We start from the raw sequence: 72,089 nt of genomic DNA on the forward strand, positions 1-72,089 counted from the left end.
AAGAATACGAGTTTAAAGATCACGAACTTAAAAATACGAGCTATTAAGATAAGAATACGAGCTAATGTAAAAAAAAATACGAGTTTCAAATTTTTTCATGCATTAGAAATTTTGGATAAAAAAAATTTTTCAAGATGATGCTCACGGTCACGTCATAGCATTGTTCCGCATAGTCAATTAATTATAATAATTTAAGGAAGAAGATGATTTATTAACTGGATGATGGAGGAAGATGAAGAGGAGCTAGAAAAATATGGAAGTAGTCAGAGAGAAGGAGATTAAATTGAAAATTGGATTACGTTGCTCTTTTTTCAAAAGTAATTTAAAAAAGACTAAAATAACCTTTAGAAGTACAATAGCCAGTTATATAGTCAGGAATTATAAGACGTGTGCTAACATTAATTACTTATGTATAACGATTTCTTATAAAATTAACTATATCTTCCATCCGTTCGAATTATTTATTATCATTGGTCTTTTGCATATTTATCAATATTTATTTCATTAAATACCTTTACTTACATATATATTTGTAAATATAATATATAAATGTTATATTTGTAATCGGCTTATTATTAAGACAAATAAAATAAGATTTACCCCACATGGTTATATTTTAAGTTATATATTAAAATATTTTGAAAATTTTCTTTACTTATGAAAAGTAATCTAAAAGCAAATGATAACAAACGTCTGGGATGTTATTTGACCCGTTTATTGTTATAAGTAATGTTGTTTGGTATGGTGAAACACATGTTCTTATTTAAGACGGGCATATTCGTCTTAAGCTTAAGGCGAGTGAATTATCACACATAAGATAAACATAATGCATTAAAATTGCCAAAAAAATTGTCCAATCTATGCAAATAAGACGTTATTTAACCCGTTTTATTCTTTATCCGTTTCAAGGAATACCAAAAGGTCAATTTGTCTATAAACTCAAACTGTAAGAAAGTACAATTCCAGGTCTATAAATATATAAATGCAATAGCACCTTGAGAAAGCAAAAACAAATAATTGAAAGCATACGTACTTAGTACGTAAACAAATGGGTGGAGTTGCATGGAGTGAAGAGGAAGATCAATTGCTCAGAAAATGCATTGAACAATATGGTGAAGGAAAGTGGCATCGCATCCCTCTTCTTGCTGGTATGTTCATTACACTCTTCCGTCCCAATTATTTGTTTACTTTTGACGAACATACCTTCTATAATGAATATAAAAGATAATAACTGATTGAGATTAAAAGTATTAAATTGATTGTACAATAATATTAATTTGTCAAAATGTATGCATAGTTCTTAATGATCCCTAATTTATCTTCAAATATAATATGTGTGCTTAAACTCTGTTCAATCACGAGAAATTAAGCTAATACAAAGTAATATTTATTCGATAATTTGTGAATTTATTATGTTTTATTCCATTAGATTTAGCAAGAGTATCTAAATGAACTTCTCATAATCCAAAAAGGATTTTTTTTCTTCTTTTCTCATTTCTTTCTTATTTCAAGTCCATATAATAAGGCATAATATGAACACAAGCACAATATTGATAGATCATCATGTGAGTTGATATTGTGAGTTTTTGTTTTCCTCTCTTTTGACAACGATAAATATAATTTAATAATGAATATTATTATGAAATATAAAAACCAGTACAAAACATACAAGATATTACATAGATACTGGTTTTCTTTCTTTTGAATATTTCTCTAATATTATATGGTATATATGCGATATATAAATTGGCACAAATTCTAATTTATGACGTAAATGACGTATGAAGTGTATGTGAATTGAAGGTATCAATAGGTGCCGTAAAAGTTGTAGACTGAGGTGGTTAAATTATCTACGTCCAAACATCAGAAGAGGGAAATTCACCGATGAAGAAGTTGAGCTCATCATCAAACTTCATAATCTCTTAGGCAACAGGTACTAATTATCGTTTTCAATTTACTCTACTTTTAAATCTGCTTATTATACTCCGTTAAATAACTTGCATGCCGTTAAATAACTTTGCATGCTACTGTTCATTGTGTATCTCAGAGTCAAACGTGTACTCCCTCGTCTCAATCATTTATTTACATTTGATTAAAATATTTCTTACAAATAATATAAAAGATAAACAAATAATGGAGAAGGAGAGAGGGAGTACGAGAGTATGATATACTCCCTCCCAGTCACTATATTGTTCCATTTGATATGAGCACAATATTTAAGGAAAAGTATTAAAATAGGAGTAAAAGAGTTGTGTGGGGTTGAAATAGGAAAGAGGGATTAATTATTAGTAGTTAAATAAAAAATTGTGGCGCCAAAACATAAAGGAAAGTAATAAAATAGGAGTAAAAGAGTTGTGTGAGGTTTGATGATAGGAGAGAGGAATGAATAAAATAAGAGTAAAAGTTTTTAAAAATAGAAAGAGAAACATTAGTTGAATAATTCATTTCGGAAAAAAGGGAACATTATAGTAACTGGGAGGGAGTATCAGTAATATCACCATTGAGTAGCATTAGCTAGTTGGCCGGAACAAATAAACAATGAAAAAATTTTAACTCGCTAATTAAACGTGTTGTTTTTTCCAAAAAAAGGTTCTATACCTGGTTCTCAAAATTCCGATTCGATCTTACAATTGTAAGATTTGATGAACCGAAAATTCATGATCGATTCCGATCTTAGGTAGAATTTTAAGTTTGTAGGATCTTAGGATCCAATTTATTTTAAAAAAACGTCGAGGAGTCATAATACAACCCTACGACTTAGCGATCTGATTCTACCGTTCAAATATTAAAAAAATTCCCGTTGAATTATATACTCCAGTTCTAATCAATTTTATACATTTGATTAAAATATACACATATATTTTACAAATGTATAGAAGTGATTAGATGAAATGAGTCTATAATTTACAAATAAATAGATAGGAAATGGAATATAAAAGCAATTTTCTATTCCTAAAAGCTTTTTTTATTATATTTTCTTTATTAACGTACATATTGATTATTGAACTAATGTAAATGTTTCACAGTTAGTGGTAGAATCTTACGCTTTTACGATTCAATCCTACCGCACCAATCATAAATACTATTTTATCGGATCCAAAGTGGATTAATTTATGTAACGGGTTACCATTTGTGATGGATATTTTGTGAGTTAAAATGGTAACAAAATGGGTTAGTGGAGAAAGGGGACCACATGAATAGTGTTGCAGAGAGAGAAAAAGTGGGTACTTTGTGAGGTAAAATGGTATCCGTCACTCAAGAGTGACGGATATGTGCCGTCACAAACAAGAATTTGTGATACAGTCCGTTTTCCTTCAGACGGCTATTTCTCGTCTGAAATAAGACGGGTAACATGTCATCATTTTACAATAAAATGTTGTCATTTTCTGATAACATGTTACCATTATTTTTCACATCAGTTTCAGGATAAAAAAATGACATCACTAGTCATAACATTTTGTAGATTAAATGGTTACATTTTCTTAAAAAATGGTAACATTTTATCCGTTTTATTTCAGACGAAAAAACAGCCCGTCTGAAATAAGAATTTGCACAAGACGGACTGAAATTTCTTTTGTTCGCTCCACTAAATTTCATATTCAAATACCGTCACCATGCACGCATCTTGTTTAAACTTGTACGTACACTATAATCATTGTTATCTGCATCCGTCAGACTCTGACATGCTTCAATGCCTCATGTCCATGAATAGAGATCACGGAGCTACTTTGATGTCCAAAAAAAAAAAAAAAAAAAAGAAAAAGAAACCAAATAGTTCCCAGGTATCCGTTTTATATTTATAAAGCGGAACTAAATATTACGGGTTTTTGGTCAGGGAGTACCTAACATTTACCCTCATTGGCACCAAGGTACCTAACTTTTTACTTTTTGCCCAGAGATACCTAAAATTTTATGTTGACTTGTCGAGAGGTACCAAATGCTAATTCCCGTAAAAAAAAGTCAGATTTCCGTCAAAACTAACGGAAAACGTAATGAAGACCTTACTTTTTCTCTTTAATCCTTTACCTAAAAATAATTTTTTCATTAAATTAACCCCTTCTTCATTTCCTCCAACCAATCCTAATTAACCACCCTCTTCATCTCCCCCATCTAATTCAATTTTCCTCCACCATAGACTAATTCAACAAGAAAAAAAATACTTTGTAACTAACAAGTACAATACCCATAATATCTAGGGGTTTAAGAAGAGAGAAGTAATGGAGTTTCAAAAGGATGCAAGATAAAGATAAATGACATGGAGAAGATGATTAGAGTTGAAAGTAAGAAGGTGAAGATGGGTAACAAAGAAGATGATGAAGAACAACAATGGAGATTGATAATAATTATATGTATGAGTTGTAAATCGTGCTATAGTTCTTGAAGAGGAAGAACTAGACTAGGATTACAAGTTTTGTGGCGGTAATTGAGAGATAGATGGTGGTGAAAAAAAGGTGAGTAAGGAGGGTGGTTATGGGGTTGGGTAATGGGAGGGAGATTTGGAGGAGGAAGAAAGGTTGAGGAGTGAGTTAGTGAATTAACAATGGTATTATAAGGGGTCGTTTGGTTGCATGTAGGAAGTTGCATTGCCTATGAAGTGATAAATCACATGATTTTAGAATTCATGTGAATTAGGAAAAGTTGTTTGGTTGCATAAAGGAAATGCAATTCATGAAAGATTCCCACTTACCAGGGGACCTAGGTAAGCAACTTCCTCCATTATGGAGGAATTAGAGTTCCAAGGTAATTGTATTTCATGTGAATTGGGGTAACCAAACAAGTTACCCATTTTGCAATTCACATGAATTGGAATTCCTATGTTATTTTATGGGTAACCAAACAACCCCTTAGATCTTAATTGTAATTATTAGTTTTAAAACAATTTTTATTTATGTTTTTCTGTTAATTTTAGCGGAATTTTGACTATTTTTAACGGAATTCGTCAATTGGTATTTGTTAACAAACAAAATATAAATTTTAGGTACCATTGGGCAAAAAATAAAAAGTAGGTACCTTGGTGCCAATGAGGCTAAATGTTAGGTACTCCCTGACAAAAAACCCAAATATTACACATGGTGATGATAGGATTGATAGGAATAAAACTTTTGATATTTTCCCAGCAACTTGATATGTCATTAGTATCTATTTGATCCGTTTTAAATTTAAAATGGATAATTCTGCTTTAAACGAAAACGTGTGAGAAACAAATTCATATAAACAAACGGAAAATGCATGCGGTGCCCTTGAGGCTTGATATTTGCCCAAAATACCCAAATTTTTTATTCGTAAAACTTTAAGAGGCCATAACTCATGTTTACGAGTTCAGAAAATAATAATTTTTTTTTTATAAAATCGATCATCTCTCCGAGAGTTATGATTTGAAAAAAAGTTGTCGTATTTGGATCTCGTAGCTAGGAGTTTTTTTATGTCAAAGTTTTTTTGACCGAATAAACTTTGAATGACCATATCTCTTGATCATAAATTCCAAACTCGACAAATTGTTGTTTTCAAGTTGTAGTTTTCGAAAAGATGCAATTTTAAAAAAAGAAATCGTCACTTTCTAAGCTCGTAAACACGTGTTATGACATCTTAACGTTTTCCGAATAAAAAAATTGATATTACGGGCAAAATATCAAACCTCAGAGACACCGCGAGCATTTTACAACAAAAAAAAAAACTCACAAAGAAAGTTAAGGACTTATAGGACCACCCAAGGCACCAATGTACTTTAACTACTCTTGGTTTACTTTCACTACGGTTACTTAAATTTACTATTTTGAATGTTACTATTGTTATCATTATTCCCATTGTCACTCGTGTTACTTTAACTACTCTTGATGTTATATAATTACTTTAATTATTCATAGATTTACAACTTTTAGGGGCGTTTGATTGAGGGTCTATAAGAAAGGGAAAGGGAAAGAAAGTTATTGATTCCCTTTGTTGGTGTTTGTTTGACACAAACAAAGAGAATGCAATTCCCTTCCTTACCTCTCAATCCATCTAATTCCTTACCCTACCCTCCAAGGTATGAGATTTCATTACCCTTGTTACTCTTCAACCACCTTATTTACCTACCACCACACATACGTACTCCCACCACACCCGTCACCAACAAGACACAATCGTCGCCGCCACCACCAACACCAACACCAAAACCACCACCACAGCCACCCCACTACCACCACCACGACGCCACCACCACCACAACCACCCTACCTAAACCACCACCAAAAACCACCGCCACAACCACCCCACAAAAACCACCACCGCAACACCACCTCCATAACCACCATGACGCCACCATCACCACCACCACAACCACCCCACTGCCACCGCCACCGCCACCACTTGTACACCAAAACAAACCATAAACCACCACACTTCATTTTCTTGATGTACCCAAACAACTAGTTAAGTTTTAGGTAATCCCTTACCTTTCCCTCTCTTACCCTTTCTAATTTCCTTTCCCTTTCCCTTTCTCTGACCAAACGACCCCTTATTGTTACTTTTGTATTTTTTCACTATTCTCGTTGTTATTATTATTACTTTACTACCCCACTTCTATTTAGAGGTGTTCAATCGGTGGTCCAAAACCATACCGAACCGGACCATTTGGTCTAGACCAGATCGGACCATATTTTATTTGGTCCGGTCCACGGTTCACCTATTTACTTTACTTTGATCTTCAGTCCGGCCCTTGACCAAATCGAATGGACCGCGGACCGGACCACCATGGACCGAACTTATATGACAAAAAAAAAAAACTTTAAATTTGTAACATTATTGATTTTATATCCTACTTGTACGATAAGATATATTTAGTTATGTAGTTAAACCTAGTAAAGAGATAATGTTTTTTTATTATTATTACGAATTCCTTTAAGTTTAATTTTAAATATTGTACTATGTCTATGACAATCATATTCAATCCATTTGGTCCATTTGGTATGGTCTACACGTTTTTGTGGTTCGGACCGAATTGGACAAATATTATTATGGGCCGGTCCCCGATCCATTTTTTAACCCTTATTTGATTTTCGGTCCAGAGAGTTTGGCCCGGTCTGATTCGCTCGAGACCAATGAATAACCCCCTACTACTATTATAGTTATACTCATTACTCATGCACCTACTACTGTTAAAAAAAAAAATTATGTTAACATTAAAATGATATCATCATTTTTAATTAAGGAAAGACATGTAATTTTTTTCATCTTATCTGAATTTCCTAAATCATGACTGCACTATTATATTTTAATTGTCTTTTCTAAATTAATTAATTTCTTAATACTTATATTATTATATTAGTATAGATCCCGCGCAAATGTGCGGTTTTTTAGATAGAGATATTTGAGAATTTAACGATTTTACCACTTATATTATTATATTATATAGTATATGTGAATTTTTATATAACTAATACTATATGGTATTATAAATTTGTATATATTTTGTTATTCATTGAAGTTTCTGATTTCTGTTATATATATATATATATATATATATATATATATATATATATATATATATATAAGGTGGGATCCGGTGAGAACGATCACTCGGTGAGAACGGTGAGAACAAGCTATAAATATAAATAAATCACATACCACGAAACTCCCTCTGCCATCCCTTCATCTAATAAATCCAATTCTCACAAAACTCCCTGCCATCCCCATCTCAGTTTCCATGTCACCACCCATAACCCGTCGTCGTCGGTGCCGACCACCAACAACATCAACCAACCACTGACGATCATCCATGATGCCAACGCAGCTCCGACGATCCCATTGAACATCACGAAACCCAACATTTTGGATTCTCAAATCCCAGATTCCAATTATCCTTGCTCTGATTTAAACTATCATTTTAGCACAACTATTACATTTAGATGATGCCGACGAACAGCATCGCCATCAGATGCCGGTGACCACTATTGTCCATGTCTCTTTATCTTAATTATACGAAACAGCTCATATATTGTTATATCTCATCGCCGGAAACAACTCAAGCATGCTGGCGAACTAGATATCCCCGACAACTTAACCGACTTTATCAATTGTTGGAGCTAAACTCGCCGTTCCCAACGTCGCCAGCCGACGTGATGACCTTCAGCGGTGTCAGTCAACGTCACATCACGTAATATCTCCTCGTCATTACCTTTGCTTTCTCCGTCACCAACTCACCATCATCAGATTCATCATTGTTGAAGCTAAACGAAATTGTGTATGTATTTAATATATTGATGTATCTGAGAATAATTTTGATGTATCTCACCACTATTTTAATGTATCTAAGCATAGATACACAAAATTACTTACTAGGTACATTATAATTGGTTTGAGATACATCAATATTGAAACCAGATACATTAATTTGTGCCATAAATTGTTGGAGGTGGTGGTGTTGCGCGACGTCAGGTGACGTCGATGGTGGAGAGAACAAACACAGACACGTGAATATGGGAAGTTTGTAGGTGGCGTCATGGTGGTGCGCCGGCTTCTGGGTTGTCGGGGAAAGTGCGATGTCCGAGGATGTGGTATTGGAAATCGGAGGAAGAAGAATCGAGAATCGGAGGTTAACAAAAACTGGAAATGTCGGGGTTGATGATGCTCAATGGCGTCGCCAAAGTTGTGCCTGTGCTGATGGTCATCGTCGACGACGGTGAAGGCAGGTGTTGGGTGGTGATGGGGAAGATGAGGGAGGGTTTAGGTATGAGAAGGGACGGAAATATCGCAGAGGTTCGACGTATTTGTGGGTTATCGTCACCGGCGACGGCGACTGGTGGTATGTGGCGACGGTGGACGACGGTGACTGAGCTTGTGCCGGTGGTGATTGCCAGAGCTGGACTAATGGTGGATGTCAGGTGGAGTATTAATGGGAGAGACTTGATTAGTGTTTTGCGTGTTTGGTTTCATTTTGTGATTGATTATGTTTATTAATTGATTAATAAGGTCGTTCTCACCGAGTATTCGTTCTCACCGGATTCTAAATCTATCTATCTATCTATCTATCTATTTATCTATCTATCTATATATATATATATATATATATATATATATATATATATATATATATATATATATATATATATATATATATATATATATATAATCGTGGATCAGATCTGTAACCAAATTAAGTTACGAACCGTACGAACTTAATAAGGACCACTGAATTCATGTAATCAACGGTTAAGATAAAAAGCACTCTCCCACATAAACCCATCCCCTGACATTCAATTACACATTTACACAAATTATCTTCCATCCTCTTCCACCTACTCTCCCTAAACTTATCCTAGTCACCAACGCCGACCAACTCGACGGAACTCCGACGACGGCAACCCTCCCTTAATCTGGTTTTTGTTTTTCCAAATGTTATATCGTCTTCAATATTAGCACTCTCATCTAGCTTTCAGAAACTCCGGCATCAAAATGCCGATTCAGCACCTCATCTTCAACCTCTTTCTCATTATTCAGGTCAACTAAAAACCACCCTATTAGATTCGAAATCCTTCAAAAAAATCACTAATGCGATTAATTTTCTGAAATTCATCTTCGTCTTTTGTAGATCTATGGTTTGAATCACTTGGTTTTTGAAGATTTAAGATTTAAATATTCCGGTTACTTCACCGGTGTTATTAGTTTCCTGAATGGTTCAAAGGGAATGAAAGTGACGATGCATATTGTTTGAATGGGATTAAGTGGATTTCAAGGTGGTTTCAGTCCTATACCTCCACCAGATCTAGTCTCCTTGTCTTTTTTCGACCAGATCTGGCCTCCTTTCAATTATTGTGGCGTTGTGGTGATAATAGAGTGGTGAGTGGAGGTTGGTCGTGGTGGTTGTCTTGAAAAATTGGTGTTAGTCAGTCGTGGTAACAGATACACTTTGACTGATACGAGGTCTGTTGGTAGCCAACAATGCTGCCGGCGTGGAGGCAGTGGATTCGTGGTGGTCTAGGTAGGTGGGTGGTGGTCTAAGTCTGTGGTGGTGGTTGTAGCAGTGGTGGGGGCCAAAGTAGTTAGGGTTAGGGGTGGATACACAAATAATGACCCTGGATACACTTCATTAACCTACTAGATACATGTGTATCCGGATACACATGATATTAGTACGGGATACATGTGTATCTAGTAGTAATAAATGTTATTAATACGGGATACATGTGTATCCGGCAGTATAACCATGTGTATTCGCATGGTAATGGTGGTGATTAGGGATGGCAGTGGGTCGGAGACCCTACCTAGACCCTGAGGGTCGGACCCTAATGGGTCGGGTATGGGTCTCATTTTTTCAGACCCAATGGGTATGGGTCGGGTATGGGTCGGGTATGGGTCTTAAGAAAATATTTCGGGTCCGGGTCCGGGTCTAAGTTATGAGACCCATACCAGACCCTTAGACCCTTTACTAAAGAAAAAAAATCAAAATCACAATTTTTCTGAATTCATACTGGCAGACTGTAGAAATCCAACTAAAGTCTCTTTCTCTTCCCTCATCCCATAAAGTGATAAAACCCAACCAAACTCTTCTGACAATACCACCACTCCACCACTGACACAAGAAAACCACCACCACAGCACTGATACGCGACTGACAACTACTTCTCTAATAGGCGGCGACCGACAACCACCATTAACGGTAGATTAATAAACTCATAATGTTAAAGTAGTATGATTTTTTTTTAATATTATAGACCACATAGCTGTTAATTTTGTTACTAAAGTGGCTGAAACTCGGACCCGCGGGTAGACCTAGACCCTACCCTCACCCATAGGGTCCGGGTATGGGTCCTCAAATTTTAGACCCTTGCGGGTCTGGGTCGGGTACGGGTCCAAAGGGAAAATCTCGGGTCCGGGTCTAGGCGGACCCTACCCATTGCCATCCCTAGTGGTGACGGTGGTGGTGGCGGTGATGGGGGTGGTGGGGTAGTGCCGATGGCGGTGGGGGTGGTGGGGGTGGTGGGGGTGGTGGCGGTAGGTGGTGGTGGGCTGTGGTAGTATGATAGAAGGGTGGATACACAAAATACCACCCTAGATACACACGGTATTAATACGAGATACATGTGTATCCGGCAGTATAACCATGTGTATCTTGTATTCATATGATGCGTATCCGGAAGTATAAACTTGTGTATCCAGAAATATTATAATGTGTATCTGGCTTTATTGTCATGTGTATCTCCGCAAAAAATATAAAATGCATCCGTAAAAAAATTAATTTAAAAAAGTGTAAAAGTGCATCTATAATTTTAGTGTTGAAAAATTTGTATTTACATAAGTAATAAAATGTATCTAATAAGAAGTGTATGTAGTAAAGAAACAAAGTGTATCCGAAAAAAAAAAAAAGGTCAAAATAAGCTAGTTCGTACGTTAAGGCAGTTCGTACCTGAACCCGCCCCTATATATATATATATATAGAGAAGAGTTCTAATAAGTCCACAAATTTGGTTGAGTCCATAAGTCCTCCTCTCTACCATTTGATCTTACAAGATGAATGGTTGAGATTAAAACAAAAAAAACACTCACCCAACATGCAATTAATGCTTTGTCTCTCATAATTTCAATTACCAATTTTTCTAATCAATTACTTTCTCTTTCTTATCAACTAATTTATTATATTAATATATTATCATTTATATTTCATTTATCAAAATATAAGATTTAAAAAACGAAATTTCATACCCGCGTAAAATAAAAACGGGTTCGTAAAAGACTCCATAAATCTTCATCCGGACTCCGATTAAGGCGAAACAAAATCCTAAATTTATTATTTTTTCGAGCCCGACGCAATGGTAATATTTTCATATACCGTTGAATTTTCGAAATTTTGAGTACTGCTAATTACTCGGAAGTTACACCGTATTTGCTTGAAAATAAAAACATACCCGCTTGAAGTTACACTATTTGTACTTGAACCTACTTAATTAATTTACTTATATAATTAATTGGAGTCCGAATAAGAGGTGAGAGTGGTGGGACGGACTAAAGTTATACACTTACTTTATTAAAGTTATACACGTCACTGTTGTTAAAGTTACACCTTCAATAATTCAAATTAGATAAACATGTGTTAAAGTTACACAAATTCAAATTTTATATACACAAAATGACCTTAAATGACTAAAGTTTCACCCGTCAAGGATAAAAGTTACACTCCCAAAGCACTAAAGTTACATTCGTAAATCAATAAAGTTACATAAATCTGTGCTAAAATTATAAAAATTCAAATTAATATATTCAAAATTTTATATACAAAATTACCTTAAAAGATTAAAGTTACACTCGTGAAAAATTAAAGTTATACTCATAAAGCACTAAAGTTACACTCATGAAGTACTAAAGTTACATAAACTTGTGCTAAAATTACAAACATTCAAATTACTAATATTCAAATTTGTATATACAAAATGACCTTACAAAATTAAAGTTACACTCGTAAAAGATTAAAGTTACACACCTAAAGTACTAAAGTTACACTCGTAAAGTACTAAAGTTACACCCTTACAAAACTGAAGTTACATGATATACAAACATTCAAATTACTAATATTCAAATTACTAATATTCAAATTTGTATATACAAAATGACCTTACAAAATTAAAGTTACACTCGTAAAAGATTAAAGTTACACACCTAAAGTACTAAAGTTACACTCGTAAAGTACTAAAGTTACATCCTTACAAAACTGAAGTTACATGATATACAATCAAGTTACACACTATATATACTGAAGTTACACACTATATACTTGAAGTTACACTCTTACAAAAATAAAGTTACGACACTATATAATTGAAATTACAACCTTCATTGACAATCATCAATCCAAATCTCACATCTTCATCGTCATTCTATAACACCAAAGACTCATCAACATCTTCATCGTCAATTTATATCGCCAAAGACTTATCATCATCATCCCATCATCATCATCATCATCATCATCGATCGTCGTCACCATCAACATCATCATAAAAAAAACTAAAATTAATTATTAAAAAATGTAGATATAATTCATCAAAAAAACTATCATACAAATCAATATATTTCAAATTATCAAATCATTTTAAATAACTAAGCAACGAATTCAACAAAATCCAACAAAAATTTAACAAGAAAATATAAGTATATTAGTACGTTCAAAATAAATCTAGCCACTAATAATATGATAGTACTCTCATATTCAATTAGAGTAAAAAAAAAGTAAAATAATTGTTTTATAATCTGAATTTTTCATTTCCGCGTAAAATAAAAGCGGTTTCATAAAATGCTTCGTAAATTTTCATACGGACTCCGATTAAGGCGAAACAAAATTCTAAATTTATTATTTTTTCGAGCCCGTTGCAATGGTAATATTTTTGTGTACCATTAAGATTTCGAATTTTTAGTACTGGTCGGTAATTTTTTTTTCGAATTTAAAAAACCCTAAATCACAATATGACTAATTTTTTCCCAATTTAAAAAACCCTAAATCAAAATAACGGAGGGAAACACTCAAAAATAGAGAGAAAATGAATTAAGAACTTACATTAAACTAGATAGACGATGGAGGATATGGTGCTCGTCGATGGCAAACAACGTCTAATTAATTAGTTGAGTTGTGTTTCTTTTTATTTAGAGATTTGTTAGATTGAATCAAGAGAAAAAATCGTGTACAAATTGAGAAATTTGGATAAAGCACAATTTTTAGAGAGAGATAAAGAGAAGTAGGGAGAAAATCATTTGGCAGATGAATGAATATGGGAGGATTTTTTTTTTTATTATTATTCTTTAAAAATGGGAGTTAATAGGAGACATTGTCATTGGTAATTACATGTATGGGGAAGTGGGGTATGAAGGGTGTTAAAAAACATGATTAGTTAGTTGGGTGGTATTTTTTTTATTTAATCTTAGCCCTCCATTAAACTTAATCCAATGGCTAGTATTAGGACTTAGGGACTCAACATAAAAGGTAGGACTTATAGGATCCTATTTCTATATATATATATATATATATATATATATATATATATATATATATATATATATATATATATAGAAATAGGATCTGTATAACCTAAAGTTACATCGAACGTCTAAAAAAACACATATTAATATGTTTGATGTTTTAACTTAAAAAGCCCAAATATTAATGACCACACTCTCTCACATTCTTATCCATTGCCTGACCCATCACTTCCCTAGTTCCCTATCCTCTCTGCTCACTTAATCACTCCCCATGAACACCATCACCACCAGCACTGTCGTGATTGTCGCCGGCGACGGTGATCAACTACTTGATCGGCCTTGCACTCACACCAGCGGACTTCCGTCCTTTGCTTCGATTTGTCTCACCCTCATTGACGCCGGTAAAAGAATGAACGACGGGCGGCGTTCCGGTAACGGACAAAGACGATACTAACCCAAAAATGCGCAGGGACGTTCCAAGTTGCGAGCATGCCACTTTAACCCACCGTCCACGATCAAATGTCATCTACCTCCACCAGATCTAGTCTCCTTATCTATTTTCGACCAGATCTGGTCTTCTTTCAATGGATGTTGCTCGTGGTGCTAGTCGTTGGTTTTAATGATGGTTATGGCCGTGGAGATGAGTGGTGATTGCTTGGGGTGGTGTCGAAATATGGTGGTGAGGTTGAGAGGTAGTGGGTCGCGTGGTCGTGGCTCGTGAGTGCTGTTGTCGTGGTGTGTGGGGATTGCCGATGATGTGGGGTCAGTTGTGGTGATCTATTTGTGTCGTGCTAATGGAGGTGGTGTCGTGGTGCTTGTGTTATGTGTGGTTGTGAGTGGTGGCGGTGGTGGTGAAGTTTGGTGTCACCCGTGTTGGTGGCGGTAATGATGGTGGGGGCGGTGGTGGTGGTGATGGTGGTGGGGGCGGTGGTGGTGGTAATGGTGGTGGGGCAGTGGTGATGGCCGCGCGCGACGTTAGATACACAAAATAACACCCTACATACACTCAGAATTACTACCGGATACATGTGTATCTACTAGTTATACCATATGTATCTCAGGATAGTAGTATATGTATCTAGAAGTATTATACTGTGTATCTGAGTAGTTCGTACAGTTCGCACCGTACTTTAGTTCGCACCTGACCCCGACCCTATATATATATATATATATATATTTTGTAAGATTAGATTTGGAGCAAACAAGTTACAAATTTTACAACTCAATTGAAATGAAACACATGTACTTTATTAAGAGTAACTAGGGAGGATAATTGTGGTCCAAACTGAACCGAACCCGAATTGAACCGAAGGAGAAAATTCGATCCAAACTCACCTTTTAAAAATCCATAAACGATCAACTACTTAAAAACCCATATCCAATTAATTCACTATTAGAAAACGCGAACCATATCCAAACCCGATCCATTCATACCCGAACCCGATCCAATCAAATATTTTTCAAAATTTAGGCTTTATTAAGCTTGAAATTTCAATTTTTTTTTCATTTAAGATAATTTTTTTATATAGTAAATCAAGTTTCGAATTGGATTTTGGATTATATGGTGGATCGAGTACGAATTTTGGGTAGGTATGGATTTTAAAATTTTGGATATGGATCGGTGATCCAATAAGTAAGTGGATCGGTGATCCAGATCTTGCAAAACCCGATCCAACCCGAGTCGTTGTCATCCCTAAGAGTAACCACAACATTTATTAGAGAGTATTTTATTCGCATAAAAGGTATAAGTATGGAATTAGGAATTAAACCAGATAGGTATGTATTTAGAACTCGATCTTGATACCTTGTATTTGGTTCAATTCTGGAATGAGGAATCAAATATTTTTGTAAAGTCTATTCTATTAGTTTTGTACTTTAATTTTCATATATTAATTAATTTTTTTTATATATTTTAATATTCTTTTTCCAAATATATTAATACTTTTATTCTTCAATGTATAGAAATGTCAACAAAAAAAACATTGTTCTTATTTTTCGATGAAAAAATACTCTTAGAAAAAAAAAATTAGGGATATTTTTATTTTATGAGTAAAGTATTAAAATATAGACTTTTTGCAATTTTTTTTTTCTTTTCTTCTCTTGATTTTATAACTTGTTGGTATCAATCACATAACCCCGTGAATATGAGAAACCTCAACCTCATTGGTTGAGGTATGGGTATGAAAACTATTTTCTTCGCTAACAAACACAAAATATGGGTTTAACTCATTTCAAACTTATACATCATACTTAGAATAAATGGCTAAACACCCTGTTAGTGTGGTCTTATCAGTCTACCATAAAGTACTTGATTCTAGTTATGTAGTGGTGTTGTTGTATATGCAAAGTTTTTGAATTCTAAACATGTGGTCGGTATATATGGTCACTTGGTGACACCGAGTTTAGTATTACCAAACTAAATTTGAATGAATGGAATTACCGTAAGTACGTACTACTTTTTTCGATTATTTACCTTTTACTGCTCATTGTATAAGGAAAATTTTGAAAAGTGTGATAGAAAGAAGAGGAGTATAAGATAGTAAAATCAAAAAATGAACGACACTATTAGTAAATAATAGTCATTAATTCAATGTTTTTTTATTTAGGTGGTCACTAATTGCTGGTAGGCTTCCCGGAAGAACGGCAAATGATGTGAAGAACTATTGGCATTGCCATTTAAGCAAGAGACTAAATTCCAACATTGTGAAGAAAAACAACATAATAATGAAAAACACTAAACAAGAAGAGTTGATGGTAACCTCGAGCTCAACGAATAAAGAAAAAGGTGAATCTCGTACACAAGATCACGTTTTTGAGACCAATGTATCATCCAAGGAAATTGCACCTTGTGTTCAAGATAACTCATATGAATACAGTAATAACGTTTGCATATCAAATGACGGAAAAATTTCAGTTGAAGAATGCAAGGTGTTGGACGAATTGCCGGTTGATCTATTTGATTTGGAAGAAATCAAAATAAGTGTGGATGATCATAGGAAATGCAACTGGAACTTTGATGATTTATTATTCAACATGGAAATATAGAATAAGTTAGTATTGATCGGGTGAATAATAATGTCAGTACATGTTCGATTCATATATGGCACGAAAATTGTTATGAGTTTTCAATAATCATGAATCTCTTGGAGCATTAAATATTTAAGAACGTAAACTTGACATGATTTATTTAAAAAGAACATTGACATGCTCATTTTTTTTATAGATTGAATATTTGAACATTAGTACTACTATTATATGCAATATCGCTTCATCGCATTGATTTCTTTATAGTGGCTGTGAAATTGTAATCCTCACATCTTATCTTGTGCCTCTGTTTGGTAAACAATATATTGAGCAAAGTTAGTAGATTTCGGCCTAATTAATAAATTGACCAAGCAATCTACTATTTTCATGTGTTTGGTAAACGTCATATTCAATCTATTCATAAATCCATTCTAATTATCCTATAATCTGCTAATTACCAAACAACATATTCTAATTCTGCTAATTTAATTTTATAGTCAAACCTGCTACTAAGATCTGTTAACTGTATTCTGCTAATGTTATCCGCTATCATGAATCTGCTTCAGCTGTTTGCCAAACAGGGCCATATCTATATACTCTCTCCATCCAAACCAAAGGTAACACTTACCTTATTCGGATCATCCATACCAAACTATCAATTCCTTTTTTGGTAACAAAACATTACTAAAACCCTTCACACACCCTTATTATTTACATAGAATGTCATTATCTTTGTGTCCCTCTTTTAATTAAAATGCAAGTGGAGCTCTATATTTCTAATACTACCCTTACTTTTTCCATTTTTTCTTAAAACAAGTGCCCCCTCCCATGTTACTTTTTGTTTGGATGGGAGGGAGCTAGTATAAAATTGGGTTGAGAAAGTGTGGATGTGACACGTGACATGAAATTTTTTTTAAAAAAATAATAATACTTGAAGTTAAATGTGTTCATACAGCCAGAATTAATAACAACTAGGTAGTATCCCGCGTTTCGCGCGATCTGTTTTTAAATTTTATTATTATAATTGAAAAAAAATATTATAATTTATATATGACTTTTAATATTTTCTTATAAATAAAAATAATTTAACTTTTTTAGGTTTAACTTCAATGTTTTAAAATAAAATACATATAATTTTAACTAAAACTAATAAGTGATATTTAGTTATGCATGACCGACGTTTTATAAATAAATTTTGGCAATAGTATTATTTTTTGAGCTTTAACTTCAAAGTATTTAAAAGATAACGTATAAAATATTTAACTAAAAGTAATACTTAGTTAGTCATAATCAATATTTTATACTTGAGGTATACATATTTAACTAAAGATATTAAAAAAAATGTAAAGTGTTTTGCACTTTTTCATATCGTTTATAATACTGTATTACTTAATAATCATTACTTTTATTTTGATTATTCAAATGCACTTGCGATCACTGTATACATACGTACTCGTACACATACTCTTTATCACACTATTTAAACCCCACGAAATCTCATGTGTATTCAATTTGTTGTAATTTAATTTTTTTCATTCACACACTATAAAAACTTATCTCTTACTCCCTCCATTTTCCTATTTTCACCCCATTTCCCCTTTTTGGCAAATTATTTATTTTCACCCCATTTCTCTTCTTTTCTTATTTAGACATCCAAATGACAAAAGTACCCTTATCCCACTTGTGTATTTACAATATTTGTCATTGCTTTTTCATTACTTTTTCATTCTTTAATCCATTTTCTACTATTAGAAAGGCCCACTAACATCTCCTTCATTACTTTTCCATTCTTTAATCGGTTTTCTTAATAACCGTGCAAAAAGAAATGGGGTGAAATAAAAAAATGAAGGGAGTATTAGTTTTCTTTAAGTTTTGTTTTTAGTAAATAAAATGACTCTTCCAAATATATTTTTCTTAATGGATTTAATGGTCTATGTTTTATAACTTTCTCAAAATATTTTTTTTACATAAATGTAACACACATTGTAAGACACTCACTTTAATCATCTCTACATATCAAAATATTTCAATAAATATAAGAGTCTAAATATAATAAAAATTATACTCAATTTAAAGAATTTTTCGCAACGAACGTAATTATCTATATTTTAGAATTTTTATCAAAGTATTTTTTTAAATAAATTTAGAATCAACTACCGTAATTATTTACTTTAATTTTATAATAAAATTTATTAAAATATAATTAATATTTTGTTGAGGTTTATACAACATTTATTATGTTCATTTTAAATGATTAGCTGTAATTAATACTTGTCATTAAGGATGTATACTATACGTGGCGCATCCACAACGTTTCAACCCAATTTTATATATATACTCATTATTTAAAACCTTTTAAATCTCATATGTGTTTAATTTGTCCAATATAATTTTTTCATTATCACATCATAAAAACTTATCTCTTAGTAGTTATCTTTAAGTTTTGTTTTTAATAAACATAATGATTCTTCCAAATATATTTTTGTTGAAGGATTTGATGATCTAAGTATTATAAATTTCTCAAAATGTTTTTCTTTAAGTAAATATAACACATTGTGAGACACTCACTTTAATCATCTATACATATAAAAATATTTCAATAAATATAATAGAAAGTGTACTCAATTTAATGCATTTTTCGCAATAAAGGTAATGATTTACATTTTAGAATTTTTATCAAAATTTTTTTTATATAAATATAAAATCAAATCACCGTAATTGTTATATGTAATTTTATAATACATTTATTAAACTCTAATTAATATTTTGCTGAGATTTATGTAGCATTAATTATGTTTATATTTAATGTTCAACTGTAATTAATACACGTATTTAATGCTGGGTTGACACATGTCGTATCCACAACGCTTCAACTTGATTATATATATATATATATATATATATATATATATATATATATATATATATATATATATATATATATATATATATATCATATTAGTCAACAAATGTGTGAAAAAATATGTAGATATTACTGTAAATGTAGTAAGAATAAGAAATATATTAGGGCAAATATTTCTTACTTCTTATAAATTAGATGTCATTGTATATAAACCCTATAAATATAGATGTTATGTCATCCCCTATATACTAAAAGATTAACACACCTAGCATATTCTTGCTCAACTATTCCTGTTCAACTAAACAAATTGCGTTTAACTTGCATATTTCTCGATATATTCCTTTTTATTCTATTCTACAGCTCAAATAACATAAAATGAAATTGAGGGACTCAGTGTTAATTGGGATTGCAATCAAATCTTTTATATTTTCGGTAATGTTCTCACTAATGGAACTAATTCGAATTAATTTCACTAATTGACATGTATTGCAAGATCTAGTAAAACAAACAATCGTATCTGGATAAAACCATTGAACTTTTTGTTTTCCGAGTCTTAATACGAAACTACTACAAATAGTTATTCTATATTTCCTAATAGAACTAAATACCAATAATTTAATTGTTCTTATATCTAACACTATAATTTAGTACGAGATCAGTTGAAAAGTGATTGAAAAATTGTACATAAAAAATAAAATGGATAAGTAAACTAAATTGGGTACTAATTAAAATGGTTACAATATATGATAAAATAGGTAAGATTGTTATGAGAATATGTTCAAAATGATTATGCCGTTCTATTAAATTAATGTATAATAAAATTTGGGCTCGCTTGTGTAAAAGATTAGTAACAAATTCCTATAAATAAGGAAATCTCTAAATCAAAGATGAAGGTTTGACTAGCATATTATAATTAGCAGAATTAATTTGAGTGTTTTGTAATTGCCATATTACGATTAGTAGATTGTTAGTTTTCTTTGTAAAATGGAGAAAACATTTCTATTTTACAATATGCTAACCAATATGTTGGGGTAAGCAGCATATTTTTTTTTTGGTGAAGGGGTAAGCAGCATATTGTAAAACAGCATATTGACCCCAAATATGTTGTTTCAAAATGTTGTTTAGCAAACACTAAAATTAGCATATTGATTGGTCAAACATGCTAAAACCCTTGAATATACTAAAAATTGGTCAATATGCCGTTTACCAAACAGCGCCAAAATACCTAAGGTTCCTCAAATATGTAAATCAATAAACACAAATTCAATATATTCAATCAAGTATGTAAATCTTTATCAGTATTCAATTTCTAAATATTTTTTTCCAAATTAACCTCCTAAAGCAATGAATTGAAACCCGCATACAAGCTACTAGATGTTTTAGTACCATTTGAGCGATTTGTAACCTAAAAGCTGAGTAGCTAAAAAAATTGATTTGGCAAAACAAGCTACAACGTATTTTAACTGTCCATTAAAGATGCTCTAATATAAAGTAATTTATTTTCAAAAATCGTGGCAAAATTTTATTAATTGTGGTAAATGTGAATGTATTGTTACAGAATATATAACATAATACCATTTTGCATTTATTTGTCACTTTTTTTGGCTTAAGATCACACATATGCTGATTTATTTTTCAATTAGTCTCACTTTAGACGGGTATATCCGTCTAAAGTATAGACGGGTAAAATATGTCACCACTTACATAATAAGACAAAGTGGTCACATCCCACTTGTTGTTTGTCTTATTATGAAAATGGTATGATATTTGACCCATCTAACTAAAGCGAGAATTTGCGTTTCTTCTTTGTCATATAGACGTTCGTTTAAGATTTATTTTGGGATTTCTGGGAGTTGATTTCAATGTTTGATGTGAACTTAATGTTACCAAAACATGAGTTCATTATTTGTTCATTTAAGGTTTATTTTCATTGTTTATTTGTTCGTAGAGATTGGAATGACGGAAAATAACCCTCCGTAGTATTCAACTTAGATGAGCCGGAAATCGACACTGATAACTATAATTTTATGGAGATATCAGAACGTTTTCGGGGAGAAATACGATAACTGTATAGTTTTGGTATGTAATAGATGTACCGATCCAAGATCATGTTACGACTTTCGTATTACGATTGAACATCTTCTACCACCCTTCTAACATAATTTTCTTAGTTACCTTCCAAAATGCGCTAATTGGAATCACGGTTAATTTTCAAAAAGATATCGTCTATTTTATAGCTGTTAGAAACGGTAGAGATGAACCTGATCCTAATGACGGACAAAATAATTCACCTTGACAGGAGTGCATGGATATAGACATTATGCCTGAATTGACCCCAAAAACCATGTTTAATGTCAGGTATAGAAGCGTCGATAATTTAGGCTTGCCGCATCTAAGCATTTTTGTTATAAGACAAGCCGTAATCAATCTGTATCGCGGTCTCAAAAGTTTGGATTTCAAGTACATAAGAGATGGAGAGAGGTACTATTTTAAAATTTTCAACTTAATCTTTATTGATTAAAATAAGTTGATTGTCAATGCGAGAAACAAATGGATACATCAAGTAAATTGAATAATTAGAAGTATAAAAAATGTTATTAAAAATACACATTTCATAACATTATTCAATTATTTTGATTAGTTTTTTGTTTCAATTTTTTACCCTTATATTAAAATATAAAAATTTAATAATATGGCAATTTTAAATCTATAAATAATACATTATAAACTAAAGGATCTATAAATACCGCGCATACATGCGCGGGATATATATCTACTAGTTTGTTCTTTACACATTTAATAAGAAATACATTATCTCCCTTATTAATCTATAACATGTTATCAGCACATAACTCTAAGTTTTTGAGTGGTAATTAATTCTTCACATTTTCTCTTTCATTTTTCCCTATTTCACTGGTAAAATGCTTTAGTTATGTAACTTAATCGTTTTTTTTCTCTTCCATCACGTATGATTCAATAATGACTTGGAATCACAAGCACATGTATACATATTGTGAATTGGAGGGAGTATACATTATGCATGATTAATTATGCATGTTTGATAATTTGCATCACAACTAACGTATATTATATTATCAACATGTTTATACTTTATCCGATCCATAGCATATGATTCCGCCATTTTATTTTCAGTTTTTTTTTTTTTTTTTTTTGTTGCTACAATGGATTTTTATCTCATAATTAATAGACTAAATTATCAATAACTCTCTTTTAAAATACACTTTTTAAAACTTACTCCCTTTTAAAAAAAAAGTTTAAAAATTACACCCAAAATATTGCAAAAATTTAAAAATTGCTCCATAACCTATATTTTTGCATATTTATGACAAAAATGCCCCCCATTTTTTTATTTCTCATATGTTTATCAACCTCCATTACAACTCTATCCACATTTTTACCACCCAAGAACTCCACGGTTAACCACCACAATCCTCCATCCAAAATCCACCATCATATTTGTCATATAAGAATAAAAACTTAAGGGCATTTTTGTCATAAAAATGTAAAAATAAGGGTTTGGGAGCAATTTTAAAATTTTTGCATTGTTGCGGGTGTAATTTTTTTTTTTTTTTTAAAAGGGAGTAATTTTTAAAAAGTGTATTTTAAAATGGAGTTATTGATAATTTACTCAAAAAAATATAAAATAAGACGATCTCCTATCAATATAATGTGAGATTATTCCATATCAATATAATGTGAGATTATAACTCATCAATATAACATTGTTAATCTCCTATCATTATAGTATGAGACTTTGTAGCCATTATATTTCATTTTTATTTTAATTTAATTTAATTAATTAATTAATTGTATTTTCATTAAATGAGTATAAGAATTTACTCCATCTGTTTTTTTATATATGACTTTCTCACATTTTGAGACACAAACTTCTCTCTTCAATATATCACAAATTATCTTATCTATATTAATACAAAAGACAATACTCAATCCTTAGCGCGCCACCTCATTAATGCAGTTTTTTTTTTTTGGGAAATTCATGTTATGGTGGGACCCGTGAGTGTGCAATGTATTTATTTCTTCATATTCAAACATGCGATAAATTCCGTCTTACAACAAATTCTATGAAATAATATTATGAAAAATTCTATAACTTAATATTATGAAATAGTTTTATACATTCCGTGTAAATAAAATTTATAACATATACACAGAATGAATTACAAATGCGAGTAAATGAAATTGAACTACGGAGTACATAATTTTTAAAACAAAATTACATAATAATAAAATTACATAATTTCAAGAAGGAATAACATTTATATACGCGATCGAACATTAAACGCAAATGAATTACATACATATGTTAAAGTTAATTATATTAGATTAAATTTCTTTTATCCGGATGTAAAGTTTTTTATGTATGCGGTTTTTATTTACAAGAGTAAATTACGTTATTTCCTTATAAACCAGTGTATGTGAACACGTGTTTGTAACAAATTTAAACATAAATTATATAAATCGTAGATTTAGACCAACTAGATAAGTACAATAGAAATGCAAAAACAAATATACATCAAAAAACATTAATACTGGCTCAAATACATACCCGTGCAATTTTGCACGGGTTTAAAACTAGTATGATTAAATATTGTGATATGTATACTCATATGAAAGAGTTTTTCATAAGGAATTTAATGGTATAAATTTTATAATTTTTTACCAAATATATTTTTGTAAATATTAAGAGACTCGTCTCGAAAAAGCGAAACATCATATATTAAAAAAAACGGAGGGAGTATTTTATCTTTGTACATCTTGTATTTTTTTCCCGTATGAAACCATTCCAAATCGACTTAATAGCTCGATTACCAAATTTATATTTCTAAAATAAAAGGATTTCCTTCTTATCATATGACCATGCATATCTTGCTTAATTTCATAAATCGCATATATTATTCCTTAATGAAATGGACTCATTCGTATACATTGTCTTTACCATCAATAATGAGTGAGATTTGTATTCACAATTAATTGTACATGCAGTATGACACACTTGGTCTTGATGTGTATGTGTGTATGTGGGGGTGCTTGGCATGTTTGTATTATATTCTTCATCGTGTTTGACACGTTTTTAATCTATTCCTTCATGCCCACGTGGTACGTTTTATTTTTTTTTATATTAACATACTACTCTTAACTTTACTAGATGTCGAACCTTTCAAAGTTAGGATTTTGTCATGAATTTTGGACGCCGAAGTACACCTCAAGGCCACCTCTCTTGGCAACACTATTATTGGAGGGAACGAAGAATGCCTCGAGGATCGTTCTAAGGCTTTAATTTTCCTTCGTCGTCACCTTAAAGAATCTTTAAATGAGCAGTATCTAACGGTGAAAGATCCGTATACTTTGTGGATGGAAATAAAATGTCGTTTCTTCCATCAAAAATCGGTTATCCTTCCACGTGCTAGGTACAAATGGATGCATCTTCGTCTACAAGACAACCGTCGTAACACAACCACAATAAGACGAGATGTGTACCTTTGAGCCCATTTGTCCTCACTTAAGACCAAAAGCACAAGGCTTTGTTACTAAGTGGTGGGTGGAAGCCTTTATAAACATATCACAAGCTCCTTGTTTTCTCGATGTGGGACAAATCTCTTCTCAAACTCTTGGGGTGTTACAAACTCCCCCACTTAAAGAACACAACATCCCCATTGTGTCTCGAACTTGACCGCAACCAAGCCCCAGAATCCTCCCCTGCTAAGTGGGTGAACCGTGTACTCCTGACCATATGCTCACTACCCTACGGTCGCAGGGTTGCTTTGATACCATTTATAACAACTCGACCCGCCACCGTCGTAGCACAACCTCAATAAGATGAGATATGTACCTTTGGGCCCATTTGTCCACACTTTAAGCCCAAAAGTACAAGGCCTTGATGCTAAGTGGTGGGGTGAAATCCTTTATAAACATATCACAAGCTCCTTACTTCCCCGATGTGGGACAAATCTCTTTACAAACTCTTGGGGTGTTACACTTATGGAGATACAACTATATCTTAGCGGTCAGTTAAGCAAACAATCGCTGCCATATCTACAAATAATTCCGAGTAACTGGCAATACATGAAGCAAGTCGCGAATGGCTTTTGCTAAGGTCTATGATACATCATATTAAGGAATCATGTGGACTTCATTCAATTAAAGACTCATCAACAGTATTATACGAAAACAATGCTGCCTGCATTGCACAACTTAAGGAAGGCTTTATTAAGGGAGATCGAACGAAGCATATCAGTCCAAAATGCTTCTTCACGCATGATCTGCAGAAACAAGGTGAAATTGACATTGAACAAGTACGCTCAAGCGACAACGATCAAGAAATTGGTCTTTAAGATTGGAATGCGTCGATTAAAGGACTTATAAGCCACGATCTTTGCCGTTATCTGTAAAGGGGACGTCATTATTGGTTTTACCAAGCTGTACTCTTTTTCCTTCGTCAAGGTTTTGTCCCACTGGATTTTCCTTGTCAAGGTTTTAATGAGGCAACACAAAATATGTCCAAAACTAATTGGAAGTCCTAGTGTTTTACTATTAGGGGGAGTGTTGTAAATGTAGTAAGAATAAGAAATATATTAGGGCAAATATTTCTTACTTCTTATAAGTTAAATGTCATTGTATCATAGCCCTATAAATATAGAAGTTATGTCATTTGTTCATTACACCTTTAATAAGAAATACATTCTCTCTCTCATTAATCTATAACAGATACTAATATATACATTGTTTCTAATATATATCTTTAAGAGTCCTCCTTTAATGCACATTGTAAATGTAAATTTACAAAAAACACATACTGGTACATTGTTTCTAAAATTGTCATTCATATAAATTCATTATCCCATATCTTCCTCTCTTTACACAATTTTCCTCTCAATCTTATAGAAATATTTATTTCCATCAGATATTCCAAATCACCCGCACACTTGCACCAATGTCGAACAAAAAGTAAGATTCATAAAAAATCTTTCCAAACCTTCAGCAAACAAAAAGATTTTATGTTAAACAAAAAAGATTTTCAAAGAAACATATTTAACAACACCCTTTAATATGTGTTTTCTGAAGTATGGAACTATTTTTAAGCAATGTCAAACAAAAAGATTTTCTATCAAACAAAAAGATTTTCAAAGAAATATATTTAACAATACCCGTTGATGGCGATAAAGTCAATTGTTAATCTGTTGTGTCTTGAACTATATGTCTACACGTCAAAGAATATATAATATGGAATACAACTTAACTATTAACATACTTCGTAATTGATTTTACACAACCAATTCGAAACCTTAATTAACTCTGGTGTTTTATTTTATGCAACTTTGATATGTCTTTTCTAAAGTAAGATCAAATAAATAAATAAATAGTAAAAGGGTACAAACCTAGTTAAGATTGCATAGCAGAATGAAGTATTAAACTTTTTAGCAGATAATTCTTTGAGCAAAGACTAAAATGCCCTGGTCACAAATCCACCTGCTGCACCCGCCATTTTTGTTGTCTATAGAGAGAAAATATATTAGGGAAAACAAGAGAGGGTATTAACGGAAAGAAGGAAGAGAAGGTCAGGGTAGTTCTTGCAAAACGGATAGAGGAAAGAACATGGTAGAAAAATGCATGTGGTGGAGCTAAGACCAACAAGATACAGTTGCAAGTGGACCAACACTTTTGTTCCCGTGAGGAGCATGAGATTTATGGAGTACTGTTCTTTTATGTGATATTAAAAGTCATTTTTTATTACAGATATATATCCGTCTAAAACTAAAACGGGTCAAATAATTTACCATTTGCATAGATAAGACAAGTCTTTTCCTAATATCCATGTATTTTGTCTTTGTCTTATTTATACAAATGATATAAAATATTTGATCCGTTTTAGGCATAAGGGGGATAATACCGTCTTAAAAGATATTTTGTGTTTACGTGAATAGTAGAGGGGAAAAAGAGATGATGCCCCATTTAAAAAGAGTAGATTTCGTTAATTTATTGATATTATATAAGATCGTCTCACACAATAATTATTAATAGAAGAACTTATTATAGCAGCTTCTAGACATTTAGTAAAATATATTATAGCTTAAAATTTTTGGTATGCTAGTTTTGTTGTGGTTATAAATATCGTTTCCATCGTTATAAGGGTGTGTTAATTTAAAAACAATGATCTTGTATCGTTAAATTGTCTTATACAATACTCCCTCTGTTTTTGTATATATGACGCTTTTGTATTTTTTGTTGTGACCTTTTGACTTTAATTTCAACAGAAATATAGTAGTTTATTTAAAAATTATAAAACTTATACCATCTTATTAAATTCCTTATGAATTTTTTTTCATATGAGTTTATATTTCATGATTTTTTTTCTTATATATTAGGAGATATTAAAGAGAGAAGGGAGTGTCTCGAAAAGTGAGAATGACATATATAAAAAAAACAAAAGGAGTAGTTATTATATGACTATATGAGTAGTTCGTTAGTCACTATGTTGCTTTGATTTATTCACTCTAAAAATAATTTTGAATTCTTTTTTTTAGTACTACGTACTAATTAAATGAGGGTGCCATTAATAAAAGCCATTAACTTTTAAGAAATTGGGGAGTATTATTAGTAGTAAAAAAAATAGGTGCCATGAACCCAAAATTTGTGTACCATGCTTTGGATCTATGGGTATAAATACGTCATCATTAATTAGAGGAAATGGTAAATACATCATGAACCCAAAACATTGTTATTTGGTACATACTTACACCATCATTGATTCCAAGAAACAAGAAGGAAAGAATAAAATGCAACATCCTCTGCTTCCTTACACATTTGGGTTAAAATGTCCATATTAACAAGTTTCTAATTTGGATGCAATGTATACTATTATATGCTTTTAATGTATTTTTTAAGGACAATTATATATATATAAGATACATAGTGTCAGAGTTGAGATAAACCATTATAAAAACTAGGAATTATACATAAGTCCATCAAATAAAATAAGTCATAGAATTTTACCTATAACGTAGAATGTTTGCATGTTTTCACAACTACCAAATGACATGCAATATAAGAAGGTAGCAGAGAACTCCACTTGTGACTCAATTATGTTACTATGCACGTAAGTTGAAAATTTCAAAGAATGGAAATCATATTTTTTTTACTACCAATTATCTTGTACTATTTATTTTGGGTAATAATACCACGTAAGGTATAGATAATCCACTAGAATTTGCTAATATCTACTTTGCCTTTTGTTTCACTACTATGCCTAAAAATGTAACATGGGAGGGCCCACTATTTTCTATTTCAATTTATCTATGCAAAAACAATAATAAATGTTAAATATTTTTTTTATACGACTATTTGTTATTTTCATAAAATGTTAATCTTAATTTTTTATTTCTCTAATTTTAACTTATGAACAGTAATTGTTCAAGAAATTTTTCTGCAAAAGAATTACTCATTAGTATTTTTTTTTTCAGAAATAAAATTAACTGAAAGCTCAAAGTTTTTCGCTAGTTTAGCTAAATTGTGACCTACTCCGTATCGTATTAAAATTTAACACTATATGAGAAATAAAACTTGGCAATGAAAAAACTGATGAATATCCTTCCAGACTACGGGTGTAAACGATCCGATTTGAGCTCCAGTTTGGGTAGGATTGGAATCAGATCGAAAATTTGAGCTTAGCTCGAAATCAGTTCGGAATTTTCCGAGCTTATAAAATTAGACCTTGGAATCGGTTTGGATTAGGTTCGAGTTAACTCGAGATCCGTTAAATCATCATTTTCTTTACTTTCTTCAACTTTTAAATCAAATTAAAAATAAATATACTTTTAAGATAAATGCAAATATAAAATACTTAACAAATTAATAAAATATAATTATTGAGCAAAATTTTCAAAATTACACATGCCAAAATTCTCATAATTAGCTTAAAAATTTACAATATTTTTAAATTAAAAACAATTCCAATCAAGTGAAAACAACTAAACTAATGTCCTTGATATGTATCGGAAGAAAATTTGAAACCCCAATTTGTAATTTGACTTTCACGAGTATGAACAATATTTTCTTTATTTTTTTCCATTCAAGGGGAAGTTGAGATATGATTATCTAAAGACTAATACAAACATGAAATTCCTTGGAAAATAAAAAAACAGAGAACTTAATCCTCCTTAATAAAATCTATTAATTGACAAAAATCCTCTCAAATTAGTATTTTCAGAAAAATTAGAACAAATTTTACATCTAATTCGGTTGCAAGCTACAAATTGTTAGGTCTAAATAAATTTGACCAAAGATTCATACCTTCAACAAATTGTCTTTGTAGCCACATGGAAGAGGAAGAGATGTTGATTTTTTTGAGGAAGGCTCCTCTCCAGTTCCAAAAAGAACTGGATGGTCCAGTTTTCTCAAATCAAGGCTCATAAAGAGTTTTGGCAAAAATGAAAGGCTAATATGAAGCTTTGATATGGGCCATATCTACTCATGAATTTTTTGCAGAAAATATTAGTATAAAAATGGTACTGTAAGTGGAAAAAAGGTAGGTGAAATAACACCCTTTGATTTCCTTCAAAGCTCTTCTAGACTGTTGTGAGTCGTTGATTTGCAATAACTGGACCATCCAGTTCTGAAAGAATGAAAGAACTGGAGAGGATCCTTGGGCGAGTCCCATATCAAAGCTTCATATTAGCCTTCCATTTTTGCCCACTCTTTATGAGCCGTTGATTTGAGAAAACTGGACCATCCAATTCTTTTTGGAACTGGAGAAGAGTCATCCTCTTTTTTTAGGTGATTTTTTTTTTTATTTTGGGTAAAAAGTGGAATGAAGTTTGATCAAGACACGAGATTTATAATATCAATGCCTATATTTGCAGAGGAAAATATAGGGCAGTGTGGTCAGTGCACAACAAATCCAGTGGTGTAGTTGATGAGGTTCGTGGCATTATCACAACCCTTTATTTTTTTAACTTGCTTCCAGAAAAAATTTAATATAATACTTTTAGTTCATGTAGTTCTAAAGATATGAAAAATATTTGCATGAACGAGCCGATTAGAAACAAGATTCGAGCTAAATAAACGAGTTAAATAGTGAAAGGTTTTACCAACTGAAGACTAAATTGTACCCGGAAAAAATTCCATATAAAGGGAAGTTGATGAGCTTTTTATTTTTGTAGTTAAATGTATTGTCTCTTTTATTTCAAGTGAACTATTTTTTTAAGTACCATAGAAATTAGAGTAAATTGATAACTTATACCTACTATAATCCCATTTTTCAAAACTTATACCTCAAATAACTTTCTTTCAAAAGTTATACCTAAAATCTTTTTTTCTTCCAACCTTAATACCAAATCTAAAAAATAGACATAAGTTGACTGTTTTACCCTTGTTAAATTAAGGGATACCACCTTATCCCACCCCATTAAGTCATTAATCCCAAATTAAGTCCTCAATCCTAAATCCACCACATATACCTCACCATCACCACCACCACCACAACAGACCACCTCCTTTCCCACCAACACCATCACTACAAGAACAAACCCCCCTTTCAACTGCTCCAACACCCTTCTAGAGTTCTAGTAAACCGCAACGTCCTCTTAACCAGAGAAAGCTCCCCAATTGACAAAACCTCACTGGCCACAAGCCCACAACTGAGCGGACAATTTCGGACTCGTCATCAATGCCAGCAAAATCCAGCTCACAAGGGAGGTCCAATGCAGCGGTATTCAGTATTCTGGGCCAAAAGGCAACAACTTTCCTCTAAAGCATGGCCCATTGTAACCGAATCGGTTACTGTGGCAACCCACTATTTTTCTGAGTTTCACCAATTGTTACTTCAACTGTAATTATGAATTAAAAAGACCAATTTTGGTATTTGTTTGTCTGTAAAAGTTTGGGAGATATGACAGCGGCAATGGAGAGCGATGATGACGACAATAATGAATTACTTTTTCAATAGAGAAGAAGAAGCAGCAGTAGTAGTAGTGTTTGTGTTGGGTTATGGGTGTTTGACGGGTTGGGGTGGGGTCAAGATGGGTTGTCGACGAGATAACACCCACTGGGCGGTGGCGCTAGCACCGGTGGTGGCGTTGGTGAGGCTGTCGGTGATTCATAGTTTTGATTATGGTGGATGTATGAATTGTGGGGTTTAATGGATGAAAGAGGGTGGTTATGTTTCATTAGTAAGGGTAAAATTGTCAATTTACGTTTTTTTTTTTTGAAAATTGGTATTAAGTTTGATAGAAAATAAAATTATAGGTATAAGTTTTAAAAAAAAAAGTTATCATAGGTATAAGATTTGAAAAATGCGATTATAGTAGGTATAAGTTATCAATTTACCCTAAAAATTATGTAGTATTATGCATTTTTTATATTATAAGGAGAAAATTCTTCAAATTTTGGTATTATTAGTATTATAGCAACAACATTCAATTATTAATTTAATGTAGTTATCTTATTATTATTATTATTATTATTATTATTATTATTATTATTATTATTATTATTATTATTATTATTTTTTTTTTTTTTTTTTTTTTTTTTTTTTTTTTATTGAAGGATGCGCGCAGCTTTCATTAAAAGATACATAAAAGTTTACATGAAATTGGTGGGGAGCCGAGAGACAATCTGGGCTCCCACACCCTTATTATTATTATTATTATTATTATTATTATTATTATTATTATTATTATTATTATTATTATTATTATTATTATTATTATTATTATTATTATTATTATTATTATTATTATTATTATTATTATTATTATTATTATTATTACTACTACTACTACTACTACTATTATTATTATTACTATTATTATTTTTTTGCAGAAAAGCATGGATCTTATTCATAACATAAAAGAGAGTAAGTACAAGATCCGTTCCTCTTTTCTACAAGGGAGACCAGAGAGATCCCCCAAGAGCTAAAAACAACAAGAAAACCACAATGAACACCTACTCAAAAAGACCTATTGCTAACCACAAATTTAACACAGATACAAATAGACTCAGGTGTACTAAGGACACTTCCATTCCGCTCCTGCCAAAGATAGTACATAGTAGCCAGGAGACCAGTTCTTTGACTTCCAGCACGCACCCCATGACACTGAGTAAGATACCAGCTAAGCACCTGGTCCAGCAGAGAAGAGGGGCAAGCCTGCAACCATGCTGCAATCTGAACCCAGACCTGTGAAGAGAAAGCACACTGAAAAAACAGATGCTCCACACTTTCATTGTGAGCACAACAGAGAGCACATCTATTAACCAAATGAAGTCCCCTGTGAGCCAAGTTATCAATAGTAGGCAACTTGTCCTGAAAAGCCAGAACACCAAAGAAAGAATGCTTAGGCACACACTGTCGATCATGGACCAGAGAGTACCAATGCACCTCCTCAAAGACCTCTCGACCGGTGATACATTTTTGCAGTGTGAAAAGTGGTAGAGTCAGAACAAGCATGAATCCAGTCCAGAGCAATCCTATGAGAACCAGCACTAGCAAGGAGAAAATCCTTAACTTTCACAACATTATTCCAATACCAAGAGTGGCTAATACTTTGTTGAGCAGACCAGAAATCAGCCCCCTTGAGAATATATCTATTAACCCAGAGTGCCCAAATGCTTTGTGGCCGAGCAATTAGTTTCCATACCCACTTGAGCATCTGAGAACAATTCCAGCTCAAAACTTCTTTAATGCCAATCCCCCCTTCTCTTTTTGGTTGACAAATAGCCTTCCAACTGAGAAAGACATGTCTCCTGGCCCCATCATCTATCCCCCAAAGGAAATCTTTGCAAAGTTTATTAATCTTCTTAATGATACCCTTAGGAAGAAGGACACTGGCCCCCCAAAAATTGTGCATCCCAAAAATGACAGAATTAATCAAGAGGGTCTTCCCAGCATAACTGAGAGAATGATTAGCCCAATGAGCAATTTTCCCTTTAATTTTATCCAACAGAGGCTGGTACATGTCAGTAGCAAGCCTAGCATTAAAGAGAGGCAAGCCCAGATACCTGAAAGGGAAGTCTCCTTCACTAAACCCAGTAGCATCCAGAATAACCTTTTTTAGATCAGTATTAACCCCACCAAAATACAGGCTGGTTTTAGTAGGATTAGCCTGAAGACCAGATAAACTATCAAAGAGAGAGAGGGTAGCAGCCACAGCTTGAACAGAAGGGAGGTCCCCTCTAGTGAAGACTAGCAAATCATCAGCAAACACCAGATGAGTCAGGTTTAACTGAACACATTTGGGATGATAGGAAAAACCATCAAACCTAGGTAGCCTTCTTAGTAACCTGGACAAAACCTCCATACAGATGACAAACAAATAGGGAGACACTGGGTCACCCTGTCTAAGACCCCTTTTGCCAGGAAAGAAGCCCTCCACTCCACCATTAATACTGAGAGAATAGAAGGGAGAAGTAATACAGGCCATGACCCAACCAACAAAGACTTGAGGGAACCCAAAACTAAGCATAGCTTTCTGAAGAAACTCCCAATTAACAGAGTCAAAAGCCTTCCTAATGTCAACTTTTAAAAGACATCTAGGTGTAAGGTAAGCTCTACCATATTTGGAAGCAAGCTCATAAGCCATCATAGCATTATCAGATAAATCCCTCTGAGCCACAAAAGCAGCCTGCTCAGGTCCAATAATTTGATCCATCACCCCCTGAATTCTATTGGCCAAAATTTTGCTAACAACCTTGTAAAAAGTTGTACAGCAGGCAATAGGCCTAAAGTCCTTAACAGAAGAGGGAGTATCAAGCTTAGGGACAAGAACAAGGAGAGTAGAATTAGCAGACTCAGGGAGCTTACCATGAAGAAAGAACTCATAGACAGCTTCCTTGAAATCATGACCAACAACACTCCAAGCATCCAGGAAGAAGCCAGAGGAATAACCATCAATCCCAGGGCTTTTATTCCTGTCCACAGATTTTAACGCAGTAAGAATTTCATTAGTGTGAACCAGCTGAGTGAGACCTGCATGATCATCCAAAGAGAATATCCCTTGTTGGAACAGTTCAGGAGAGAGGGATTGAACAGGAGAAGAGGTACCCAGCAGGTTCTGGTAATATGCAACAAACCCCTCAGCTACAGCTCTTAACCCAGTTTTCAAAACCCCATGTTCATCATGAATGCTCCCAACAGTATTCCTTATTTTTCTGGCAGCAATCTTAGAGTAAAAGAACCTAGTGCTAGCATCTCTAAGATTCAAATCATGAACCTTAGCCCTCTGGTTAAAATCCTGCAGTTCAGCAGTCTTCAAATGAACATAACTTTGCAGAAGCAGTTTCTCCTGAGCCAGCAACTGAGCATTCTGAGGGGACTCATGAAGTTTAGTTTGACAGCTCAGAAGATCCAACTTAGCAGTCCTAACTCTGGTGGTTAAAGCACTAAAAGATTCAGAGTGTAAAGTTCTTAGAGCCTTCTTGAGGTGTTTAAGATTCTGAAAGAGAGTATGAATTCTGCCACCAGCATACCCCTTCTACCAGTTATCCTTCACACAACTCAAGAAATGAGGAGAAAGGGACCAACAATTCATATATCTAAACGTCTTCTTATGAACAACATTATGAGTATGGACAACAACAAGACCTGGAGAATGATCAGAGATACCAGCAGTAAGAAAAGAAGCTGTAGACCCAACCTCCCTTATCCACTGTGGAGTAATCAGAATCCTATCAAGCTTAGCCCATTTTAACCCATCTCCCTGTTTATTATTCCATGTAAAGTGACAACCAGTTGCAGGATGGTCAACCAAAGAACAAGTATCCAGACAGTGCCCAAAATCCTTCATATCAGCAAGATGAAGATGGTCACTACCCAGTCTCTCGTCCATATTTAAAACAACATTGAAATCCCCCATACAAATCCAAGGATTGGAAACTGTAGAAGAGATAGTGACAAGCTGCTGCCAGAGCATCCTCCTCTCAATTCTAGAATTGAAGGCATAAACAAAAGTCACCTCATACACTTTTTGAGTAGCAAGGTGGACATGTTGACAATGAATATGCTGGGCAGTTTTAGAAAGGACAGTGAGGGTAATCACAGCAGGGGACCAGAAGACCCAAATACGACCATTAGGATGCAAGTCATTGTTATGAGTCAGTTGAAATCTAGAAAAAGTAGAACCATAAATATCCAAGAGTGCCCTAGTCTTAACATGAGTCTCTATGAGAGCACCACAATCCACTTTATTATCCAACAGAAAGCTGAGTGCTTCCTGCTGTTTTAGAGGGTCATTGAGCCCCCTAATATTCCAGATTGAGAGAATCATTGGGAGGAAGAAGAGGGAGGTCCCCCTGGTTCCACTACCAAAGCCACATCCTGCTCAGTGAAGATATCCTCATCTGGCAGGTAATCCTCCTCAAGATCACTTCCAACTTCCACAGTTCCTAAATCTGGTTCCAAGATAGGTTCATTCTGAAGAGCAACAAATCTATTAGATAAGTTGACAGCTACAGATTTTTTGGGTGAAACAGTTTTAGGCTTTGATGTGCTTGTTGTACCCTTTGGAGAAGAGGGAGTAGCCACTTTATCTTGCACCTTGGTAGGTTTAGGCTTATAAACCACTTTTGGCTTAGGATTAGCAACATTACATCTCACTTTGGAATGGCCCACCTTCTTGCAAACAGAACAAAAATGTGGGAGCCATTCATACTCCACTTTTTGCAAAAGTGTACCACGATGTGGAGAGTCAATCTGTATTGCTTTAGGCAATTCCTTAGAAAGGTCAACATCTACCAATATCCTTGCAAAAGCCAACTTACTCTTGTTAGTAGTGTGCTCATCAGCACAAATGGGATGCCCCACAGCACTGGCAACTTTACTTAAAGCTGCTTTAGACCAAAAGCAAGGATCCAGGCTAGGAAACAAAACCCAAACAGGAACATGAGTAACATTTAACTCATCTATCACAGTTGGACTCCAAGGCTTGAACACTAATGGGAAACCACTAACATTCCAGGTATCAGAACGAATTTTCTGCATATCCTCCGCACTAGCAAACCTAAAATAATACCACCCTTTAGCAAAATACATGATCTCAGGCGTGGTAATATGAGTCCAATACTTGGATACTAGGGTTTCAATCTGCACAAGAGTCGACTGTTTACCCAATACAGTACCAACCAAAGTAGTTTGCCAATACTCAATTTCCTGAGCAATATCCTCCTCTTCAATAGTGATAGTCGAATTCTCCTCAGGTTGGACAAAAGAAAGATTCATACCTTTTGAAGAGTTCTTAAGAATCTGAGAGTAAGTCTTCTTAGGGACCTCCTTTTCAGGGTTTGGGACACCAGCATCCGCGTCACCTTTGGGATGCACAACCTCCGATTGAATTCCAGGCACTTCCGTAGAAGATGAAGACCCAGATGATGCAACAGTAGCACCAGATGACACAGTGGACGTCACAGTAGAGCCAATAGGTTGTGGAGGACCCATGGCTCGCGGCGGCCGGCCCCGGGCCATGACCGAGGAGACTCAGCAGTAGATTGCTACGCAAGAATCGTCGATTTAGAGAGGATTTAGGAGAGAGAAAGAAGAGAGAGGCCGGTTTATTACTATTATTATTATTATTACTATTATTATTATTACTATTATTATTATTATTATTATTATTATTATTATTATTATTATTATTATTATTATTACTACGGAAAATTCACGTGGTACTCTCGAACTTTGCCATTTTGCACATGGTACCCAACTTTTTAAGTTTGTGTATATTATGCCCTCCATGTTTGATTTTCATGCACAACATATCCTTTTTGTCGCTGTAAAAAAATTCAATTGCATATAACTCCTAGATCGGAATTCACAATCGGCCAACTTTTTCCGTTAAATGAGTATCTCGTCATATCCTATGATTTGAGAAAAAAATTTGTCGACTGATATTTTATAGGGTTTTATTAACGAAAATCTTAAATCAAACATATCTTCGATCATAAATTTCCAAATGATCATTTTCGTTTTATTAATTTATAGATTTCGAAGAGTTAATCAATTTGAATAAAAAAATTAGTCGATTCCTATTTATGGTCTATAATTTATGCTCAATTGAAATTTTTAAAAACGATAAAAAGGACACGTTGTGTTTGAAAATCAAATTTCAAGGATACCATGTGCACAAACTTAAAAAGTTGGGTACCACCTGAAAAATGACAAAGTTCAAGGGTACCACGTCAATTTTCCGTTATTATTATTATTATTATTATTATTATTATTATTATTATTATTATTATTATTAATATTATTATTATTAATATTATTATTATTATTATTATTATTATTTTGCAAGAAGGTTATTTCTCATATATTCCAAAAAGAAATCGGATTACATGAGTTTTCTTACTAGAATATATCCCCTATACAAAATGTACAAATCCTCTCCCTTATCAAAAGACTATACAAAATAATAGGTCAAATGTTCAATGCCTCAATCACATCTATATACACTTGTTCAGATACCACATGTGGAAGGAGCGTGCTTACTGTAAACTGAATGTTGCTCAACAAAGCCTGGTGGGTCCTCTCCCGCCCTTCAAAAATGCGCAAGTTCCTCTCATGCCAAATTTCAGAAACAAGACAACCCAAACTGCAGCTAATCCACTTGTTCCGCCAGTGCTTCCTCTTAGCCCGTTTATGAGTCCAAAGTAGCAAATCCTGCAACTGTACACTACCAGTGTTCATCCTAGTCCAAGCTTTAATACAACCAAGGAGGGTTTTGGTGAAGGGACATTTGAAGAATAGATGAGCAGTGGATTCCTCATCCTGTTTACACAGGTAACATCGATTGACCAGATACATGCCTCTGTGAGTTAACTGGTCAATAGTTGCCAATTAACCTTTTACTGCCAACATTGTTGTAATGCGATGCCTGGGTACCATTGTTCCTCTATGTATTGCTCTGAACACATGCTGTACAGGATATTTATGCCGGATATTGTCATAAGCCTTGGTGATGGAGAAACATTCCCCTACTGTACAGTGCTGGAGTAGGAGTTTTACTGCCTGAATGCTTCCCAGCTGCTCAATACATTCAGTCCTAACTCTGAGAATCCCTCTAAGGCTTTCAGGATATTGTTCCTTAGCTTCAAGTTCCCAAACAGAGCATGAGGCAAGGAAATATTTAATGACCCAGGAAGTCCAAATTGCCCCTGCATTTTTATCAAGAGTCCAATTTAAGGAGGACAGCTCTGTTCCAGTCTGCTAGTGCTTTAACCTGAAATCCTCCCTCCTCCCAGGGAGCACAAATGCTTTTCCAACTTTTAAACACATGAGTCCTGTGCTGTCCCCAGAAAATGTCTTTGCTAAGATGTGAGATGTTCTTACAAACTTGTTTAGGAAGGAGTAGGCTCATACACCAGAAGTGAGTCAGGCCAAATACTACTGAATTCAGAATCTGAAGCCTGCCTGCATAGGACAGGTACTTAGAAGAAATATTAGTGGATAGTTTCTGAATCTTAAGTATAAGGCCATCATACATGTCCACAGTAAGCCTAGAAGAATTAATAGGGATTCCCAGGTATCTAAATGGAAATTTCCCTTCCTTTAGACCCACAGTAGTGAGGATGAGTGACTTCACATTACTGGCCACTCCTCCAAGGTAAGTTTCAGTTTTTTCCAAGTTTGCTCTAAGGTCAGACCAACTGGAAAAGATATCTAACATGTCTATAGCCGCCTGAACAGGGGGCAAATCACCACGCGTGAAAATCATTAGGTTATCTGCAAAGACCAAATGAGTCAGGCCAAGTCTTGAGCATTTTGGATGGTAAGAAACATTAGGTTGCTGACAAATCTTCCTCAAACCCCGAGAGAGAATCTCCATGCTAAGGAGAAACAAGAAAGGGGAAAGTGGATCACCCTGTCTCACACCACTCCTACCTTTGAAAAAACCATGGTGTGATCCATTCACCTTGAGGGTAAATCAGGATCTAATTACACAACCCATTACCCACTTGATGAAAAGAGGAGGAAAGTGCAGCCCTGTGAGCATATTAGCAAGGAAATCCCATTGTAAAGTATCAAAAGGCTTGCTTATATCAACTTTTAACATGCACCTAGGAGTAATGTTCTTCCTAATATAACCCTTAACTAGACTTTGAGTAAGCAGGACATTTTCAAACAGATTCCTCCCACTTACAAAAGCAGCCTGTTCAGGTCCTACTAAGTGAGGCATAACATTTTTGAGTCTATTAGTAAGGATTTTGCTCACTGTTTTATAGATAGTGGAGCAGCAAGAGATAGGCCTGAAGTCCTTAACAGTTTGAGGAATACTCTTTTTGGGTATAAGAGAGACAAGGGTGACATTTGCCTATTTAGGCATGAACCCAGTCCTAAAAAAGTCCTCAATTGCTGCACAAAAGTCATCACTGACAATATCCCAGGCAGCTTTAAAAAACAAGAGGAAAACCCATCCAAACCTGGACTCTTGTTGGAATTTATTGCAAAGAGGGCTTGCTTAATTTCAGCTCTGATAACAACCTTGGTCATATTAGGATAATCCTCCTCCCTAACAAAGGTACCATTAGACATAACAGCAGGGTCAATGGGAGATGTGGCAGTAACAGCACCAAGTAATTGCTGATAGTAGTCAACAAATGCTTCACCCACATTATGTAGTCCACTGTGGCAAGTACCATCAATCTCTGGATGTCCCCAATTAGTTGATCTTGTTGTCTTTCCTTTATTTTAGCAAAGAAGTATCTTGAACAAGTATCATTGTTCTTTATCTGCTGAGTCTTTGCTCTTTGAGAGAGAATACTTAGCTCCACTTCCTTTAATTTCCAAAATTCTTCAGATAGCTGTTTCTCTCGAGAAACTAGCAGTTCAGAGGTTGGACAGGTGTACAATTGCTGATAGCATTGAGAAAGCTCATCTCTTTTATCCTTGACTTTTTGAGCAATATTGGCAAAATGATTGGCATGAAGTTTTTTAAGCCCATGCTTGACATTTTTAAGTTTACTCATTGATGCGTGTCTAAAATATGATGTTTCACACTTTATTCTACACGCATTTCAGAGCTCAAATGTGCAATATATGCCATTATTTCCCTTTTTCTCTCTACTTTTGTGTTTTTGTCTATTATTGCAGAAATATGAAGATTTCAGTGGGAAATAAGCTGAATCCGTCCCTAAGTACTTAGCATTGCATTTGACATGGAGTATTGACTCGAGGAATGAACTTGGTGCGCGTTTCAAGGCCTAAAGATAGCAAAAGCACGGGTGCGTACGAGTTTAACAAGCAAAGAAGTGCTTCTCGACATTGCAGCCTGATTCAGATGGCTATATCTCGAGTTCTAGACCAGATAATCGAGTGATTCCAATTGGAGGTGAAAGCTTATCCTCTTAGCTTTCCAACGCCGCGTAGAACGCCTGATTTGACCAAGTAACTAAGAAATGGCAGCTGTTTTAAGATCGGTGCGCGCTGCAGGAATCGTCAGAATGCTATTCTCAGACAAAGCACTCTTGGTCGATCGACTGGTCCAAGTGGTCGATCGACCACCCCACGGGTTCCAGTAGCTACTGTTCGCTGCTACTTAGTCGATCGACTGATGCTTATGGTCGATCGACTGAACAACGAGTCTGATACGCAAATTTAAGATACGAGGAAGCCCATATTGTAATTAGGTTTTGGTTTAGGTTATGTTATTTTTCTATATAACATAACTCTTCCTGTTTCTTTTAGGGGGGATCTATTCATTAGCTTAGTTTACATACAGTTCTTCAGACAGTAATTAGGGTTCGGAAATATTGCTTTGCAAGGGATTTTCGTTTGAGTTTTTTAATCTTTCCTCTGCAATTTCGGTATTCCCTTGTTCTTATTTCAGTTTATTTTTATTGCTTTCTTAGTATAGAAATTGCTAGCTAGTTCCCTAAACCGATTCATCGTTTATGTTAATTGTTTGTTCTATTATTTCAAGCATGAATCCTTCTGTTTATTTCATCAATTTCATTGTTGTTATCATTGCTAGTATGTGTAGCTAAATCACCTTTGCTAGGATGTAGGCGAGCTATTAGCGTAGATGGCATTAGAATAGGTTACCCTTGGATTAGGGCTTGGTCGATCGACTGGCTTAACTAGTCGATCGACTGAGCCGGTTGGTCGATCGACTGGGATAGCTGGTCGATCGACTGACTTCGTGTTTGATTTGCTTCGTTTGAATCGTTAAGTGCAATATCTATCAATGAGACCTAGCGGAGATTTGTTAGATGCTTAGTTTTGACCAACCCGTAGATCGAAAGATAGGGAAGGACTTAGATTAACGATTTAAGACGGCTAGATTGCTAGATCGAAAGATAATGCAATTTAGTTTGCATTAGGATCACTAGTCAAGAACGAAAGTTAGCATTAGTGACACCTAGGGACTGATAGCATAGACCGAAAGGGGCTATTAGTTGACTTGGACCGAGAGGACTTGTCATACCCATCACCCACGACTGTATTTCGAGACTTACCTAGACTTATGTGCCATCGAAGCTGTAGTGACCCGATCATCCTAGCTCTTTCTTTTATCATTAGTTTACGTTTATTTTCATTATTTGCTCATTTGTTTTCGCATTTAGACTTAGACTTACTCCAATCAAAACCCCCCTTATTTGTTACCCATAGACTAAAATAGGAACAACTATTATCTCCCTACCTCCCTGCGGATCGACCCTTACTACCGCTTGCTAGTAGTAGTTTGGTTTTATAAATATTATTTTTGGTACTCACAACGACGGGTATCAAATTTTGGCGCCGTTGCCGGGGAGGCAGCGCTAGTTTTAGTTGTTTTTTTTTTTTTATTATTTTAGTCTATTTTTCGCCTCAAGGGAAGACTGAGTACCTTGAGGCAGATCTTATCTTCTTCTTTAGTGTTGTCTATTTGCAGTACTTCAGGAGGATCCACTCATGTTCCATTCTCGGGAGCAAAGCAGGTCTTTGTTTTTGTGGGAGATGCGGCGGAGTGGGACACACATCTGGAGCATGCGGGCACCCTACGGAGAAGATGTTTGCTTTTCATCAACTTCAGCTCGACAATTCGTATAACTATGCTCCTACTTCACCGTATCAACCATATGAGCCTCCGAATGAAGCCCCACCACCATCCACTCCGTCACAGCAAGAGTTGAAAAACGAAGTTGCAGAGTTGACGAGTCTAGTGCAGCTGCTTATGGTGGAGGTACAGAAAAGCAATGCGGCGAATCAGGTCTTGATCGCGAAGCTGATATCTCATATTGCAACATTGGATCAAAATGCAGCCGAGATACCAAGTCAGTTTCACTCTCTGAATCAGCGTATTGAGACCGTACATGCAATGACGCTGAGGAGTGGGTCCGCTCTTGATGGACCTAAGAAAGCCGCTGGAAAAGGAAAGAAGAAAAAGGGCGAGAAGAAGACGGACAGCAGCGATTCCGGTCGATCGACTGCATCACCTAGTCGATCGACCACTCCGCGATCCTCAGTGATACCTTCTGATCTCTCTGTTCATTCTGGAAAAGAAGAAATCAGTCGATCGACCGACCACACTGGTCGATCGACCGATGATGCTGCTGATGATGAGCCAATTCGTCCTCCAATGCCAGATAATTTGAGGGATTTCTTGTTTCGGGATGAGACGACTCCGAAATTATTGAGGCAAGACCCAAATGCTGATGGGTCAGTTCCGGTTCCAAGGTATGACCCTACGACTATTACTGGGTCATTTCTGAGACGGTCTGAAGAAGGGTCAAGTCACAACAAGGAGAAAGTAGTGGATTTTCAACCTAAGTCCACTGATGCCGGTGTGAGAGACCTAGAAGAGAGGGCCAAGCTACTTATGACAGCCCCTTATCCAGAAAGACTGGTGCCGACCAAAGATGAGGTAACATTCGATAAATTTAAAGATGTCGTGCGTAGTCTTAACGTGCAAATTCCTTTCTTAGAGCTAGTTAATCAAATACCTGCATACATGAAGTTTATGAAGCAATTGCTAGCTAAGAAGAGGTCTTTGAATGTCGTGGAGTCAGTGCATTTAACTGAAGAGTCTAGTTCGTACTTAACTCACACTGCTACTCATAAACTATCTGACCCAGGTAGTTTTTCTGTCCCATGTAGTATTGGTACCTTCTCAATTGAGAAGGCATTATGTGATCTAGGGGCTAGTGTCAGTGTAATGCCTTTGAGTCTGGCTAAGAAGTTGAAATTAACTAGATTCACTGTTACTGATATGACTGTGCAAATGGCTGACCGTTCTGCAGTTCAGCCAGTAGGGGTCTTAGAGAATGTGCCTGTTCAAATTGAAAAGTTCTTTTTTCCTGTTGACTTTGTTGTTTTGGATATTCCTGAAGATGTCAACACCCCAATTATTTTGGGAAGACCGTTTTTGCACACTGCTGGTGCAATAATTGATGTGGGGGAAAGAACTTTGAAATTTAAGGTAGGGAAGCATTCTATTATGTTTGCCCAGTCCCCTAGGAAGAAAGACCCCATGTGGCCCATGACTTGTAATATGATTTCTGAAAAGAAATCTTATTTTATGCTTTCTGACACTCCTCCTTCATTACCTGTGCCTATTCCTGTTATGACACCTCCGCACCAGTTTGGGAGCAAATTGGAGGACGATTTGTCTGTTTCATCTATTGCAGGAGCTGGTTTGGGGAAGGATGAGCTGCCAGTTACTCCAGTTGAGCCCATTGTTCAGAGAGGCGGTCTAGGATGTCTTAGCTATGGCACTGACGAGGAGCCTGATGAGGAACCCAAGAAGAAGGAGCCAGTCAAGATTTCGGAGTCGGATCTTGAGGGTGAGGAGCTAGGAGATGATGGCCATGCTTGGGAAGATGCTAGAGATGATCCATTGAGCATCCCAGTTGGAGTAGAGTGGAGCCCAGCTTCTGAGATGAGCACTGCGGAAGCTACTTCATGTAGACAGAAGCCTTGGTCGGAGATTTTCCGCAGTTTCTGTTGATTCGTTTCTTAGGCCTTTTTAAAGACTCTTTACTGCTTTAGACTTTTTTTATTGCTTTTGTGTGCGCGAAACTTCGCATTTTATTTCCCTTGCTTAGGATTTTTAAGTACTCTAGACTTTATTTTGGGTTTTGCGCAATTTTGGGCGCGTATTATTGTGCACTTGCAGGTTTTTAGACCTAATTAGCTCAAGAAATTGAGCAAATACGAAGAAATAAGAAGTTACAGCAGTATTTCCAGTCGATCGACTGAGTGGTGTGGTCGATCGACCACTGCTGCTGCTATATTCGTTCACGACCTCTCTCCTGCTATGTTTGGTCGATTTGCGGAATTAAGGGAGTTTTCTACCCCACTTTATCTTCCGTCATTTTATTTATTTCTTCTATGCACATAATACCGCTTCGTTATTGTCTTTCTCGATTTTATGCGTGGTATTTGTTTGTCTTTTCAGGTATTTATTGGTAGCACTGCTGGCTACTGAAACCTCCTAGCTCACGCTGGTTTGGGGAGGTTTCCTTTGCTGCGCTTAAAGTCTTGTGAGTTCCCAAGTCTTTACTCCATGTCATTATGTTTTTAATTTATTTTCTCGCAATTTCCCATTTCTCTTTTCTTCATTACATGATTTTGCACAATGGGGACATTGTGCGATTTGGTTTGGGGAAGGGTTTTGCGTTGCATTTCATTTGCTTGCATTCACGTTTACTTTCGTTTTGCATTGTTTATTTCATTTCACATATAATTACAAAATCCAAAAAAAAAAAAATTGAAAAATTTCAAAAAATTTCCAAAAAATGCACGTTTATTTTAGCATTTAGGTTGAGTCGGAACGGTAGTATTTCAACGATGATTTAGCGTTTGCATCTGTTTTTGCCTAAGCCTTGCTAATTGACATGTTATTAGTAGAATCATATGCATAGTCTACGAGTTTTCGTTAAATTATTTGCTGAGCTTGAGACTTGACTTTGAAAATTGGCAAGCTACATCATATTTTCTGAGTTTTAAAGCCTTATATAACTGGTGTCATTCATGACCAGTTCATTTAGGAATGTGAGTAGTTACTCCTTATGAGACATGTTACATAAATGTGCATAAATATGAATTTGATCTACTTAATACCTGTATGCATTCGGTTTGTGGTTTGTTGACACATGTGGTAGAGGTTTCCCTTTTCTTATTTTGCCCATGAACCCCTCATAGCCAAATTTAGCCTCTTTTGTCCCATAAACTACAGTCTAAAATTAGCCTACCTTATCCGAGCTAGTACTTGTATTTTTGGGAATGTTTTATTGCGATTTGGTTATATGCTCATTTTGAGATGATGATGGACAAAAAGAATGAAGGAGGAAAAGAATTGGAAAAGTTGAAAGAAAAACAGAAAGAAAAAGAGAAAAAAGAAGAAAAATGATTTGAAAAAGAAAAAAAAAAGAAACGAGTGTTGTACTGTATAATCCGGTCGATCGACTGCTCCCTATGGTCGATCGACTGCATCCCGAGAAAAAGAAAAGTTCGAAAAATCACATATTTCAATTATTATGATTTGGTGGTTTCCACTCCCATTTTATCATTTATATTCTTTGGGGAGTTAACTTTTATGGAGGTTGTGAGCTTTGTGCCTTGAATTGGCACCGTCTTGTATCATTTACATTGAGTTTGAAGTTGGGATTCGCTTATAGTTTGGATTGAAGTTACTAGCTTGGCTTATTACTCCTCGTATCCAAATTCATTTTAGCCCCTTCTTACCCATTACCTCACATATCCATATTTACCTCGGCATGTGTCATGGTCATCTGTTTGGTTGGAATGCATATGTACGGTTGTAGAGATTACTTTCATATTAGACTGCAGGCATGTTCTTATAGGTCGTAGTTAGGTGAGCGTCATTACATATTTACTCCTTTCTATCTTTACATATATTCACCTGTGCTTATTTGAGTGATTTGAGCGACCCGTGAGAGTCCGATTTGATAAGTCTCTATAGTTGACGGTTCAGCAGTTTTTAACGGCTTTATAACTCGTTTGCATGATTCACATTGCTAATTGATTGTTGGTTATTGCATTAAATTGGTTTAGGCTTTACTTGTTGCATTTCGCTCTGAGATTGAACTCGTTCCATTAGGTTTTAGGACCGAGTCTAGTTCTTGCTTGGGGACAAGCAAGGTTTGGTTTGGGGAGATTTGATGCGTGTCTAAAATATGATGTTTCACACTTTATTCTACACGCATTTCAGAGCTCAAATGTGCAATATATGCCATTATTTCCCTTTTTCTCTCTACTTTTATGTTTTTGTCTATTATTGCAGAAATATGAAGATTTCAGTGGGAAATAAGCTGAATCCGTCCCTAAGTACTTAGCATTGCATTTGACATGGAGTATTGACTCGAGGAATGAACTTGGTGCGCGTTTCAAGGCCTAAAGATAGCAAAAGCACGGGTGCGTACGAGTTTAACAAGCAAAGAAGTGCTTCTCGACATTGCAGCCTGATTCAGATGGCTATATCTCGAGTTCTAGACCAGATAATCGAGTGATTCCAATTGGAGGTGAAAGCTTATCCTCTTAGCTTTCCAACGCCGCGTAGAACGCCTGATTTGACCAAGTAACTAAGAAATGGCAGCTGTTTTAAGATCGGTGCGCGCTGCAGAATCGTCGAATGCTATTTCAGACAAAGACTCTTGGTCGATCGACTGGTCCAAGTGGTCGATCGACCACCCCACGGGTTCCAGTAGCTACTGTTCGCTGCTACTTAGTCGATCGACTGATGCTTATGGTCGATCGATCTGAACAAAAAGTCCGATACGCAAATTTAAGATACGAGGAAGCCCATATTGTAATTAGGTTTTGGTTTAGGTTATGTTATTTTTCTATATAACATAACTCTTCCTGTTTCTTTTAGGGGGGATCTATTCATTAGCTTAGTTTACATACGAGTTCTTGACGATAATTAGGGTTCGGAAATATTGCTTTGCAAGGGATTTTCGTTTGAGTTTTTTAATCTTTCCTCTGCAATTTCGGTATTCCCTTGTTCTTATTTCAGTTTATTTTTATTGCTTTCTTAGTATAGAAATTGCTAGCTAGTTCCCTAAACCGATTCATCGTTTATGTTAATTGTTTGTTCTATTATTTCAAGCATGAATCCATACGTTTATTTCATCAATTTCATTGTTGTTATCATTGCTAGTATGTGTAGCTAAATCACCTTTGCTAGGATGTAGGCGAGCTATTAGCGTAGATGGCATTAGAATAGGTTACCCTTGGATTAGGGCTTGGTCGATCGATCGCTTAACTAGTCGATCGATCGAGTTTTGCCAATTGGTCGATCGACTGGGATAGCTGGTCGATCGACTGACTTCGTGTTTGATTTGCTTCGTTTGAATCGTTAAGTGCAATATCTATCAATGAGACCTAGCGGAGATTTGTTAGATGCTTAGTTTTGACCAACCCGTAGATCGAAAGATAGGGAAGGACTTAGATTAACGATTTAAGACGGCTAGATTGCTAGATCGAAAGATAATGCAATTTAGTTTGCATTAGGATCACTAGTCAAGAACGAAAGTTAGCATTAGTGACACCTAGGGACTGATAGCATAGACCGAAAGGGGCTATTAGTTGACTTGGACCGAGAGGACTTGTCATACCCATCACCCACGACTGTATTTCGAGACTTACCTAGACTTATGTGCCATCGAAGCTGTAGTGACCCGATCATCCTAGCTCTTTCTTTTATCATTAGTTTACGTTTATTTTCATTATTTGCTCATTTGTTTTCGCATTTAGACTTAGACTTACTCCAATCAAAACCCCCCTTATTTGTTACCCATAGACTAAAATAGGAACAACTATTATCTCCCTACCTCCCTGCGGATCGACCCTTACTACCGCTTGCTAGTAGTAGTTTGGTTTTATAAATATTATTTTTGGTACTCACAACGACGGGTATCACTCATCAGCCTAAACATAGAATTCCCTTTCTGATTAGTATTCCAGCAGTCAAGGACAATCTTCTTGAAACCAGGATGATCAATCCAGCAATTTAAGAACTTAAATATCTTCTTAGGCATATCATCATCATGGAAGGTAAGTAGAGCAGGACAGTGGGTAGAAATTCCAGGGCTAAGAAAGTGAGCAGTGGAATGTGATAACCTCTGAAGCCAGTTCCCATTGACTAGAACCCTGTCAAGTTTGGAATAAACCCTAGTTAAGACTTCTTGCTTATTGAACCAGGTGAAGTCACAGCCCGTGCCAGGTAAATCATCGAGCCCACATGCGGCCAAGCAATCATTAAAAGCCATTAACTCAGAAAGAACAGGAGGAGTGTTACTTATTTTCTAAGTGGGATTCCTGATAACATTAAAATCCCCCATAGCTGCCCAGCTATCCACCTTACTTGCAAACTGAATCATAGAAGTCCAGAATCCAATCTCCTCCCAGCACTGTTACTACCATAGACTACAGAAAGATAAAAGCTCCTACCAGTGGCTATGTGCTTAATGTGACAATGAACCACCTGGGAGTGCTCTTCTAAGATGTCTACTTTTGTTGTTGTAGGGTTCCAAAGGATCCAAATCCTTCCATTATTATGCTTATTGTAATTGCAAAAAGCATTATATCTCCTAAAATTAGTCTTCAAAATCTTCTTAGCTTTATTCACCTTTACTCTAGTTTCTAAGAGGCCTAACACATCTACTTTATTATCCTTTAGAAAATTAACTACCTCACTATGCTTTATAGGGTTATTAAACCCCCTTATGTTCCATGTGGCAGCAATCATGTTACAGCAGAATCAGGGGGATCGTCCACTATAGGAGCTTGAACTTCTTTGAACCCAGAGGTCCTACAGATGGACATTAGTTCTTCTGTTGGTTCTGAGACACTCTGATCCCTCTCAGAAGGATGTGGTGTATGTACATCATCTGGTCAAGGAGCAGAACCACTAGAGTCAGAAACAGTTATCTGCTGGTCTTGAGGTGCCAGCAAATCTATATTCATCTCAATCTCTCCTTCCTCGGGAGAGGAGAGCAAAGTAAAAGAGTTCTCAATGACTATGTTAGGCTGAGCAGACCTAGGTGAATTGCCTCTCTTCAAGGCTATTTGAGGCTGATCCACCTGGCCCTTCTTGGTGCATTCTGAGAGCATTACAGGGATCACAGGACCAGAAATCAATTCAGTGGAGGAGGAAGAGGAGCCTAGCTTAGAGCATTCTGAGCTCTTTCCTGCCACCAAAGAATTGGTAACCTCACCAGCCGAACCTGAAGTACCACCTAGCACACAAGGAGCAGTTTTCTTGACATAATGAGCTTCCTGATCTTTAGTCTTAGCAGGTTTAGTTTTGTTCTTCTTACATGTTTGCCTCAAATGTCCCATCTTCCCACATTCAGAGCAATAATGGGGAATCCATTCATATTCTATTCTTTGTGTAGATGGTCCAAAAGGGGTATTGAGGGATATTTCCAAGGGAAGGTTAGATGCTATATCCACCTCAATTAGCACTCTAGCAAAAGAAAGCTTCTTTTTATTGGTTGTGGGCATGTCAGCAAACATGGGCCTCCCAATCTTACTTGACATCTTGCTTAGGACACTAGAGGACCACAAGTAGGGGTCAAGATCTGGAAAGAGCACCCAAAATGGTACAACAGAAACTTTTTCCATTTCAAAAGAAAAAGAGGGATGCCATTGTTTAAGAATAAGGGAAGAGGATCCCATCTTCCATGGACCCTCTTTCAAAACATTATTCATGTCCTCACTACTAGAAAATCGAAAGCTGAACCAACATTTCTTGAAATATTGCACCACTGGACTAGCTATATGACCCCAACTCTTAGCAACAAAGTCTGTAACCTGCTTAAGATTAGGTCTGGACCCCAACAAGTGTCCCATAAGCGTAAATTCCCATAGCTTAAGCTCATCAGCAATGTCATCCAAGACAACCTCAATTTCTTCAGCACCCTTACTCTCCTGATGAAAGTAGAGGTTCATACCAATTTTCCCTTTAGGTTTCACAATCTCAGACCATTTTTGTCCAGTCCCCTACCCTTTGTCAAGTCCAGAAGCGGGAGTATCACAGGCACCATCAGATTTAGCCCCCACACCCGGATTATCAGAATTCACCATACCAGGAGTAGGACTAGTATCATCATGTATTACAGGAAGGGAAACAACTAGCGGATTTGCAGAAGTAAAATCAGAATTCAAAGCATTCACAATATCCGTAACCCTAATTGCAGAGACAATAGAATTAGGGTTTGCATAAACCACATCATTCGTAGGAACAGAAGTCGCAGAACCAAGATTACTACCATTAGTACCAAGAATTACTGAATTAGGGTTCCGTTTAACTGAAGAACTGACTGCATCAACAATCAAAGTATTTAGGAGGACAGGTTGTCGAGGCGAAGATACCTGATTATCATCGATCAAATCAGAATTGGGAGAAGATTGCAGAGGAGTGGCATCAGAAGAGAGAGGAGGATTTTCCAAAGGCATTCTTCCTTTAGGAGGACGACCTCGGCCTCGCGCCATGGAGCTAGGAGGAGATTTGTATCAATGGCGATTTCAGAGCTTTTTCCTAGAGAGAGAAAAGCCTTCTCTCTATACGCCAGTCTTTGTTTTATTTGCTCTTAATATTATTATTATTATTATTATTATTATTATTATTATTATTATTATTATTATTATTATTATTATTATTATTATTATTATTATTATTATTATTATTACTATTACTATTACTACTACTACTATTACTATTACTACTACTACTACTACTATTATTATTACTACTACTACTACCACTACTACTACTACCACTACTACCACTACTACTACTACCACTACTACTACTACTACTACTACTACTACTACTACTACTACTACTACTACTACTACTATTATTCAGAGAATTTTTCATTATTGTACTAGTCTTAAACCCGTTCAAATTGCATGGCCATGTTATTAAAAATATTTTTATCTTTATGTATTTTTTAATGGTTTTATATTATGTATTTTTCCTAGGACTTTTTTTAATGGCCTCCTAATTAAGGGACCGTATCTAAAAGACCTACTGAAATAACAAAGATATCATATAAAGTTATGAAATCTATAAACTATTACACTATATAGTAAGAAGGAAAATAATTTGTATCATGAATATTGAAAATCTTATTCACAACATTAAGAGTAAGTCTCCTGAGAGACCATTTCCCACTACATTAATGAGAACAACCAATAAATAACTAAGAATTAACTAAAAAAAAGTTAAAATTAAATAAAAATGGTAATTACCTATTGTAAGAGAGGTCTCTCACTAACATTAATGAGAGATCGTCTCTCTTAAGAATTTGTGGAAATTTGAATTAGCTAGGTTTATGTTTAGTTTTAGTATTTTATAAAGGTCATTAAAATGTGATGGATTATACATAAAATTTTATGATTTAATGAAGAAAAATACAGTTAGTAAAATGTTAAATTAATTACTAAAACTTTGGGAGAAAGTCTCTCACTAAATTATTGAGAGACGACTTTTGTCGTACCCATTTATTTACTTTTTTCGAATCCTTTTTATTATTTATTATAGTTTAAAAGGGTTCTTTCATTTATATCCTACTCCCAGGAGTAGGGAGTATGATACTCCAATCATTTAGTTATTGGAAAAAACCATAAAGTTAAAACTTAAAACCTTTCAAACTAAATTTGATACCTTAGAAAAATATAAAAAGTGTATCATCATTAATAATTTTCGTTCCTCTATAAATAGAGATCACATTTGATATATTTTGGAGTTTATTTTGATTTCACTTTTGACATATTCATAACAATGAGATATTCACATCACATAATTGACATACTCATGAGATATTCATATTACATATTTAGCATATTCACGTAGATTAAAAATTATATTTACAAAGTAAAACTCACATACTCACACAACTAATATAGATATTCAAACAATATAACATACATATTCGCAAATTACTTGTTCGTAAGAATAACAAACATTTTATTGAGTTAATCATAGATATTCATTTAACAGAATATACATATTCACACAATTTAACATGTGAATAGTCACTTAAATTTTGTGAACATATATTAATGTATCATAAACGAGTTTCGAAATATAGCAAATATGATCTCTATTTATAGGGTAAAAATATTATGAACATTAGTGATTTTAAAAAAAAATTGATAGTCAAATTAAAAATAAAGTCATTTTAAATATATATACAACTTTTAATAACTACCCACTAATTACATTACAACTAAAAAAAACAGATGGGAGTCCCATGCACCATATTTTTGAGTGCATGGTATAAAAATTGATATAAAAAACAAATCGTATTATAAGATTAATATTTTAAAAAGTGTGATAATATGATCATTTTGTTTCAAGTTAAAATTTGGTATTCCCTCTATTCCTATCTTTTTTTCACAATTTATATTATTTGTGAGGGTATTCTCATAAGAGAAGCAAATTAATGAGATGTAGAGTGTATGACAAATTGATAATATAAGATATGCTAATATACCAATTCGTATTAAGAACGTTTTAATTTAAAATAACTCTTTTTTCTGATTCAAATAAAGTTGAAAATAAAAAAAAAGTTTTAAAGTGTCTTAAGTTAAGACGGTATTAAATAGACCAACTGGTCTTAATAAGACCCATCGAAATTCATAAAAACGGCCCACATACACATATCAAATGCCCATTATATTATATCAATGACATTTTTTATATAAAATGTAAAAGAAAGTAACCCTGGCCGCTCCTTGCCCTTTTAGTCTTTCTCCATCTCAATCTTTTATTTATTAACTTCATCAATCTTTGATTTGATTTATTGATCAGTCTTTTACACAAAATTACTTCTGATCATTTGACAATCCAAATCTAATACTCTTATACGTTAGGTATTTTCATATAGACTGAATCGTTTTTATTTACTTGTATACTTATAATGATTTCGTTTTGATGTCGTCAAATGTAGTTTTTAGTGTTATTAACGATTGAGTTCGATAAGTTACATGCATTTGTTTTATAAATAAAATAATTTTTTTGTTTAAATAATCATTTTATAAATTATCTTTTTGACTGAAGGTTAAGTTAGATTTTAATTGGTGTAAATAACATTACTCCCTTGATTATTAGTTATATTGGTTAATTGTTAGCAAAATTTATTTTCTAAAATTAATTACTAATAATAATAATTTTATTATTATTTATAATTTATTAATTTTTTACTGTAAAAAAATATTCGAAACTCGTGCAATTTTAGTTAAATCAGTTATACGAAACTCGTGCACATTTTGGTAATCCCAATTTATGAATGTGTGATACAATTCCAATATGTGAATGTTTTAATAACTTTTTACAGTCGTTTTAGATCTAAATCTAAAACTTTTTAAATCCATTTCAAAATGAAAATATTTAGCACTGGAATTTTCATTTGTTCGTTTTGTTATTTCTTTTTATTTTTATTTTTATGTCATTATATTTTTAAATAAAGTTTTTTTTTTTTTAATTTATCAATGAAGTTCATTAATGACCAAAATAGATCAATTATATTATATACAAAGTATAAGACTGCTGTAGTATGCTTTATATGCAACATAATGTATTTTTTTGAAAAATTATATTATTGATTTGTAATTATTAATTTGTAAATAATAGGTTTTTATAAAATTATAAACTTGTATTGGAGTAATTATGAATTGTAAATTTCTGTAAACTTTAGCCTATTGTTGCTTCTCACAAGTATCAAAATCAAAATGTTGTGTAATTAATTCCATCAAAAAAACGTGGCCCTATTTTTCAGGGAGGAAAAATTATGCTTTTGACTTGCTGACACATCAGCACTGTGGTTGTTGGTTTTATAGAGATGATTATAAATACGTTCTTTAATAATAATAATAAGGGTTAATTGATAAACAATACCAATATAAGGACCCTTTTTCAAAATCAGTACCAACATAATCAATAATTAATAATAAGTACCAAAATATTAACTTTTATCTACAATAGATACCAAGTTGCCTTCTTACTCAAGTTTTTTTTTTTTCCTACTTTAAAGGTGTTTTCATCTAAGAGAGGGATTTTGGAAGTGAGTGAGTTGACATATGTACTTGAATGATGCTTTCTTTCTTTCTTTCTTTCTTTCTTTCTTTTTTCTTTTTTTCTTTTTTTTTTTTAACTTTTTCAAATAGGTTAAGATGAGATTTTCAGGCGACTTGATATCTATCGTAGATAAAAGTTAATATTTTGGTACTGATTAATAATTATTGATTATGTTGGTATTGATTATGAAAAAGTGGACTAAAGTTGGCGGTGTTTATCAATTTATCCTAATAATAATAATAACAGCCAATAACAAGAACAACAAGAACAACAACAGCAGCAACAACAACAACAACAACAACATAAATACTTATTGATGGGGCACGTCGGGTCAGACACAACAACAACATAAATACTTATTGATGGGGCATGTCGAGTCGATCCGACCCGCATGCCAATCGGCGGTTCAAACGGGTCGAATGGTAGCCAAGTCAAAACGTAAGGTACACATCCTCCCACATAAAATATCTTCCTTGGATTCCTTCCAAGGGAAGACACTTATTTAGGGACTAAGTTCCTTATAAGGAAAAATAATAAAAAAAAGAAAACAAGAATCATTCCATCAACAACTACTTTCTCTCTCTAGAAATAAGACTACCTTAAGCATCTAAGAAAGAGAACCGAGACCGAGCCTCGCACCAAAGGTCTCGGAAAATATCTAAGGTTACCTGACTGACTTAGGCATCGGAGAAGGCCCCATCGGGAACACCCCACCCCCTACTGAGGCCTTCTGTGTTACGTATGCAGGCACAGTTCGAAGGTAGAGGCAAAAAGGACATCCATCCATCAAACATCCGAAAGAAGCGTGTTGACCCGACTCCGGGTCGGGCAACGCTGACTTGATTGTTTTCAACCCGAAACAATTTAGCGCCGTCTGTGGGAAGCTTTACATAAAAGTCCTACAAGAATCACCTTAAGATGCCTCTATCGAAAAACGTCGGAGAAGGATATTCCAAGCGTGTGAGGTACGCCTGTAACCTAACACCGTCAACCCGATCTTCCACGAGCCCACGAGTCCAAGCGGTGATGCCTGGTACCAACGTTGTCGAAGACACTAATGCCCGCCTCAAAGGAATAACGATTCCCAACGATACACCGGCACAACTCGAGACCGGAGCTGACCAAGGCATAACTCTAAGCCCAAACGAGTTAGCAACAGTGATTAAAGCTTTACAACAAGGTTAAGATGTACTATCAACCCCTCCACGAAAGGAAAATGGTGAAGACTCCAACAGAGGTGGAGAGTGGAAAACGTTGCGAGGAGACACGCATATACAGTGCAGGAGTCCACCGTATCATCATATGACGATCACACTCCCCCTCAGGAGCATCTCCAAGAAAACCAGGCAGGATGAGGAAACTAAGTCAGTATTCTTCCGCATGACTAAGAAAGGCAAGAGGAAGATGGCTACACGGCGACCCAGGACCGGTCGCCGAAAGTGAGCCATCCTCCTACGCCTAACCCGATAGATAGAAAGATCAGAAGGACGAAAGTCCTAAAAAACAAGATGCCAACAGTCCAATTCGACAGAACGAGAGACCCAGATGACCAGCTAGCTGCGTACGAGAGTTACATGGAAATGTGGGACGCGGACGGCGCTGTTTGGTGCAAAGTCTTCCCGGTGACCCTGGTCAGGCTCGCACAGTCCTGGTTCAGAGGCTTGCCGGAGGGATCAATTAGTTCCTACGGGGACTTGCGCCAACATTTCAGGAACCAGTACACCGGCAACAAGAGGCGCGAGAGGACAACAGTCGAACTGCTTACGCTCAAACAACTCAGCGAAGAGCGAATCAAGGACTACATTCATCGTTTCGACTTGGAAAGTCAGCAAATCAAGGGCCTCGCTAATGAAATGACGATGGTCGCCTTAACCCACGGGCTAAAAGACGGGCCCCTGAAGAGCGAGATGCTCCGGAAGCCATCGAAGGGCCTTGTTGAGGCTCGGGAGTAGGCTGACGGATACATCAGAGAGAAGGACTATCATAAGAGGTATACACCGGTCAACACTTCCCTAGTGCGCGGAAGGAGCTCGACAAAGGTACTATGATGCGAACCAAGCTAATGACCAAGCTAATAACTCGGAGTTAGTTGATGAGCTGGACGAATTGGTTGTGAACACTCAAGGTGATGGTCTGATGTTGGCTCGTAATTTTCAGCCGATAGGTTCCAATTATCCTTTCTTTGTTGCGTTGCTAAGTATGGTTTAGAGGGGGCTGATGGTGGCACGTTTACCAAGGCGAGGACGGACCAAGTTTACATTTTTACCTTGCATTTTCAGATTATGTTTACAATAAAGTGTTAGCTTAATTAGTGTTTGTCTAAGTTCAATGAACTAGTAGTCTTAATTATTGTAATTAAGTGAAGAGTGAATGATCAACTCTTCACCTTGCTAGCTTTGCACGGCTGCTTGGGGCTATATAAAGCCTTCAAGTTCTTGAATAAAATCATTCAGAAAATTTGCTCAAACTTGTGTTTACAAAAATCGTTTCTTGCTTAGAAACAAAACTGGTTTTGATTACGACGCGATTCTAATTAAAATTTCGAGTTGTTGATCAATAGGTCTTGGTCTCACTCACTTTGATCAAGTAATAGGTCTTACTTGTTCAAAACACTATCCCTTATATACAAAATCAGAACTGGTCGTACCTAGTACGTTCGGTTCGCCAAAAACAGTCCGTTAATTTTTAATCTTTTGTTCTTTAAATTGATCGGTTTCAGGTCTGCGCGTACCTAGTACGAACAGTCCTCAGCACTGTCCAAATCGTTCTAAAATCCGCTGCTTAGTTCGTATCATTTGTGGTATCAGAGCTTCGGCTCTTGATCCTTATTTATCCATGGATTTTGATAATCCTAACGTTTTGCAGCAACTCCGTGATGCCTTGAGAAACGTGCAAGAAATGGATGATAGGTGGAAACCAAGGCGTTTTGAAAGGGTGGCTGAACCGTTTAAAGTTAACGAACTACCTGAGTTCGTTGGAGGGGCTGATCCCGAGGCCTATTTGGAGTAGGAACGGAAGATAGATCGTATGTTTGATTTCAAGGAATTGGATGATGAGAAAAGGTGCAAGTATGCAATTCTGAAATTAAGGAAAGGAGCATCTCTTTGGTTTGAAGGGTTGAAGGCCAAGAGAGTGCGCGCGGGAAAGGAGAAGATAGATTCTTGGGAGTCTCTGAAACGTAAACTTCGTAAAAGGTATGTGCCAACGACCCATAGGTTAGCTACATATCGTAAGATTGCTGATTTGAGACAAGAAAAATTAAGTGTTAGTGAGTATATTGATGAATTTGAAAACTTATGTTTGATGGGTGAATTGGAGGAAGTAGAAGAGCAGAAAATGTCTAGATTTTTGCGTGGATTGAATTATAATATTGCTAGTTCTGTTGAGTTATACCCATATTCTAATTTTGATACTCTTTGTGGTCTTTGTTTGAAAGTGGAGTCACAAGGGAAATCTAAATATGGGGGAGGGTCGAGTTCAGACTCGGGAAAGAATAAATCATGGACCAAAACTGAAACAAACCCCAAAACCGAAACACCTAGTAGTTCGTTTGTGAGTCCTAGCAAAGCTACGACAGCCTCAAATGCTACCCCTAGGACCACGGCCAAGGAGACTAATCTGTCCAAAGTCCGTTGTTTCAAATGTCAAGGTTTCGGTCATTATCAAAGTACGTGTCCAAACAAAAGAGTCGTGACCTTGAGAGAGGCGGTAGAGTGTAGGGATGAGTTGTTGGCCGAGGAGGAACAATTGGGTGAACTGTTTAGTTTCAATGAAGGTGAGGAGGAGGACGAGTTAGTAGAGGACTATGAGGCACCAATTTACGACACAAATCTGGTTTTGCGAACCTTGCAAGTAAAGACTATACCTACTGAGTCGGAACAAAGAAATCAATTGTTTCATACCAAGTGTCGGGTAAATGATAAGTGGTGTAGTCTAATTATCGATGGGGGTAGTTGTACCAACGCGGCCTCTACTGAAATGGTGTCAAAATTGGGTCTTGTGACTACTAAACACCCACATCCATATGCGTTGCATTGGTTAGATGATGGTAGCAGCGTTAAGGTGACAAAACAGGCTCGGGTTGGTTTGGTTATGGGTTCCTATGTCGATGAGGTGTTGTGTGACGTTATTCCCATGGATGCTTGTCATATTTTGTTGGGACGACCATGGCAATATGACCGGGATGTATTGCATAGAGGGAGGAGTAACGAGTATGAGTTGAAGGATAAAGGGAAATGAATTATGCTTAAACCCATGTCACCACAAGCTGTCCGTGCTTTAGGTTCAAAACCGAAAGCAAAGACCCATGCTGCTATGCTGATTGGAGAACGGGATGTGGAGCGTGCCATTGATCATGGAGAGCAAGTTTATTTGCTTGTTGCTAAAAAAAATTCGAGTGCTAATGCTGTTTTGCAGGAACATAAACCAATTGACGATTTACTTGAAGAATTTGGGGATGTGTTTCCCGATGAATTACCCGCTGGTTTGCCTCCTATTCGAGGCATTGAACATCAAATTGATCTTATTCCGGGCTCAACTCACCCAAACAAGGCTGCTTATCGATGTAATCCGGAAGAAACAAAAGAACTTCAAAGGCAAATTGATGAATTGATGGAGAGGGGCTATGTGCGTGAGAGTATGAGTCCCTTGTCTTTGTTCGGTGTTACTCGTACCAAAGAAAGATGGTTCATGGCGTATGTGTGTTGATAGCCGGGCTGTAAACAACATAACTATCAAATATCGTTTTCCAATACCGAGACTTGATGATATGCTTGATGAGCTTCATGGTTCGGTTATCTTCTCAAAAATCGACCTTAGAAGTGGTTACCATCAGATTCGGATGCGTGAGGGTGATGAATGGAAGACGGCCTTTAAAACGAAGCATGGATTGTATGAATGGACCGTCATGCCATTCGGTCTTACTAATGCTCCGAGTACCTTCATAAGATTGATGAATGAGGTACTTAAATCCTTCTTGGGGAGATTTGTTGTGGTTTATCTTGACGATATTTTGGTGTATAGCAGGAGTATTGATGAGCATTTTGAACATTTGAGACAAGTGTTCGAAACCTTGTGAAATCAGAAACTTTATGGGAAGCGAGAGAAGTGCTCTTTTCTTGTGGAGAGTGTGGTGTTCTTGGGATACGTGGTGTCCAAGGATGGTGTCTCGGTTGATCAATCAAAAATCGAAGTAATTCGATCATGGCCGGAGCCTAAGACAGTTAGTGAGGTACGATCTTTTCATGGGCTTGCTTCTTTTTATCGACGATTCATTCGTAATTTTAGCACCATAACCAGTCCTATTACGGAGTGTTTAAAGAAGGGCGGGTTTGAATGGGGCGTGGCAGCTAAACAGGCCTTTGAATTGATTAAGGAACGGTTGTGTACCGCTCCTATCTTGGCGTTACCCGATTTTTCTCAACCATTCGAGGTTGAGTGTGATGCTAGTGGCGTAGGTATAGGTGCTGTTTTGATTCAAGGGAAAAGACCTATAGCCTATTTTTCGGAGAAATTGGGTGGAGCTCGATTGAATTATTGCACTTATGATAAGGAATTTTATGCTATTGTTCGGGCTCTTGAACATTGGAGTCATTATCTCCGTCCTAACCATTTTATATTGCATTCCGATCATGAATCCTTGAAGTATATTAATGGGCCGCAGAAGTTGAATCATAGGCATACGAAATGAGTTGAATTCTTACAATCATTTCACTTTTCATCCAAATACAAAGATGGGAAGAGTAATGTTGTAGCCGATGCTTTATCTCGTCGTTATACCTTGCTATCCACACTTGATGTTCGTATTTTGGGATTTGAAACTTTGAAAGATTACTATATTGAAGATGGAGACTTTGGTGCAATATATCTTGAGTGCAAATCAGGAGCTAAGGGAGAGTATTTGATTCAAGACGGTTTTCTTTTTAAGGGAAATCGACTTTGTGTTCCTAAGCATCCTATCCGGGAACTACTTGTAAGGGAGGCTCATGGTGGAGGGTTAGCTGACCATTTCGGGGTGGCAAAGACCATGGAGATCTTGCAAGAACATTTCTTATGGCCACGATTGCAAAAAGATGTTCACAATGTCGTGGGTAAGTGTGTTACTTGTCAAGTGTCGAAAAGCAAGTTCAAACCGGGCGAATATACTCCTTTACCAATTCCGGTCAGACCTTGGGACGATGTTTCAATGGATTTCATTGTTGCTTTGCCACGCACTCAACATGGTAAGGATGCTATCATGGTGGTGGTTGATCGTTTTTCCAAGATGGCTCATTTTGTTGCTTGCCATAAAACCGATGATGCTTCTAATGTGGCTGATTTATACTATCGGAAAATTGTGAGGTTGCATGGAATTCTAAATACTATTGTGTCGGATCGGGATTCTAAATTCTTGAGCTACTTTTGGAATACATTATGGAGGAAAGTGGGTACAAAGTTGCTGTTTAGTAGCTCTCACCATCCTCAAACGGATGGGCAAACCGAAGTCACAAATCGTACTTTGGGAACTTTGTTGCGTGGGCTTGTGAGCAAGATACAAAAAGATTGGGATCTCAAGCTTTCTCATGCCGAATTTGCGTATAACAGGTCGTCTACTCATGCTACGGGTCATTCGCCATTTGAAATTGTATACGGTATTAATCCTTATCTTCCTTTGGATTTAATTCCATTGCCTAAAGATGAGTTGGTGCATAAAGATGCCGAGTCCAAGTTAAAAGCAATGTTGAAGCTCCATGAGCAAGTCCGGGCTAGAATTGAAGCCGTGAATGCAGCCTATAAACGCAAGTCAAGCAAAAATAAGAAGCCAAGGGTGTTCGAGGTTGGAGACTTGGTTTGGGTGCATTTGAGAAAGGAGCGATTTTCAAGCAAGCGTAAGAATAAACTCATGCCTAGAGCGGAAGGTCCTTACAAGATTGTGGGTCGAGTCAACAACAATGCTTATAAGGTTGAACTTCCCGGTGATTATGGTGTTCACGCCACTTTTAATGTTGGTGATCTCTCTCCTTATTTGGATGACGATGGCCTAGCTGAATTGAGGTCAATTCCTTTTCAAGGGGGAGGGGATGATGCGAACCAAGCTAATGACCAAGCTAATAACTCGGAGTTAGTTGACGAGCTGGACGAATTGGTTGTGAACACTCAAGGTGATGGTCTGATGTTGGCTCGTAATTTTCAGCCGATAGGTTCCAATTATCCTTCCTTTGTTGCGTTGCTAAGTATGGTTTAGAGGGGGCTGATGGTGGCACGTTTACCAAGGAGAGGACGGACCAAGTTTACATTTTTACCTTGCATTTTCAGATTATGTTTACAATAAAGTGTTAGCTTAATTATTGTTTGTCTAAGTTCAATGAACTAGTAGTCTTAATTATTGTAATTAAGTGAAGAGTGAATGATCAACTCTTCACCTTGCTAGCTTTGCACGGCTGCTTGGGGCTATATAAAGCCTTCAAGTTCTTGAATAAAATCATTCAGAAAATTTGCTCAAACTTGTGTTTAAAAAAATCGTTTCTTCCTTAGAAACAAAACTGGTTTTGATTAGGACGCGATTCTAATTAAAATTCTCGAGTTGTTGATCAATAGGTCTTGGTCTCACCCACTTTGATCAAGTAATAGGTCTTACTTGTTCAAAACACTATCCCTTATATACAAAATCAGAACTGGTCGTACCTAGTACGTTCGGTTCGCAAAAAACAGTCCGTTAATTTTTAATCTTTTGTTCTTTAAATTGATCGGTTTCAGGTCTGCGCGTACCTAGTACGAATAGTTCTCAGCACTGTCCAAATCGTTCTAAAATCCGCTGCTCAGTTCGTATCATACTACCTCCTCGACGCTCAAAAGAAGACTCACCCCCACCTCGTCGTCAAAAGAGGGGGGGGAGTGCCAAAGAAATATTGGGACTGAAGAAGAAAGACAAAGATCCTTTATCGCGTTTCCAACATCACACTCCGCTGAACAGGATAATGTCAGAAGTATACGCTCTAGAAAAGGACAACATGAAGTGGAGAAAGCCCCCTAAGATAAAAAAAGAAGGGCGATGGAAACAAGTATTGCGACTACCACATGGGTAACGGCCACGATACAGACGAGTGCCGACACCTGGAGGAAGCAATAGAAGACCTCATGCGTCGTGGGTACTTAGGAAAGTACAAAGCCCCGTACAGACCAGAGGAGGAACGCACGGATGAGAGAGGGGATAGAACCCCCATAATCCACATGGTCACAGGAGAAGACGACTGAGGCTCCACGCATAACAAGCTCAAGGAAGACCTCCGAAACCTAATCGCTCAGGTCGGCAACATGCCGAAGGATGTGTCATTCGACAGAGTACACGATCTGACAATTAATGCGTCCGACCACAAGCGCATAGTGAGTCCTCACCATGAACCACTCATACACGACCTAAATATCAGCGCCCATACAGTCAGGAGATGTTTGATCGACACTTGAACTTACACCAACTTGCTATACCAACCCGCCTTCAAGCAGCTCGGGCTCGGACCTCGACATCTAAAGCCGACTGGCGGAGCACTGTATGGATTCTCAGGAGAGGCCTCGGCCTCAATGGGCACCATCATGCTACCCGTTAGGTTTGACAGGGGAACACAGTCGCGAAGAGTGAAAGCCGTCTTCACAGTGATCGACGCCGATCTCCTCGAGATCATGCAACGTAATGACGTTCAAACAAACTTCTTTGACAAAGAAAAGAGGCGAGCCAAACCCTGGTACGGCTGGGAGCAACTCCTGTGGAGAGGTGCAAAGGAGCTCCAAGCGCCCTATAACACCCCTAGAGGCGAGCACGAGCAAGAGAAAGTCGACTGATCAAAAATTACCAGTACAGGGGGTATGGACTACCATTGTCGATCTTGGTCCTAGGCGCTCAGTGATCATCGACGAAGACATGTCTCCCACTTTCAGAGACCAAATGATCGGCGTACTTTAAAGAAACAAGGACGTCTTCGCATACTCCACCGACGAAATGCCGGGAGTAAGCAAGGAGGTCATCATTCACAAGCTGAATGTAGACCCTACGTCCAAACTTGTCAAGTAGAAGAAAAGGAACATGTCGACAGAATAAGAAGCCTTGTGCCATTGACACGAGCGAGCCGGAGGACGATAAAAAATGTCGAGGGCTCCGCGCAAAATTGTAACCCGAACCCTTGAAACAATCGGAATAAAATGTTCGGTTATTGCCTAACAGCACAACATAGAGTCATCCCTAACAGCAGGGGGTAGGGAAGCTGCCACATAAGTGAAGCAATGGCTAGGAAAAACGTCCAAGTAGGCAGGGACACCCGTAAAAGGACATCCAAAACCGAAAAGACAGACGAAGACATCGAAGTAGGCAGGGACACTCGTAAAGGGAAATCCAAGACCGAACAGATGGATGAAGACATCGAAGTAGACAGAGACACCCAAGACCGAACCGATGGATGAAGACATCGAAGTAGGAAGGGACACCCAAGACCGAACTAGTGAGTGAAGACTTCCTAGTAGGCAGGGACACCCGTAAAAGGATACCCAAGATCGAAAAGAAAGGATGAAGACCCCAGAGTAGGTAGAGACTCCTCTAGAAGGACGCTCGAATCAAAACGACGAAGTAGGGAAAGACACCCGTTAAGGGACACCCAGATCGAAATACCGAAGTATGCAGGGACTCCCCTAGAGGGACGCCCGGACCGAAATGACGAAGTAGAGACGGACACCAGACCAAAATACCGGAGTAGGCAGGGACTCCCCTAGGGGGACGCCGAGACTGAAATGAAGAGTAGGTGGAGACACCCCTAGAGGAATACTTTGTCCGAAAATGGCCGAAGTAGGCATGGATACCCTTAGAGGGACTCCTAGACCGAAACGTTGGAAGTAGGCAAGGGCACCTCAAATAGAACCTTGACCGAAAATTCCAGAGTAGTCAGGGACGCCCATAAAGGGCAGGGACGCCCATAAAGGGACGTCCCTGGAAAAAGGAATTAAGCAAGGACACCCGAGAAGGGACACCCAGGCTTAGGCGAGCACGCACATGCAAATTAAGGAAGAGACCAAAGCATAACATTGAATAAAACAAATGTTAAGAAATGTTACAACCAAACTATACCGAATAACGTTAGAGCAACTATAGTAAGTCAACTCCTAAAACGGCGGCCGTCCGCCCAAAAAGGACCCAACTCTGCTACGCTACGCTGAAAACCAAAGTAAGCAGAAAAGCAGATAAAAGGCATGAAGGAAAAGGACCAATCATGCCCCAAGAGAGAACAACCCAGTCGTTTCTTCAAGACTCGGATCAGGTTATCCCGGGGACGCGCATGAACAGCAGGACGACAACCCGAATCCCTATTTAGGGGACGAACCCTCCGGCCTCAGATCAACATCATATTGGGTATGAAGAACTCCATCTTCCCCTAAAATCTTGGTCCACGGCCTCGGCGACATGGGAAACTACACCCCCTTCGGGTCTAGGAGCGACGACCTCGCCAACAACAACTTCCTCCTTGTTGGCAGGGGTTAAAAGGTCATATCGGTTCCAGTCAAAGTTCGGATCAACCCGAGCAATGCAATCACGCATCTTCTGCTTACACTCCTCATGGCCCCTAACTGCCACCGCAGTTTACAATTCCTCCTAGAAAGCAACAGTCTCTCTTACCTCTATCTGAAGCTCATCAATGCGAGACGCCATCTCGGCCTCCAACTCACGGGCAGCAGCCCGCGCTTCTTCAAGCTCAGACAACACCCCCTGGTTAATCAAACTAAACTGGGCCAACTCAGCTATCGCATCCCCAGCTTTTCGCTCGGAGTGAGCAAGCTGACCCTGCAAGTTAGAAGAAGACGTTCTCAAAGCCACCACTTGAGTATCAACGCACCGCAGAGACGCATCAAAACGAGACAAGCGATCCTCAAAAGAGCTAACCTTCTCCTCCACCAACTCAAGTGTAGATGCCGCCTACTCCAGTTTCTGAGACGCAAGATGGGCCTCGCCCTCGGCATCCGCCTTGGCCTTCAACGCCAAGTTCCTCTCACGAATAATATCTTGGAGATCCATCTAAGCACCCTGAATACGCCGACAAGAATGAGAAACATACTCACATGCAATTGGCACCCAGGTCCCCCATACGGCCAAACATATCCTCAGAAGGCCTGGGACACGGAGGAAAAGGGTCGGGAATCCCCATGTACTCCACAAAAGAGCTCGAAAAAGGACCGTCGGCTTCTAGCATAAGCATTTCCCTGTGAGGGGCAAAATCGACCTGATCATTGCCGGAAATGACCTTACTCGACTCCAACATAAAGTCGGACAAGTTAACATATGAACAGTTGAGCCCATAGAACTCAGGGCCAGTCATATCACCAATAGAATAAAGTGGAGGATCCTCACCAACAAGGACCTCCTTCTCCGCAAAATGCACCCTCTTAGTCAGGTGCTCCCCAGGCTTGGAACTTGCTTTATGCTTGCCATCCTCGGGGTTAGAGCTAATTTCAACAACATGGCTACTCCGCCTAGAGACACGATCGACAAACTCCCTAAAAGAGGTCGGCAATGACTCCCCCTCCTGACGAGCGAGGTGCAAAGCATGTCAGCCCACAAGAGATGTTTGTTCAATAATGTATGTGGCAAAGAGTAGAGGCGTAGGTACCAGATCGGCAACCGGCTCAGTCGCCCAACGAGACGAGTCACAGGTCGAACCCTGAACGAGGGCTCGCCGTGATCACGATCCAAAGATCGAGGCACTGCCTGACCAAGGAACGAGTCACACGAACCTGACGCCCGCCCCGACTAACCATATTCAAAACCAACTCCATATTCCATCCGGCATGCCTTATCGACTTGTCAAGGTCAATTTTCCTAAGATCTTGCCTAATCGGAATAATCCGCTCAAGAACATCTCGGTTCGGCGAAAGCCTGATCATCCTAAGTTCATCGAGAGTGAACTCTATGGCGCAAGGCTCTACAAGGCAGAATACATGTATCAGGAAGACAAAAGGAAAAAGGGAAAGCGCAATGGTTAACAAAGTAAAAGAAAGAGGATCGGTTAATGACTCTCCCGTACCTAAACGACGGGTCGGAACCTGTCTCACCCAATAAAGGAAGTCATCTCTCAGAATCACATCATCAGAAGGCAGCCATTTGTTCAGCTCAGGAGCCTTAGCATTAGGGCTTTGCTAGAACAGGGACAACATCACCTTCTCCTCCTCGGAGAGAGTGGCCAAAGGAGAAGAAGTACCAGCCTTCTTATAATCCAGACTGAGGCCACACGCCGTTCCTAAAATGCTTGGAAATCCTCCAACCTGGAGGACACCTGATGTAGAAAAAGCGAGATTTCCAATCCTTCACACCTTCCAACGCCGAAAACACGGTGAGATAGTCAAGACCCTTCACCAGAGTATACCAGGATCTGGTCAGGATAGGGGTCGTCTCTCTAAGGACCACACACCTCTTGAAGTCCTCCAAAGAAGGTGTCAACCCAGCAAAGAGGCATCGCTAAGCAAAGGCGACCAATTCCGTATGGACTCAGAAGTCACCTGAAAAAGAGCTATATAAGCCCTAAAGAAGAACTCCTCGACGAAAGGGTCCAAAGGAAAACGAAGACCGAACTCCAGATGATGCAAGTAGACCGTCGTGTAACCAACGGGAGGATCACACACTGTGTCAGTTTGGGTCGGAAATTTAATATCACACTCAGGAGGAATATCGTAATTACGATAAACAAGCTCCTTCACGGACTCAAGTCGAATCCAACTCGCAAAAGTATAATCAGGATATGAATAAAGGGCAAGGTCGTACTTAACCTTATCCAGGGTATGACATACGGAAACCACGGCATCGAGGCCCCCAATTTGAGTGGGCCCCAACACGTTGATCGGTTATATGTCAAGAAGTTCGTCATCTGAATCCTTGATATCAGACGCCGACCCCCCCCTAAATCACGAGCACCAAACTCTACAAACTGGTCGGGGCAACCAAGTCGGGCAACAGGTCAAGCCAATGGAGTGTCACCCGAAAAGCCTGAAACGTCAGACGTCTTCCCCCGACCAACGCCAGATAAATCCATCTCACCGACAACTCCAAATCCCATCACGAAAAAGCGAAGTAAGGGACGAAAAAACCGACCTGAAAAGTGAATGATGGTGGACAACGGAAAATCGAGTTGAGAGGGAAAGAGTCTAGTCTCTGAAAATTTTATGAGCGGATTTTTGAAAAGTACGAAGATGATGAAGAAGGAGCAATTTATAGGATAAACACAAAGCCCTAGATTCTGTGGATATATGATGCGCGGGGGCAAGAGAAGTCCATACGTCATCAGACACGCGTCAAACATCCACAAGGAAGGAAACAGAACGGTTGCAAGCAAGGAAAACATAACCCACCCTCGTTTGAATTATGAGAATCGATAACTGCGAAACGTGTATGGAAAGGAAGCCAAAATAAAGGGGCTCAAGCGAACAAAGAGACGTCGAGTCAAGATCTTATTGAAAATGCACCATTACAAAATTAGACAAGTGATCACAAATTACATTCGACGTACAGATAAAAGAGCTCAAGCTGACAAAGAGACGCCGACCCAAGACTTTATCTAATCCGAGAAGTCTCCCAGAGGGTACCCCAGAGGATACCTACCAAAGGAATTATATGACAGGCAATATAGAGACTTCCTATCAAAAGAATCCCGCGAGGACGACAAGTCTAAGTAAGGAACCAGAGAGCCACCCCCCTCGCCGACAGAGCCGGGGGCAGAAGACAAGGGATCAAGAGTCTGAACCCTGACACGAACATTTGCCTCGTCCCTCGCCTTATCCACGTCAAAGATGGAGAACCGGTACAACATATCCAACAAATGGACCCGATCTCGCCTACGCCTCTCCTTCTGAGGTAAGGTATCCCTAATCCTCTTCCTCTGAAGTCGAAGCAAAAACCCGAAAAATAAACGAGGCATAAGCTAAAGACAGGAGAAGGAATAAATGATTGGGAAAAAATGGGATGACAAGATCAGGCTTCGAGGTGAATGTTCTCTACTTATAGCAAGACAATCAACGGACGATCCATAAATGACAAAAAGAGGAAATCAATGCGGTCCCCCCAACTACCCAGAGTAGTAAAGAGGAGCATACCCAACGAAACATGTTCAAATGATTGAATAAGGGCCCACAAATCAAAGCTCCAGAAATGGAAAAGAAATATAATGACACAGGCCGTTCTTTTATTCAATACAATTTCGAGCAATACAAAAGTTACAAACGCCGACTGTACAAGGCAAGATAGCAAATGAAAAAGTTAAAGCTACGACGATCGACATGGGATCTTCAAGTAGTAGATATTTGACAAAGTAACAAAGCGCACCGGATGGTTCAACCTCGATAGGGAAGAAAGAAACCCTCGGAGAACAAAAACTCACCCCGGCACACCCACCGAGCTCGGAGGTTGAGTTGCCCTCTCCCAAGCAGCCGAGAGGGAGGGACGCATATTATATGCTAGCCGATCTACCCTTGATGTACCCAGATCTATGAGATATTAACAGGGGAATTACACAAGAGGAATGGCCTGACAACACATGACGCCCGCCTCCAATAAAGAGCCATAAAAGGGAACTGCTGTCAACGCCCGAACGGAGAAATTCACTTCAGATATGCCCAACCCGTCAGGAGGCCGAACACTCGATGCATCCCTATTCGATCACAAAAGTGCGGCTGATCTTCCAGCACACAACTTTCAGGACGGCACACGCAACAAGGTGGTAGATCATCCGACGACACCGTTGCGACACGGGTCGGATGTTACGCAAAATTCTCATCCAGAACCAGACGAGTATGAAGAGAGGAAATCCATAAGGAAGCATTACGAGGGCCGTGATGGCCATTTTTGTGTTCTATAAGATGAATTATTTTGATAATGTAGAACCCCACGATCTCCCCAGGAGCGGAGATCAACGGAGGAGGTCTACATTGAGAGACAAAAAAGGGAAAGAATCGCGCTCTTACACCCATTTCCGCTGAAGTGCGCAACGAGTAATGCAAAACCCTAAGCGACGATATTCCTATTTATAGGAAAAGGCAAAGATAGAATAAATGCAGTCAAACCCTACTGAATCTGATAAGTGCATAATTTACATACTTTTACCCCTCATTTTAGCTCGGTTTCTATTGTTCGTCGTACTTTAATTAGTATATATTTGAGCTAATCTTGTGTTCTAGGCGTATTGTTGTGTTTGTTACGGTTTTGTAGGAATCTAAGCATTTAGAGGCTTTTTCCTATCATTTTATACACCAAGTTCACTAAGCTAATCAAGACCTAATATTGGACTAGCATGGAAGTGTTTGAATGGGTGTTTGCATGAAGATTTGTTGGATTGAAGTGAGAATTGCAAATGTTGCCAACAATCAAAGTCAAGCCCAACTTCAAAGTCCAAAACAATGGGAAAGCATGGGATTCTAAAAGTTCCTAAGATGCCAAATGCTAGCATTAACCGGGTGATTAATCGCACAATTAATCACCAATATTGGATACCCTTTGCAATTAAGAGAAGAATTAAGGGAATTAACCGAGAAACACACGACCCCGATCGGGGCCATGCAACCCCGATCGGGGCCGCAGTCGTCTTGATTGTTTACGTTTCTTCTTCCTCTCCTATAAATAGGAGAGGTGTTCCGAGGTCTTAGGCATCCAATTTTACGTCCAAATTTTAGTTTACAATAGCCTTAAGCATTATATTTCTCTCAATAGTTTTCATATTAGTTTACAAATTAGTTAATCTTGTGGTTCTTCAAACATTTGGTTCTAAGTTATTTCAAGCTTTTGGTTATACATTGTTCTTCCATACAAGTTCTCTACTTTTAAGGTATTTCTACTTATAGTTTATATCTCTACATTTCTATTTCAGTTATTACATAGTTTATAATTAAATAATTTGTTTAGATCACTTTAGTTTAATTCTTCCTCATGTTAAATCAATTAGTTTATATAAATCATACAATTATGTTCACCATTTCTCTTAATTTAGTTTGCAATTTACATTTTAGTATGAGTAGCTAAATTTCCTAGTCTAAGGGCTAGGGGAGCCATGCATAAATTTAATATATAAACATGATAAAATAAGTTAATAATAATATTGTTCATATTGCTTCTATCACATGCTTGCATCGTCACGTTTAATCGTTGTTTAAGGCCTTATTCAAATGATTAAGCTTGTTCATTCGTTCTATAAGTCGAGAGGCACGGAATTGAATTAGACAAAGCATGTATAGTAGGACGACCTAGTCATGGACGAGAGTTTCTCTAGGACCCGGTCTATGGTTGATGCTAATATCGTAAGATGGGTATCTTTAAGCCTAAGCAATTGACAATGTTATTAGTACCGAATTTATCATAATCATATGTTTACTTTTGCATGTGTGACCCGAACCCCTTAGACTCTCTTTTATTATATAATTTACATCATTATTGTTATTAATCACCAAACAACCAAACCAAACCAAATCGTAATCGACCTTGATAAAAATCTACCCATAGCAATTCACGAAGTAATTCCTGTTTCCTTGTGTTCGACCCCTATTGCTACATTAACTTTCTGTCTAGGGTAATTATCTTTGCATAGGCACGCGATAAGCCTATCAAATTTTGGCGCCGTTGCCGGGGAAACGTTTTTATTGCTTTTTGAATTGTCGATTTTTATCTTGTTTTCCTTTGTCTTGGGGAACACTTGTTCCTTGAGACCGTTACTTATCACCTCTCTAGAAATTGTTGTCTTATGCCCAGGTCCTCTCGTAGTGGAGAATTGCTTTCACCGGATTCCGAGCCCGAGAAAACCTTTAGGAGAAGACGACGATTTTGGAAGGAAGTGAAAGAAGACACTTCTCCCATACAAGTTGAAAGTTCTAGAAAGTCTTACTTAGACGATCTAGAGGTTCTTGAAGAGGAGGAGGTTTCTTGTTCATCAACTCCACCACCAGCACCATCTACTACCAAAAAGATGGTGAGACTTTCCGACCACTCAAATCACCGCGCCGGACTTCGAGATCAAACCGGCTTTTATTAGCCTTGTGGAGAGGAAGCAATTTGGGGGAAGTCCTTTGGAGGATCCCAATTTGCATGTGCAAAACTTTTGTGACTATTGCTCCATGATCCGTCAAACGGGCGTCACCCAAGCCCAAATAAGAGAAATACTTTTCCCTTTCTCTTTGAAGGACAAGGCCAAGCTTTGGATCAATAGCCTTGACCGCACCAC

At 36.8% G+C, this 72,089-nt stretch overlaps 1 protein-coding gene across 1 annotated transcript; it reads left to right on the forward strand.

Moving 5' to 3' along the window:
* Positions 1-969: 969 nt before the first annotated feature.
* On the forward strand, positions 970-17,155 carry LOC141647427 (transcription factor MYB90-like). Its single transcript, XM_074455603.1, has 3 exons — positions 970-1,148; positions 1,804-1,933; positions 16,551-17,155. The coding sequence occupies exons 1-3, from the start codon at positions 1,049-1,051 to the stop codon at positions 16,987-16,989; spliced, it is 669 nt and encodes a 222-aa protein (XP_074311704.1). The 5' UTR covers positions 970-1,048; the 3' UTR covers positions 16,990-17,155.
* The last annotated feature ends 54,934 nt before the right edge of the window (positions 17,156-72,089 follow it).

Source organism: Silene latifolia, chromosome 3, assembly GCF_048544455.1.
Source record: "Silene latifolia isolate original U9 population chromosome 3, ASM4854445v1, whole genome shotgun sequence".
NCBI lineage: Eukaryota > Viridiplantae > Streptophyta > Magnoliopsida > Caryophyllales > Caryophyllaceae > Silene > Silene latifolia.

Coding starts and splice junctions, on each gene's coding strand:
- LOC141647427 (XM_074455603.1), top strand. CDS start 1,049: ATGGGTGGAGTTGCATGGAGTGAAGAGGAAGATCAATTGCTCAGAAAA. Junction 1,149..1,803: donor TCGCATCCCTCTTCTTGCTG/GTATGTTCATTA, acceptor TGTGAATTGAAG/GTATCAATAGGTGCCGTAAA. Junction 1,934..16,550: donor CATAATCTCTTAGGCAACAG/GTACTAATTATC, acceptor TTTTTTATTTAG/GTGGTCACTAATTGCTGGTA.